General features: G+C 37.6%; 1 protein-coding gene, 1 long non-coding RNA gene and 1 pseudogene across 3 annotated transcripts; 2 read left to right on the forward strand and 1 right to left on the reverse strand.

Moving 5' to 3' along the window:
- The first annotated feature begins 20,121 nt into the window (after window positions 1–20,121).
- LOC143856434 (nuclear transport factor 2-like) lies at window positions 20,122–39,920 on the forward strand (annotated as a pseudogene). The gene is made up of 10 exons (XR_013238200.1): window positions 20,122–20,217; window positions 22,609–22,711; window positions 22,843–22,980; window positions 24,532–24,835; window positions 25,007–25,245; window positions 25,332–25,530; window positions 26,345–26,466; window positions 26,572–26,637; window positions 38,566–38,636; window positions 39,338–39,920. The product of XR_013238200.1 is annotated as a nuclear transport factor 2-like (transcript).
- Window positions 39,921–42,086: 2,166 nt separating this feature from the next.
- LOC143856443 (wiskott-aldrich syndrome family protein, putative (DUF1118)) lies at window positions 42,087–47,096 on the reverse strand. The gene is made up of 2 exons (XM_077366662.1): window positions 46,908–47,096; window positions 42,087–42,627 (listed from the first exon to the last, which is right to left on the reverse strand). Exons 1-2 carry the CDS (start codon window positions 47,007–47,009, stop codon window positions 42,205–42,207), a joined length of 525 nt encoding a protein of 174 aa, XP_077222777.1. The 5' UTR covers window positions 47,010–47,096; the 3' UTR covers window positions 42,087–42,204.
- Window positions 47,097–49,338: 2,242 nt separating this feature from the next.
- On the forward strand, window positions 49,339–53,964 carry LOC143863555 (uncharacterized). The gene is made up of 2 exons (XR_013240900.1): window positions 49,339–49,641; window positions 53,579–53,964. It is a non-coding gene; the product is annotated as an uncharacterized LOC143863555 (long non-coding RNA).
- Window positions 53,965–72,089: the final 18,125 nt, after the last annotated feature.

The raw sequence follows: 72,089 nt of genomic DNA on the forward strand, positions 1-72,089 counted from the left end.
AAACATAGAAAAAAAGCAAAACGAGAGAGAGAGAGAGAGAGAGAGAGAGAGAGAGAGAGAGCTGGCTGAGAAGGGATGGAGGAGTTGACGAAGATGGCTGTGGGAAGGTGAGAACCAGGAAGGGCCTCTTCTCATTTTATAATCGTGGCGTGAAAAAAGTTGCGCGCGCCAAGACGCTCGACGATTTCAATCGGATTCTACTCTGATTTTTAGCGATTTCCGCTGGTGAGAAGCGGAAAGATTAGCACGGATTGTTAGGCTCCACGTCATACACGTGGGATTGATGAATCTGCTAAAATGGGCAAAAGAATATCCAATTAATTGAAATTCCATGGAAAATGGGATGTTTTCCATTTCCTTTCCATGCCAAGTTTGGCAACAGAACAGACCCAGCGACAGACCAGCCGCAAAATGCCGTTTGTGATGGACGCTAGCAATTCCCTTTTTTTAACAGGCAAGAGTCACTTTAGCGGTACTAACCAAGGATTGAATGATCACAGGGGCTAGAATCATAGTTGCCACTCGAATCAATAGATCTATCATGTCCGAATGAGAAAGAGAGGTGATGGGGCAAAATGGATCTTAGTAAATAGCCTCACATTCATATGAATTCCAGTAGCATTCTTGATAAAAAAATTTCCAAAGGCTGACAAATTTTGTGTTAAAGTGTCCCATTGTACACCTCTAATTCAACCGGTAGAACCACTGGATGGGTCATATATCACGTGATTGGAACCAAAACGTTTTATAGTGGACTTCAGTACTCAATAGTACCATTGTTTAGACCATCTAACTACAATTGGGGCTCTAGTAATGAATACTATTGGCGACTGCATTTTATATAAGGTATTAGAGAACATTAATTTCATATAGGTGTTGTCTATCTTTATCACCCCTTACCCCTAGCCATGCACTTTTTTCATCCAACTCTTTATCCTGCTCTGATATCATGTGAAACAACCAATTACTCCAAAAGCCTAAGCTGTTAGAGTTGGCTTTGTAGATCGAATGCAAGGCATTATAGTTCAACCATAAAGTCGTGTATTCAATTTTAGCTCACATTATATATATATGTATATATATATATATATATATATATATATATATATATATATATATATATATAGAGAGAGAGAGAGAGAGAGAGGCCATTTTTTGGTGCGCTTAACTGGTTATAATGCCTCCCATTCGTTTAAATGTTTGGGTCCCGCTTAAGCGAACCAATGGAAAGCGTTATAACCACTTAAGCGCACCAAAAAAATGGTGCGCTCAACACTTTTCTCTTATATATATATATATATATATGAGAATAGAGTTCCTAAGGGTGCCCTCATATAAGCTTATATGAGGTGGCTCTCACAAAACATAATGGGCCCACATTGCTAGGATGATCCGAAGCATTCATTTGAAAGGTCCCATCATAGATAGGGTGTGTACAAAAAATCAGCTCCATTGAATCATCCTAACCCCTCCAAAAGTGGGGGCAAAAATGGGCAGATTTGTAGACAAAACGTGTCTATCCATTTTTGCCCCCACTTTTGGAGGGGTTAGGATGATCCAATGGAGCTGATTTTTTATACACACCATATCTATGATGGGGCCTTTCAAATGAATGCTTTGGATCATCCTAACAATGTGGGCCCCTTATGTTTTGTGAGAGTCACCTCATATAAGCTATATGAGGGCACCCTTAGGAACTCTATTCTCTCTCTCTCTCTCTCTCTCTCTCTCTCTCTCTCTCTCTCTCTCTATATATATATATATATATATATATATATATGTATACTGAGGTGGGGCCCGCTATTTTACACCCATGCATAGCATTGCTCGAGAATGCTCGTATAATTTGATATTTAACTTCAAAATCATTTGCACCTAAAATTACTAGTTTTTTAACAAAAAAATATTAAACAAAGACTACCGTGATGACACAAGGTTTTGAACTATGGGACTCATCTTTACCTGGTAATCGAGTGACAGGGCTCTTCACGTGTTCGACTGAGGGCAAAGGAGGAGTAAGAGTCTCCTTGTTACCTTCTTCATGAGCCAAGGAGTGTAGTGTTGTTTGAAAATGAAATGAAATGTGGATAGTGGCGATTAATTAGAAATAAATCAATGGTGGTTGTTTTATTTGTGGAATCTAAAGTAGGATGAGGCATGGGATAGTGGGGAGTTTTTCAATTTAAACACAATCTTGAGTCCAATAATCCGTTTTGGACTCAAGATCCAAAACGAGCAATAAAAAAACTATTTATATTCTCAACTAACGCGTTTATTTTATTATTAGTCTGAACATTTCACTATAGAAGAGAAAAAATGCATACATAGCTAATAGGGCTGGCAACAGGGCAGGTCGGGGCAAGATGTTGGGGTCCCCTACCCCTTCCCCTCTGCAGGGAATTTTCCCCCTCCCCTTCCCCTCCCCACTGCGGGGATAGTGGGGAATCCCCCTCCCCTCCCCACGGGGAATATCTAATCCCCCTCCCCTCCCCTTCCCCGCCCCGCATCCTTCGGGGACAATCACTTTACTTTCTTACTTTACTTTGTTAAATGTTAGGTTTAAAACTAAAGATTTGCTAGGGACAATCACTTCAGGCATGTTGCGGCTTGGCTGTTGCATGTGAGAGTAGCCACACAACCCACACAGGCTAAGATTTTGTCTTATTCATTTTATTAACCTGGGGACAAAGGTGGTTGTTCTAAGATTCATTTAATTGATCGATAGTCCCTAGCAAATACCTAATTCCCAATCCCACTTGCCAAAAAGTACTGTACGTGCCACACCATAGGAAGATCCAAACCGTCCATTTGATGGGCACACCATAAGGATGATCCAAACCTTCCACTTGATGGGCACATTGTAGGATGATCCAAACTATCCATTTGATGGGCCACAACGTAAATAGGTTGTGGCCCAAAAATCATTTCCATAGGATAATCCCAACCCTCTGATCTATAGAGGAATTGCATATTATGGTACCTTCTATAGATCAGAGGGTTGCAATCATCCTATGGAAATGATTTTTGGGCCGCAATCTATTTACGTTGTGGCCCATCAACTGGACGGTTTGGATGACCTATGGTGTGGCATATAAAGTACTTTTAAATTGTAGCCCATCAAATGGACGGTTTGGATCATCCTATGGCGTAGCCCATACATTACTTTTTGAAAAATAATGGACTATACGAGCGCACACCATATAAAATCTCATCACTCAACAGAGAGATGTTGCCTTTATTTGGGGGAGGGAGATTTTCAAAGGATTTAATGTTGCCTTACAGTCATGGTTCGATGGAGAGATTTTAGAGATTTCTAAGACTAATTGTGGACCCTGATCCGAGAGAGGTGGGGGACGAGCCCCGACGAAGTCTCAGAATCATCCACGTGAATGGAGAGCTCTACCAAGGAACTCTCGAAAAGAATGCCTCTCACAGCATGAGTGGCGATGTAAGGTGAGATACCTCTCGATTCGGGGACTAGCCCGGATTCGAGACGTACCTTAAACAAAGAAGAGTCGCCATCCAAGAAAGTGGGCCCTGGATCCCATACTATGCTTTGTTGCAACGGATAACCAGAGATATAAAAAGAAGGTTCGTGCCTGGTTACGAATTTGGAAGGTCCGAAGAGCACCTCATCTGCCCAAGTGCAAACACCTGGTCTCTTATGCCATTTACTTATTGATTTTAAAGAGTTTTGGGCGAAAGTCATGTGAAATGGGAACACATATCTCCAAGAAGACGTCTACCTAATCATGCATGTCTCGGAGATGAATAATAAGCATACATAAAAGAAGTGAAATAAGTGTCACCTAAGAATAACTAGGTTATGAATGTCATACCTAATTGGTATCTAAGTTCAGGTGTGCAAACACATGCATGCTACAGCTAAAAGTATAGGATCTGTACATGAAAGTAAGAAAACACAACAAAACACACAACACAAATCAACTCTATACACGACTTGACAAGACGAATCCTAAAACTCTAATGCAATACTTGACTCGGACCAGAATGACCATCCACCCTGGCTGCTCTACGTATCCCGACCTCGGGAAGAATCAGAATCAACGTAGTTCGATGACCTATTCTAAACTACAATGCCTAACCATCTAGAACTGCTATCCTAGACTCGATCCACTAGACTCGACTGGTTTTTAAAGCTTTTTGCACGATTATTTAAGTTCATGTGAATTGTAATTTTTAGGACTCTCTATATGCCCTAACTAATGCAAGTTGATTAGCCTTAAGCTAATGCAGGTGGGCCCTACATCCTGTGTATCTAGGCTGTGCAACCTAATAAAAATCATGGGCCGACTATATGCTTCCTAGTCTAGCCATCAGTTCGACTAAATGTCTAACCGATCAACTCGAGGCCTTCTAACTCTAGGGACACTCACACGACAAGACACACCATATCAATACAAACAGGACAGCCTCCTAACTCTAAAATACCCTAAACAGCTAGGACAGGCTCCTAACTCTAGGGGAAGATCTTTTTGAAAAAAGGTTTTGAATAATTTTTGTATTTTTAGAAGGTTTGAAATGTTTATTTTTAAAGGTTTGGCTGGACTTGGGATATGAATTCCAAGCTGCACTACGTACCCTGTGGAAAGGGATCAAGCCAACGTAGTTCGGAACAGACTTTCCTAACTACTCCTAATGACTCTAGACATTTAGAATTTTAGTTTTTCATATGTTTTTTATGTTTTGAAATGTTTCAATATTTTTGAAATTTTAAAGAATTTTCCCTTCTAGCCAAAGGGGAAACAAAGAAAAGAACACTCCTGTGATCCATAGCCTGGAGAAGTGTCAGATGGAAAGACGGAACCCTTTTAGCCTAAGGGTTGTCCTAAACAAGCAAATCAATGCTTCAAATAGATGATAGAATGGGAGGAATCCCAAGAAGATGTGAAAACCTAAGAAGATTGAGCTAGACTCTAAAATAAGGGAGAAGAATTAAATCAAAATGAATTCTTGCACTATTCTTCTCTGAAAGAGTGTGCAGATGAGACAATGCATGTCTCTCAAATGAAAATGGTCATTAAGATCAATGAGACATAGCCTGTCTCCTAAAATGATGAATCAAATAGAAAATGAGACTGGGCAAATCTCCTGAAAGAAAAGGATGAGACTGGTCGAGTCTCCTTAAATGAAAAAGATGAGACTGGGCGAGTCTCTCCAAATGAGAATGACCATCTAATGAGACACTAAGTGTCTCCTATGGAGGGTTCCCCCTGCAATGATATATCCGGATATGTATCTAAAAGGCTAAGCTAGCCTCTGACTAATGAGGTGGAAATGCTCTAGCATGAGATTGAGCTAATCTCCTAGGGGTGCAACTTTGTGAGACTTGAATAGTCTCCTATGGGTTGATTCATTGATGAGACAAAGCCTGTCTCCAAATGATTTGACTTTTCTACCGAGACATAGCTTGTCTCATAAAAGGTGGGCTTGGGATGCTTAAATGTCTAAGCAATTTTCTACCTAAAGAGGGAAGAGGAAGAAGAAAGAGGGTACTACCATGATATGGTGAGTCCCCCTAACGATGGGCTTGGGCTAATGCTTAAATGTCTAAGCAATTTTCTACCTAAAGAGGGAAGAGGAAGAAGAAAGAGGGTACTACCATGATATTGTGAGTTCCCCTAACGATGGGCTTGGGCTAACCCCTTCATCGCCTTAAGATATGATAAAATAAACTTGATGAAGAAAACTTAACTTTTACACATCTGAACAGAAAAATATGAATAGTCATAACAGTTTATCTATTGCTTCCAACCCAAACATAACAAGATTTCCTTAATACATAAAAAGAAAACTTTGACTAGTCTTTACAAACACCCAAACTGCTTGTGTTCTTTCATAATAATTATTGAATTTTACACTTAAACCAGTGAAATTTTTTTTTATTGCTTATAGGCAACCATAACCACCTGAACTTGCATTCATTACAAGAGAAATTTCAACAGACTACCTTTTCTTTACATGAGCAACTTTAACAATATAAACTAACAGGAGTACAAGTGCATATTGTGACAAATAAATGATAAAACTAAAAGATAAGTCATGCTTGTACCTCGAATCTAAGAGCATCTGGACAAAGCTGAGATAAGACTTTAATATTTTCTAAAAAAAACTACAAATTTTAATTAATCGAATGCATACACATGTATAAAATCTTAATTTATCACTTTGACAACCATTTATGCTATCAGATTAAAGGACAGGGATATCTGTTATTTCAAACTATAAACCTGTTAACGTCTATGTGACCAAGAACAAATCTGAAGATGAGGATAAAAAAAAAGTGATTATCTACTTTGGATACCTTGAACTATACTTGTCAAACACTTGTATTAGAAAATCTCCAAATTTTGTCTCATTTTCTCCCTCAGGTTAATCATCGGTAAGGTAGAATGATATAATAAAGTGTAAAATCAAAAAGAAATTGGGAGTAATATCAAATTTTCCAGGTGATACATACTTACTGATCACGACCCTACTTTTTTAATCTACAGCACAACAAGGCTACAACTTTCACACATGATAAAAATAAAACAAGGCTTTTAAGAGAATAGAGATCAATGCCTGCCAATGAATTATGAGAAAACAATCCTTACTATTTTAGGATAAATGAAACAAAGGAAAACCAACATTTCTGAGATCAAAATCTGGACCCTAAACAATGTCATATTCCTAACTCTTCTAATTACCACATCAAAACCCAAGCCCGAATGAAAAATCAAGACTTCGAGTTATAATATGACTATCATTTAAGCTTCTAAATCAAATGGGCTTGAAGACGTCTGGACATTGTTGCAATTAAAATTTGGACAACAACTACTTTTTCACTGTAGGAAATTTTACTCGTAAATAAAAACTCATTTAATGATCCCTTACACTTCTCTCCTGTCCATGAACAACTTAGATATTTGTTTCGAACTTTGATCAAAACCTGTAACATTACTCGACTCTATGCTAATGTGCACTACAATATATATATGGCTTCATAGAGATATGAATATTATTTACTACTATAAAACACAGCAGCAGTCTATAGAATAACCATATAATAATAGTTTTAAAAGTCCAAAACAGCAGTAGTTTGAGATAGTAGCAGTTCAAGACAGTAGCATTTTTTCTTTTGTCTTTTAGATAGGCTTGAAAAACTGTTGGGTTATTACAAGGCTTTTTGGAACTAAAGATAAAATGAGGATTAAGCTCTATTCTCTATTTTGTTCTACCTAATTCAAAATGGCCATTAAAGACCACAATAATTTCTGAACATTCAACTGAAATGAATAATATAAAAGGAAGAATTATTGAAATCCTTACAACAGCTAAAGGCTAGTTGTACAAGTGTACAAAAGTATTACACCCATTTGTGTATTTATTTGCATAGGAATAAATAGAATAATTGGAATCAAACAAAGACAATAAAATCAGTAACATAAGTGAGCTAAATGACAACATATAGAAGGAACTTATGAATAACCATGTATGAATTCCAAACCCCACTTACACTTAGGCCAAAGAGAAAACAAGTATTGAAAGCAACTAAACCCCCTTTTTTTTTAAACATGGTAATAACTGAGGAAGTCAAATCTCACATGCAACAATGCTACAAAAAAACAAAAAAAATCTAACTGATGCTACTCCATAAAGGTAACAATGACAAATGACTAAAGAGAAAAAGTTACAAGCTTATTTCAGATCATTGCTAGATGTAATTAATTTCCAAGGCCGGAATATGAAAGAGAACAATGATATTGAACCTACCACAGTTTAAAGCTTGCCTTACCCTTTTTATTTTTGTTAACTCATATAGGTATGACAAATGACTAAAGAAAAGAACATAGGTAGTACAATTATTAGAATTGGATGATGTTTATCACACCCCCTCATAACCATCTTAAAAAAATGAAAACCCTGTTTCAACATATGTACTGACTTATCCTTAATTTCCAAAAGCCTTTCAAAAATCTCCTTCAATTCCTTATACAAGTACAAGCTCTATGAGTAACACAGGATAATATAACTCAAAATCCTCTTTACACGCACAACTTAAGGGTATAGATAATAAAGCCATAAATGTCTTTTACATGTTTCCATGAAAACAATAATCCTGACCAGTGAGCATAATCATTTGGACCCTTAACTCATTTTAACACTAAATGAAAAGTAAAAACCAACTCTATGCAGCTGTGTAACCAATTAGAGTAATCTGTAAAGCTAACTAGGCCCAAGAAAGTAACATAGAATAGAGGTGATAACCGATCTCATAGATCTGGCTTGGGTTATCATCAGAATTGAGACAAAAATGAAATCCAAAACAAATTTTTATGAACACAGACCTATGCTATAATTCAATCCATAACTTGATGAAGAGTATCTTCAACATACATGTGTAAATACAAATAAAATGAGAAGCATCATACAAGGTTTCTACAGCTAACATTATTACTGTTGCTAGAGAAATTCTGATTTTGAAGCTCAACTCTTATGAAAAGTTCTTTCATTGAGTTAAATGCAGAGTAAAAATATCCAAATGGGGACTAGATCAAAATCATTTGGGTCAAAGGTTTTATTCTAAAGTATACTTTGAAAACTAGGCAAATATTATAATATAATTATTTTTTTACAAAGGAACCAACTATTGAGGTAAATAACTGCTTAAGTTTTGAAACCAAAAGAAATGCCTATTGGGTTATATGAGAACCTGGAATAAGTCCCTGGTTCAGAATTTCTAAATGATAAAACATGATCATAAAATGGGGGGATTCTCTCCCAATCAGGTTTTCTCATTATTTCTTTCAATACAATAAATTTCAAAGGAACTAAATTAGCAAATCCCTAGCTATCTTGTGAACAAACTATAAAGACTGACTCAAATGTTAACTAATTGATATGCAGGCTTCTTTTCTTTTTATCAAAACAAATCATGCTATCTAACTTGAGGAACAAAACTTACTTGGGCAAATATCCTTTTATATGAAAAACTGAACAAAGATTAAGATAATACACTTTATGAAAAGAAAGCAGTTTTAAACCTATAAATTAAATTGATTTTCCTACATCGAATTTTCTAAGCAAAAATCAGAGTATCTCCATCCCTCATTTGTTAATCTAAAAGACCTAAAAGAAAATATCTAATAAAGACAATTAAATGTATTAGAAAATAACTTATTAGCCATAGAGCCTTTTTTTTATAGAAGTAATAGAACAACATCACACATACAGACTCAACGACCATAGCAAAGTCCTGTAATAGGTTTAAAAATTACTCACCTATACAATTCAAATCATCTTACACCCTTCCTTTTAAAAGATTAACCTCAAAACCAAAATCAAAACAAAGCTAGATCACTATGAGAATTCTATGCTTATATTTACACAATCATTAGATCACTACTCTCACTACTAAAGAAATGCTCTTGTCCTTTTAAACCCAACAACTCCAATTTAAAGACACATCTCAAGAATAAACTTCAGCCACAACATTAACAAAAAAAAAAAAAAACTTCCTAATGTAATTTTAAACATGGTAGTATTGAAATAACTAAAAAATTATAAGGAAATTAATTACGGGAGAAAACAGAACTGTAAAATATGCTACAACTTAAAAACAAAACATGAGATTTATCAAAGATCATTTTGCTTCATAAAAAAAAAATTAGCATCTCATGTAATGACACAATTATCCAAAACATGGCTGCATAAATATAATGTCAATAATGATGAATAATAAGCCACTAACACAGGGACTACTTGATCTTTTATTCCATTCCACTCGATTTCCCCAAACATCCATACAAATGAGAATATCACTAAAATAACAAGTAAATATTCACCCAGAAGAATCAAACGACTATTTTTAACACCAACTTTTGAATGTATGTGTCTTAAAGTTTAGGCATTCATAAGACCTCTATACTGTGTCATATGAATTAAATGAACACATATACATATACGCTTCCTATTACCTCAAAACTGAACATAACTAAACTAATGTAAGAATAATATATAAATTTTCTTCCATTATCATAAAACCCACAGCTGATCCAATAAGATATAAAATATTGAAGTTTGTGAAATCTCTCAACAATGTACTATATGATCAAGATTGACATACAGGTATTTCATTACATTCAAAATCATTTTTTTTATCAAAATTTCTATGACAATCATCTCCATAACTTAAAGCACTCAAAAGGCTAGAAACTAACTTTTGTAGCCTCAAGAATTTAATTTCATATTAATCCATAAAAATTGGGCACAACACAACTGTCCTATGGTGATTTTTCATATGATCTGTCAAAACAAGAAATGAATTAATTGAATGCAAGATAAAGACAACTAGGGGAATGAGGTGTTTCTACAAGTTCTGAACTTCTAGAAAGCAAATTTTGCTACACATATAAAACATGTGAGTTCACAATGTGCAAAACACAAGATAGAGGACATATACACGTGATGGCATATAGAGGTTAGAAATGCAATGTTCAAATGTTAAAATTTAAAAATAAATGCAAACTTCGTCAATAAATACTCAAAATTTAAAAAGAAATTGAAGACATGAAATACACTTAGATTATGAGCAAAGTGAGAATAAAATCAAAATTGTATACAAAGCTAAAAATCATGCTCAGATCTCATTCATAAAAAAAAAAATTGAAACTATAAATACATACTGAGAATGAACATATGAAAGGCAGAATTCAAAATTATCAATTCAATGAAGAAAAGATAAGGAGAATTCATCTAGAATTATAACTTTAGCATGATTATGCCGCGACATTGAAGCACATATCATAGATTCCAAGATCAACACTATAAACCTAAATGAATTTCCAGCTATTATTCCAAATGAACAAAATAAAATTCAAGGCCGTACATTACCTCTCTGTGATTCCAACCAAAGCTTATTGCAAAAGTCTCTGAATTTTTCTCTCCTTTTCTCTCAGATTCGTATAGCTTCAAGAATAGACAAAGGTAGCAATAGATTTATGCTATTTCTACTTCCGATCCTTTCTTCCTCAACCTATTTTCTTCCATTTTTTTCTTTTGCTCCTCACCTTACCTTCTTCCAATATCAAATGGACAGATCTATAGCCAGCTGATGTAAAATAGAATGGATCTAAAGCTTAATAGCTTAGATCTGAGGTTTTAAGGCAAAAGAAGCAATAGATGTAAGGTTTCAATACGTGGATTCAAGATCTCATGGTTTTAAGAGTTTAAACTAAGATTCTTATCTCAAATTAGGACCTCAAAGCTTGAAGGAGAAAATTTAGGGTATATACAGTCTGCTAAAAAAAAAGAGAGTAAAGATCTGTGCAAACTACAAGTAAAGGAGGAGTTGACCGGAAGCTTGCCGATGATCGGCCACAAAAACACTGCCGGAGAAGAAGATGAACGAGTTAGGGTTTCAATTTGAGATCTACTTTCCCTATCCTCTCTCTTTCTCTCTCTAGAAATTAGGGAAAAACTTAATAATCGAAAAATGAAGTTTAACTCAGTATTTATAGATAAAGCAGGATGTTGATAAAAGCACTCCAAGTTTTGATGGGCGCGCGGTTGCGCGAAAAATTGATAGGCGCACGATGAATTCGTGTCCCATTCGGATTCGGATTGACACCGTTCCAAGATAAATTCGCCCCCCTCTCAGGATAAACTCACCCCCTTTTTCTGGTTTACACTACACACACTATCTCAGCTCGTTCGCTAGGCAAACGCGCTCGGATTTCGACAAAATTTTGCGGAGACCTACACGGGACCCTAAGCTAGCCTAGGGTGAAATTTGAGACCCTAGCTGATTGATTTGGTTGGGATTTTGCTTAAACACGGGAGGCTCAGGGTAAGGTCAAAATGGGGTGTCTAGAGTAATATACTAATATAATGAGGGACAATGCCCAATGGATTATTGGTAAAAGAAAACATAAAAAGCTATTTCAGGGACAAAACTGTACTAATGGAAATTATGAAAATTTTGGGGGGAATCTTGTAGATATGTTTCGATCTAAGGGGTTTCTAGTAGTTTTCCCAAAAAAAAAAAAACTTTTAAAAAAACAAGAAAAAAATGGCATTAATGAGGGCAGGGCGGGGCCAACTCCATCCCCTTCTCCTCCCCTTCCCCGCTCAAATCGGGGAATCCCCTCCCCAAGTGGGGCGGATCCCCGCTTTCCCGGGTGAAATTGCCAGCCCTAATAGCTAAGACTTTATTCAGACTGCATGGAATATAGGAATTTCCCGTCAAAAGAGTTTTACTTGCTATCCAAACAAGGCCGAATTGAGCTCAAATTTTGGGTCATCTTAGACGATTAGAGTTGTTGTCATTTCCCCACCAAGTGTCAATTGTAGCTTCTAAGACTTTGATCTCAATATTTTTTTCCTTGAAATCTCATCTTGCTTTGCACGCAACACCTCAGCCCGTCACCATGACATGGTAGTGACAATATCAATGACACACATATATAGTTGGGTCTCTCATAATTAATGCTCCATAAATTTATAATCTCTTATATCCTATTGGTAAACCAAGAACCAACATTGTTACTATGCGGATAATTTATAATCTCTTATTTCCAATACTTAATAAAAAAAATAGAGAAATCCAGTGATATAAGATATAAGAGAGTATAATCTTGGGAAAACATTGGGAAGTGATATTTACGCCCCTTTTGATCACCAGGGACACCCAGCGCCAGTGTACGTGCCAATCAAACCAACTAGATTCTTTTGATGTCAAGTACATTAGCCCCCCTTTAATCATTGATACACTAGCGCCGGGTGTCCCTAGTGATGAAAAGGGGTGTAAATATCACTTCCCAAAAACAATTTGAAGTACATATACTTTACAATACTTTATGTAGGTACATTCTAAGAGAAGTGAGAGAAAAAAGGAAAATATAGAAGAAAACATATGTCAAAACTCATAGATCATAATCACATTTCATACCACTAGCATTTTGATAGGATTGGAGGCTGTGTATATACAATATGTTTCTAACTAAAAGAGTGTAGGACCATCAACTCATCTCTTAGATGACAAGAAGTGTAAGCCACTCATCTCTCTCTTCCCTCTCTCTTTATGTATAATATGCTAAAAAGGAAATGAAATTCAAGAGATAGTGATAAGGGGCGGTGAGATTGCAAGAAAAACCAGGAGATAATCCTATTTTCTAATACTTGATATGCTTTAATATTTTATATAAAAAGATAACACCTGGAATATAAAATATAAGAGTGCCAACTATATACACACACACACACACACATGAGAAAACGGTTTCTACACACAAGTGTAGATAAGTTATCTACACACTAGCTTAAAATACAGTGGGGGCCCACATTGTTTGGATGATCCAAAGCATTCATTTGATGGGCCCTCACATAGATAGGGTGTGCCCAAAAAATCAGCTCCATAGGATGATCCCAACCCTACGATTTGTGGAGGTGAAATGGACGTGTATAAACCTTCACAAATTTGTCCATTTTTTGCCTCCACGGTTCGAAGGGTTAGGATGATCCTATGAAGCTGATTTTTTGGGCACACCCAATCTATGTGAGGGCCCATCAAATGAATGCTTTGGATCACCCAAACAATGTGGGCCCCCAGTGTATTTTAAGCTAGTGTGTAGATAACTTATCTACACTTGTGTGTAGAAACCTCTCTCTCTCTCTCTCTCTCTCTCTATATATATATATATATATATATTAAATTGTAGACCTCACCCTGTGCATGGATTTGGGTGGAGATCGTGAGGACCAACTTGATGCAACAAACAACACATATCAAAGCGACAAATAGACCCAGCAAACGGGTAACCCTTGGGGTACGGGTATGACCGGCGCTGGTTCGATACTAGCGGGTACTGGTAAAAAATACCCGCGATTCTATGGGTAGGTTTTTCATGTACCCGTACCCAACCCGCGCGGGTTGGGTATACCCACGGGTAACCCACTACCTGCAATGACAAAAAAGGCAAAAATGAAGGGAAAAAAACACCTTAACAGGATAGCAGAATGCATTTATCAAAAACCCAATATAAAACAGAAGTGAGTTTCAGCTCCCAATACCTGCAATGACAAAATTAAAGGCTGAAAAAAAGAACCCCCCCTCACCAAGTGGATGAACATACATCTACCTAAACCCTAAACCCTAAAATATAAGTGGGTTTCATCCCCCTATACCTGGAATGAAAAAAAAATAAAAATCAGCTCACCAAGAGGAGCATACATTTATTAGAAAGAACAAAGATGAGGAGAATGCATTTACCTAAACCCTAAAGTCTAAAATATAAGTGGGTTTCATCCCCCAATACCTGGAAAAAAAAAAGCTCACCAAGAGGAGCATACATTTATCAGAAATAACAAAGATGAGGAGCATACATTTAGCTAATCCCTAATCCCTAAAATATGAGTGGGTTTCATCCTCCAATACCATGAATTGGGGGAAAAAAAAAGCTCACCAAGAATTTCCAGAGGCATGGGAACGGATGGTGAGGAGGTTGGGCTAGGGTTTCGTTTCGTAGGGATTTCGTTGCAGAGGTTTAGCTTTAAAGAGGACGGAGATACGAAAGGTGGTGGCCGGTGGTAGGCGATCGACGGTGGACAGAGAGGGAATGCTATCTCGGGAGGTTGGGCTAGGGTTTCGTTTCGTGGCTGCCCTAGAAAAAAAATGAATTGATTCTTCTGTTGAAAACTAAAGAATGAAAAGTTGAAAACTAAAGAAAAAACCTAACCCTAGTTTTACGGGTAACCCGCGGGTACCAGGGCCAGACCCAGACCCACCCGCTGGTCACGGGTACGGGCCGGGTGCGGGTATTTTTTTTTACGGGTAACAAAATTGGTATCCGTACCCGCAAATTTTGCTACGGGCCGGGTGTACCCGCGGGTACGGGTACCATTTTGCCGGGTCTAGTGGCAAAGCTAGAAGTATATGCAGATTTGTGCATTCTGCTTAGTCTATGGACTGGTGCTTCATGTGACATCATTTTTTCATGATTTCGTTCCATTTATTTAGGAATTATTTCATACTCCTATTCTTGATGAAATAGAGGAAATTAAAAAAAAGTCGTGAAAAGACTTGAGTAACGAGTGAGATATGGATCAAACAATAAGGCACCATAATTCTGAAATTTCTGCAGAACTGCATGAAATGCTTGCAATTCAAGCTTGATAACTAAGTTTAAATATTAGATCTATATGAAAGAATGAAAGTAAGGAATCTTCAATCGTAGAAAATGAAAATTAAAGGGGGCATCTCACCAAATTCGTAAAGAAAACCTTCGATTTTATCATGGATTCAAAACTTGCAGCTAATATGTAGTTTCATAGAAAAACTACACTTCTTGACGCTTTTCTTGAAAATTTCTTCACCAAATCAACTTCAAATCTTGCAAGGAGATGGAATAATTCTATAACTTTGATAATCTTGCATTTGAACAAGGAGAAAAGATAGGAGAACTTCAAGTGAAAAGCTCAAACAAGCTTAGAACTCTTCAACCTCAAAGATACAAAAGAATAGATCTTTGCACAAACAAAAAGAATTCCCTCCAAAACCGAATCTGAGATTTAAGACACCTTTCCAAATATAAAAAAAGGCTAGAGTAAAAGATAAAAAGGGGCCTTATATAGACAACCTCATTAAAAGGAAATGTCCATACTACCTCTACTCAAGCACAATTACCCAAAAAAAAAAAAAAAAAACAAAAAAAACTTACAACAATAAAATTACAAAAGTTGACACACTGAATAAACAAGGAAATAAATGAAAATGACTGCCATAAAGAGCCATATACAACTGATGTAAAGTGTCCACGATACTCTTGTATCACCACTCCAGCAAACACATGAGGTAAATGTTGGATATTGACCCTACATGGGTGGACTTTCCCTCTGCCTAGGTGGCACATTACTCCACAAAATAAAGACTTGGTGTATGGGAGATGGGCTTAACACTGAATGATTCTATGATGTGATGATCTCACCAAGTACGTCTCCAAAAATGAATCACCGAATGAGAGTTAGGATGACGGGTTTAATGCACCCTTATCTTAATGGTTGGCCACCACCCACCGTCTCTATTGGAAATTGACCTGGACTCTTGGACAAAGGCAGTGTCTATGGGGCCTAACACATTGCACAGTGTGTTATAAAATAAAAGGATGCAACCAACCATGATATCACTCAAATCCTGGCATGGTGATGATTTGTGATCTTATGCAATCAAGGGACACCCTATGTTACAAACGGATCACATCATTAATCCATGCCCGATCAATCTCATGGGACCCCCTCACTAATTTAAATAGAAGTGATTGAGTTTATATATAGATGAATAAATCTAGACCGTTCATCATGTCCTTCATCAAGTTACGTAGAATGAAAAGTATTTATATATTTTCAATGATTAAAGTCTCACAATTTATGTATTTGATTTTGTGCATCCACATGCACTCATGCACATCAATGGCTAATCTAGAGCCTGTTACATGCACTTTATTATATTTGCATATCGTTTAAGTGAGACATGAGCATTGAAAATTCATGCACACGTTCATTGTGTATTATTAACTCCAGGGATGGCCAACTTGGGAGGTAAATGTATCATGAATGTAAATAGTCAAATTTTCCCTATAGATACCTACAATGGGTGTCTGGTTGAAAATATGTCTTGGTAGAGGAAGCCAACACATTTCTTGAGAAGGATCTCTTTCTCTATTCATGCATTTGGGGTACAAGTTCTCAAGTCTCTTCTTTATTTTTTGGGATAGTCGGCAACTTGATACCTTAAATCATCATCCCCTTCGTAGGAATGGTAGAGATTTGCGTATGCCTCTCCCTTCAGCATTGGTATATCTCTACTTGCATCATTTTCTTCTTATCGATCCGCTTATAGCTATATGGATCTTCGTTGTTAATCAATGGTAATTTGTACTTATGGAGTGGTGAAATATTCTCAGAATAATTTATGAATTTCCCTGGTATTATTTGATGTTTTATTCATCTTGATATTATGATCGCCAATTAATATTATTCGGCTAAGGAAATCTATTCAGCTATAATCTCACCTAACGGTAAATATAGGGTGTAGTTAGAGTTGGACGAGGTTGGGTTTTTGCTAAAAAATGAATTGGAATCCTTTGCGACCTGATTTTTATGGTAAAATCTCCCAACAAATTCCCTAAAAATCAACCCAAATTTCATCACAAGTAAAATGGTGGGCTCAATCGCTGCATGGATTTGAGCGGATTTAAATCCCCCCATCTCATAAAAAACATGGGTGAAAAATGGTGAGCCTATGCTCTGGTATAAAATGGTGGGCTGTACTATATTATACCACAACGTGTAAAAATTGCCCCATTCATGCTTTGCATGGGTGTAAAATGACGGGCCTCACCATATCAAACTCATGTGGTGTAAAATGGTGTGCCTCGCCCGTGTATGCCCGAGGTGTAAAAAAAAATTCATGAAGTTTTGTAATAAAAAATTACCATGAAAAAAATGATTCACGTTTAATAAATCTAGAAATGATAGTTAATGACTTCCAACCCGTTGCATTTGTAAATCAGGTTAAATTAAAATAATCTTATTTTTTGGTAGGTAACTGTGGCGGAATTAGGGCTCAAATCAGCCCTCCGCGGTGACCCGTTAACAATCCGAACACGAAAGTGTGTTTTCGGATTTATGCGTTAACAATGCGCAGCGTTGTCGAAGTAGATTTGCAAGAACAAATAAATAAAAGTGCAAGACAAACCAACACCAAGATTTAACTTGGTTCATCACTTAATGTGTGTGGCTACGTTCACGGGAGAAGACTTCAAAAGATTTCACTATGTGGAAAATAAGTGGGTTACAAGAAGCACTTACCGGATAACAAAAGAAACAAGATTTCTCTGGATTACACAAGAATTGATCTTTACGCCCTCTAGGATCCAAGCGTCTTTGCTCCCTAAATGCCCGTGCTTCTTCTTGAAGAGATCCAAATCTCTTCTTCAAGTTTCCCTTCACAAGTGCCAAGAATACACTCTTTTTTCTTTCTGTGAAGTTGTACTCCACAACTCAATAACTTTTACATTATTCTTCTTGTGATGGGGGAGTCGTATGCCAGTTTCGTTGGTGGATGAGTTTTTTTGAAACCCAACCAAAGTCAGTCACATCCGTTCACTTTCCCTATGGGCTATGGAGGTTAAATTCTTAAGAGCAATCGAAGAGTCCTATTTGTAAAAGAGTTTCTATTGTATAAGAAACCCCAAACATAAGCCACCGACCTCGTAAAATTTCAGGGCAACACAACAGTAACCCGGGATATCGCATATGCTCTCGGAATCCAATTAAAGATTTTGGCACTACTATGTTTTCATAATTACACATTTTGTCTTATTCATTTAATCTATCCGAGGTGGCTGCTCTCTCATGCAACTGCCAGCCGTGAAATGCCTTTCTACAAAAGTCTAGTGCTGTGAAATGCCTTTCTACAAAAGTCTCTAGCAAATCCTGTCTTTTATTATTTAATTAAATATCTGTCAAGGGTTATAATAGCTCCCAAAATGCTCTCGGAATCCAATTAAAGAGAAAAGACAAGCTGAGTTTGTGCAACTATTCAAAACAGTAGTGCCAATATCAATAGATTAGCCAATAAAAACCATTTTTGGGTGGCATTCAAAGTGGTAGCAATTCGGGTCGGGTCGGGTTGAACCTGAAAAAAGTCAGGTTAGGTTGGGTTGAGTTCGGGTTCGAGTTGAGTTTTCCCAACCTCGGTTGGAAATTGGGCCGGGTCGGGTCGAGTTGAGGGTTTGGCCAACCCGAGTGAAACCCGACATTTTTAATCAATTTTTTTTAAGCTTAAAAACTCGGGTTGGGTTGAACTTGGGTCGGGTCGGGTTCGGATTTGGGTTGGAAAAATGCTCCCTCGGGTCGGGTTGAAGTTCGTCGGATTGGAAATTGGGTCGGGTCGGGTCGGGTTCGGGTTGGAAAAAAGGGTTCCCCTTGCACCTTGGTACTTGACAAGTGGGTGCTAATATCAAAATAAGGGGTTCGATTACCGTTCCTTGAACTGAGTAGCCCATGTGGAGCGGAGTGATAGAAGCAAACGCAAAGTAAATGAGATGCGCAACCCAGCTCATGCATGACATCATCTGTTTCTGTTTTGTAGTGGGACCCATTGAGATCACCAATCATCTGAGACCTTCTTTAATTGGTGACTTACAAAAATATGGTGGGGCCCACCTATTAGGTTGATCTAAACCGTTCATTTGTTGGTCCCCACTGTATATTGGATGCTACTAACCCTCCAATATATTAGGTGTAAAATGGATATTTCATAAAGATAAAAAACTATTATCCTATATTGGGGTAGATATCACCTATCTATGGAGACCAGCAAATGAACGGCTTAGATCATCCACATGATGGGCCCGCTGCATTTTCTTGGTTCTCAAATCATTTAAATATATTAGAAATGATATATTCGCCCCCTTTTCTCCTCTGGACCACCACTTTTAGCGTAAAAGTCTAAAAGAGTAGTCATAAAAACACGAAAGTGGGTGGCCCGAGGAAGAAAGGGGGGGGGCGAATATTCAACTATCTGCCCCATGAATTGTGATCATAGCCGTTCATTAAAGTGGGCTCCGACATGGACGGTTGCTCAAAATTTTTAAAAAGTGTCACATGCCGATTTGAAGATGATGGGTAGATCTATTGGATGATTTAACACTAGATGAACGGCCAGGATCACCTCTAAAGGCATTCCTCGTCCTAGTACTCTAGGACAACCTAACCCAGAGATCGTCAAAATGACGAGAAAACCCTTAACAAATCAAACTAATTCCTAGAACAGCCATCGCTGGGCCCCATCATGAAGGTCTCAGATCAATGGATAGATGGTTATCTCCAACAATTCAGTCGATAAACGGTCAGGATCATATAGACAGCTGTGGGTGTACCCAGTCACGTGGACTCTGACTCAAAGCTACTATAAGATTAGGTAATAATAAATTCGCACCTGCTATAAGATGATTCGCTCATCAAAAAGCTTAAATTCTGCCAGAATTAAAGTTACAAGTGGGGTGAATCATCCTACAGAGGGTGCGAATCTATCACTGTCCATAAGATATGACTCTCTCTCTCTCTCTCTCTCTCCTATTAGAACTCAAATTCCTTTGGTCTCTGATTTATTAAAAAGGCTTCCTTTTTTTCACAGTGATTTCATCAGAGAAGGTAACTTTTTTTCTTTTTTGCTTCTGCCTTTTGATTTTTAATTTTTTTGCTATTAAATTCCTTGCATTCAATAAAGCCAAAATCGATTTCTTTCTTTATTTTTCTGAATGGTTTTTTTTTTTTTTGAAATATTCTTCAGTTGATTTTCAAGCTAATGTTTTTTTCTTTCTTGATTAGCTCATTGATTTTCATGATGTGGGTTTTCTTTATGAGTATTGATTGATTTCTCCTGCTAATCAGTTTTTTTGGTGAGTGTTTAGTTTTTACTTCTGGGTTTTTTTTTTTGTTATTTACAGATCTAGGGTTTCTTTCTCCTAATTAGGGTTTTTTTTTTTTTTTTTTCCTACCCTTTACTCTGGGTTTCTAGGGTTTTGTTGAGAACTTTAGGGTTTTGTCATTATTTACTCTGCTTCGATTTCAGGATTTTTTTTTTTCAAATTGGGCGTCTAGATTGCTTAGCTGACTTGAATCGAGCTTCTTATTTGATTGGTTCTGGATCTGTTTGTCAGATTGTGTTTTTTTTTTTTTAAAAATTTGGGTGAGATTTTGGGGGTTTTGATCTCCCTTTTTGTTTGTGTTTTTGGTTTTTGGGTGGGATTTTGGGGGACTTTGTGTGGGATTTGAGCTTCTTCTTTGATTATTACTATTCTCCTTTGCATTTATTATTTGTTTTGGATCTGTATGCTGTAGTTAACTTTCCAGGAATTTGTGTTGGGGATTTGTGGTGTTCTTATTCCCATATGTTTGCATATAGGTGTTTTTAATTTCTACAAATTTAGTTTCTATGGACTTCTGTAGGTTTAGGGTTTTACTGCTTTTTAGTATTCATTCTTATTGCTTGCATTTGACCGAGCTTTTTCATGCATTTTGTTAATTGGCATTGGATTGGTTTTCTGCAAGGTTTTAAATTTGATTTTCTGTTTCAATTTCGGTCACCACGGACACAGAAACAGTTTGGTTGGAAATTATTGTGGAAATCTTGTAAAATCACTGGAATGTATGTAAATTTATGTAAATGATAGAATTTTAAAATGAAACTTTAGGAAATGCCAGAATAAACACAAATAAGCACTTCGAAATCGTCACACAAGCAAGACAGACATCTATGATGGTTTAATAACATCAAACATCTTCGTGACACAAACTGTTTTTTTTTTTTTTTTGAAACAATTGTGACATGAACTTTCACTCATGTCTAACAATTCATCACATATCACATATCACATGTAATTCATATAAATATGTATGCATAATTTATACACTACACATTCCACCTGCAATTCCGGACCCCAACTAGTTTGGGACAAAGGCTTAGTTGAGTTGACATTCCACCTGCAGTTCATATGAATATAATTATGTAACACAATGATATGGTATACCACTGATTCACTTGTGATTTTGATTTCGATATGCGTTTTGGTTTTGGTATTGTTTCGGTGGGGATGAAAATTGAAACATTTCGGTTGTTCCATGCTAGTTTCGGTGAAATTTAAAATCATGGCTTTTGTACTTTCGATTTTTGTTATGGGGGGATGAGTGTGGTCAGGGATTTTCTATTGAGGTTGCGTTGTAATCTTACTCTCTTATGTTTTTGTGTCTAGGATTTTATTTGTTTGGGGTCATCTCAAATAATTTTATATTTTCGTAATTTTTGGGTGGAATTGAAATCTTGCTTCTTCATCGATTGCTGTTCAATTCGATTGGTGTAGCTTTTATTTTGGATATCTAGGAATTTGTGTTGGGATTTCATGATGTTTTCTCTCTCCCTGATGTTTTGGAAGTTTGTGATTCTCAGTACCGTTTCAAAATTCCTCGCATCAATTTTCGAATCGCTTGAGTCGGCTCTCTTTTACCTTGGCAGAGTTCTTGCCTGGGTTTTGCCCTGCCAAGATAATCAAAACTCCTTTAACTCTCCCAAGTTATGACTCTGCCAATTTAGTTCCTGGCCACGTTGAGTTGACTGGAATATGATTTGGCCTCATTTTGGCATGCATCTGCATTTTGAATCAATACACTATTTGGAATCCCCTTTAGGTTTTATACTTTATAATATTTTTCTGGTTCCGTTGAATCATGCTTCTTAATCAGCTATTGCTGTGGTTGGGGATTCATCATGCATTTCATTGATTTCTATCTGAATTTTATGCTGTATTTTATTTTTTCTTTAGGATTTGTGTTTCGGTTTCATGCTATTCTTATTGCTTATCTTATCAGGTTTTAGTCTTTAGTGTTTTTTGCATGATTGTGGTTCTTGAATGCCTAGATCCCATAGATACAACTTAGATATGTTTTTTTTCCCATTTTGCTGTTTGGATATGTCTCTTAGTTGTTTTTTTTTGTTTTGGATACTGAAATGGGTTCTCTCTCTTTTTTTCCCCCTGTTCTTGTAAGAAACTAAGAGACATCTGGGCGTGAGCACCAAACTGGTAGTAACTTTGCTGCAGAAATGGCATCGCAGACAGCGAGTCCTGCTCCTGCTCCTGGTGCCCAAGTGGTAGATACCATATTTTTATCTGTTTGTGGGTTTTTTGTGTATCTGTTTGTGGGAGCCGGTAACAAAATTGGGTGTCTACACTGTTATGACTTCTATGTTGTTGTTGTGAATGATGTTGAGTTGATTTGCAGGTTGGCAATGCCTTTGTTGAACAATATTACCATATTCTTCACCAATCGCCCGACTTGGTTTACAGATTTTACCAGGATTCGAGCGTGCTGAGCCGGCCCGAACCTAATGGTGTAATGACTTCAGTAACAACTATGCAAGTAAGTTTGTTAAGATGAAGGTTAGCCCTAGTTATTGTTCTTTGGTTTTCTATCAGTCTTTTTATTGCCTTAAGCCAATTGAGCAATGATAAACACAATTTCTGGAATAGTAATAAAATTTAGGGAAGCAGGTTTAATAGAATCTCTGTGTTTGAATTATCAGCTAGTACAGTTTATGCACTTTCTTCTGATCAATGGTAGTTTCGTGCTTTCTATCTTTTTTGCATTCTTTTCGCTTCTCATTTTTCTCTTGGTCTGCTGGAGTCTTTCACTGTATAATTTCTTTGATCATGACTTGCATATCTGCATGGATGCCCCCCAAAAGAACTTATACATGTTATTGTAGCGTAGGCATGGGCAGGAAGTGTTAAATATGGAGACCATGGAAAAGGCAGCACATCGATGCGTCCATGCGATGTGTCCAAGCAGATGTATTTTGAATTTTTGATATTAAGTAATTTATTATACAAGGCTCAGTTTACAATTCCGACTACCAATGTTGGTAGCCTGCCCAATTTCTATGTATTAGCATTTGTACGGTTGGTCAGTAGCAGGAATCATTCAACCTGTAGGTTCTACCATGGATGCCTAAAGCCCAAAAATCTCACCATTTTAATGATATCCACGGCCTGCGATTAGATGGTTAAAAAGACTGCTGAAGGGACCATTCATGCTGGGCCTGGTGTGTGAACTATGAATGCTCTCATCATTGTACACATGCCTTGTGTATGGTGGAGATTGGGGCAGACTAGCTGCATTACTAGTCCAGTAGTCCGGGTAGTGCTTTCCTATATGTTGCATTATATATAGTAGTAAATAATACCAACCTTTTTTTGTCAAAAGAATTTGTTTTTGGAAATAATACCAAGCTTTTGGAAATGTATCAAGATAATTTAAATAATGGATTTGCTCTGGAATTTTGCGGAAAGGTATTTTGTGGCTGACTGTTGCATGAGAGAACAGCGCATGAAATGCCTTTCCGCGAACTTCCCTAGCAAACCCCTTTAAATAATATCATGCGTTTTGAAATTAATCAAGATAAATTTTTTTTGAAATGAAATGAACCACGATAATTTAAAAGTACATTACCTATAAAAAAAATAATTAAAGACACATTACAAATATTTTTTATCGTAAATAAATAATATGAGAATATGATGTATTAGACATAGTCATAAATAATACCAACCTTTTTTCTTTTCAAAAGACCTTGCTTTTATAAATAATACCAAGCTTTCTGAACGTGTAGACAGGAAAATATATCAGGATAATTAACATGATTTCCAGTGATTGATTGGATGATTTTTATGGTCATGAATTTGCTATTTATGTTTTGTAAATTTTGTTTTCCGAATGAAGGTTTTGAAGTTTGATTTGCTTGGCCCGTTGCATTCTTGATAAAAAAAAGATGAATGCTAAAAAATTGAGCATCTAACTAAATTTAACATTTTGAATATAGATAGTATATTGTGTTGTCATACATTTTGAATATCCAATTAGAACTTAACATTTTGGTAATGAAGAATTTATTAACCTTTTATACTGATACAGGCCATCAATGAAAAGATTATGTCAGTAGACTACAAGGACTTTAAGGCAGAGATAAAGACCGCAGATGCACAGGAATCTCACGAGCGTGGAGTGATTGTTCTTGTAACTGGGTTCCTGACGGGGACGGACAATGTGAGAAGGAAATTTTCCCAGTCATTCTTCCTTGCCCCCCAAGACAAAGGTTACTTTGTCCTCAATGATGTTTTTAGGTACATGGATGAAGATGAATCTGCGGACGCCAATTCGTTGTTGGTTAATGGTAGCAGCGAAAGTGCCCAAACAGCTCCTTTAACACCTGATCCTGGTAAATTACCCCCCTTCCTCTCTCTCTCTCTCTCTCTCTCTCTCTCTCTCTCTCTCTCTCTCTCTCTCTCTCTCTCTGTGTCTGTCTTTCTAGTTTTATTTATACTTGTTTGTTTGTATTCAACAAATCTCTTTGAAACCATCATGGCCTTACATTTCTATCTACTTTCAGAGCCCACTCCAGCTCCAGATCATCATGTATCCAACCCTGCAGCATCTATATCTGAGGATGATCTTAACAATGGCGAGGAGGTTTATGACCCGTCGGACGACGAGGAAGTGCCGATTGTCGAAAAAAAGGTTATTGTGGACCCCCCAGCTCATTCAAGTCAAAATGAAGTGCGACCAGTTTCCGAGTTAGCATCTTCTTTGGTTCAAGAGGACGCTCCGAAGAAGTCTTATGCATCAATTGTAAGTGTAATGAAGACACCTTTTTGCACATGTAGATGTAAGTTTCTTCTTGCTTTCTATGTTTAGTGAAATGGTGTTGCATGCAGTTGAAAGATATGAAGGAGAATAAAGCATCTACTGCAGTGTATGTGCCTACTGCAGTGTATGTGCCTACCACTGCTACCCGGGTGGCACCTGCAAATGCCGAGAGACAGTCACTGGCGTCGGCATCACCTGCTCCAGTGCTGGAGACTCCTGCTCCTAGCGCCAACAATGCTTCTGAAAGCAGCATTCTTAATGATGAAGGTTTCTATCTCTTTTTTTTTCTCATATTAATGCATAAATATCTTCTTCTCAAGTTCCAACCAAGGTTTTAAATGTCGGTTTCGGCCACGGTTTCGATGGAAATTTCGACCGAAATCATGTAAAACTTAAACAGAAATTTTGTTTTTTTTTTTTTTTTAAATTTCCACCGACATGTATAAAATTTTGGTGGAAATTTAGGCCATTTTGGTGGAAATTTCGGTGGAAATCTTTAAATTTTGTCGGAAATCTTTACCGGCCGTTTGGATACGTGGATTTTAGAATCTGGGATTTCTTCGAAATTGTAGCTAAGAGATAAGAGAAGAAGTGGACCAGCCGTCGTTTTTTACTTCTTTCCCTTCTTTCCGTCAGCAAGAGAGTAGCAGATCCTCCAATATTTCCAGGTTTTAGAAATCTCAGGATGCAGGAGAGATTTTTAAAACCTGAATTTCTCACTTAAAATCCAAGAAATGCTGTGAGGACAACATACAACAGCTTGATCATGAACCCTCTTTTACACTGTTTTCAAACTAAAAACCTAGATTCTAAAATCCGCATATCCAAACGGCCCCTTAACATTTCGGTAGAAATTTTGTAAATAAGGGTGAAAAACGATATTTCAACCGAAATTTTGGGGAAATCAGGTAAAAATCCGATTCAATTTACTTTCGGTTTCGGTCCAAACAGAAACCGAAATATTTCTGCCAAAATTCTGGATTTCGGCCAAAATTTAAAACTATGGTTCTAACAGTTTGCTTTGAAGTTAGATGTATTCATATAATATATTATTCTAAGATAGCTATTCTTTTCCTTGCAGCAGAGAGTCATTCCATCTATATCCGGGGTTTGCCTCTGAATTTAACAGTTGCCGAACTTGAGGAGTTCTTCACGAAATTCGGACCCGTCAAGCCTGATGGTGTCCAAGTCAGAAGCATTAGGGTGTGCCTCACACATACCATTGTTCTACTCTTGTCCGGTTTGATAATTTTGAGCTATATATATATATATTTATTTATTTTTCTTTTCTTTTCTTAACATGTGCAGCCACAAGGATTCTGTTTCGGCTTTGTTGAATTTGAGTCATCAAGTTCCATGCATAGTGCAATTGAGGTATGGGCGTTGCACCTGCCGACTAATTTTCTGTCAAATATTCTTTTTTTTTCTTATTGAAAATGTTTGGCCATTTGCCAATAGGCAAAGATAATTAGACATGGTTTAAACAGTTTGATTAGCTCTTTCTTGATAATAAATTTACTGTTATCTTTTTTTTTCTGAAATGGTAAAATATACTGTTATCTTAACTGAACTGTTAAGTTTTTGTATTTCTAAGCTAAAAATCTAAGGGGAAGAGAGAGAAGTCGTATCGGTGTGTGGACAGGTGAAGTCTCCACAATATGGAATACCTGATAATTGAATTCTCAACTTTTAGAACCAACATGTCAATTTCTGTTCGGAATGGGGAAAAATTATTTTTGGTCGGATAAGTGGTTTGGTGAACTGTTGGCTTCTGTGTTTCCAAATCTCTTAGCAACATTTCTTTACCCTAGAGCATCCATCTCTGATTATCCAGACATCTCTAAATCTAATAAGGTGATCATTCCTATTTTGAGGGCATGGTTTTAAACTTCCACCGACATGTGTTGACTTCTGTGGGGACCGAAGTTGAAGTCTGAAGCTTGATTCGTTGTGGCACACCCACATAACTGAAAAACCTCATTTATCTAGGGAATATTAATGTCATTCCATTATAAGATGAGTAGGTTGAAAAAAGTAAAATAAATGACATGCTCACGAACTTTCAAAATATGCGAAATATCTATGTTTAAAATGAATCTTACTGTTCCATATGCATGCTATCTCGAGTGTCAACAATTGTTTGACCTTGTTAAACCATTATGGATGGTACCACGTGCGAGGACAAGGATAGGTAGAAGAAAAAACTAGATTAGTTCCTCCATATCAATGGTAGCATGTACGAGGACACAGAATCATCTAAGAGATTGCCGATTTTTACTTGGCTTTATATTCAGCTAAGGATGAGGGTAATCCTAGAATAGATGAGCTCGATTTCGGTTCAATTGAAGAGGTAGACTGAGAAGCCCTTGAAAAACCATTTGATGAAAAAACTAGATTAGTTCCTCCATATCAATGGTAGCATGTACGAGGACACAGAATCATCTAAGAGATTGCCGATTTTTACTTGGCTTTATATTCAGCTAAGGATGAGGGTAATCCTAGAATAGATGAGCTCGATTTCGGTTCAATTGAAGAGGTAGACTGAGAAGCCCTTGAAAAACCATTTGATGAGGAGATAAGGGTCAAACTATTTCTTTGAGCAAAGATCTTGCCCCTAGGCTGGATGGTTTCTGCTTTGCTTTCCTTTAGTTTTGCTGGGAAGTTGTGAAAAGGGCTATGTGGAAGATATTTCCCGAAGGTTTGGTACTAGATAAAAGCACGAGAGCTACCTTCGTTGTGACTGTCTATCATTAAAGTCAAAGGTGTGGTTAAAATTATGAACTTCAGGCCGATCTGTCTGGTGGGATGTCTTTATAAACACCTAGCTAAAGTTTTTACAAACATATTGAAATACAAGGTGACGACCCAAGAGGGCGGGGGGTGAACTGGCTATTTAAAAATTTTGAGCTTAATTAATTGAGTTACTAAAATCAATTTGCACATTAAGCCTTAACAAGTTTAACCCTTGATCAGTCAATAAGAATATTAAGAGCTAGGGTTTGGATGTTACTATAAATATGCATTCACTAACCCTTGTTCAATTAAAACATAGACATAAGTTGGGTTAGAGATTACCAATCACCACAATGTGCAAATGAGAAAGAGAAGAAGAAAGCATCCACAAGGCACAAGATTTATAGTGGTTCGGTCACAACTTGACCTACTCCACTCTTCCGAGTTTTCCTCCTTGGGAATCTTCACTAACTAATAAGATTCTTCAAAGGGTGAACTCAAAGCCTTACACCAACTCCTTCTTCAAAGGGATCACACCCTTTTCTACACGAAGCCTTTGCAATGACACCTTCCTCGTACAATTGATTTACCTTTCTTTCCGGGCCAAATCGGAGACCCTCAAACATAGAATGAAGAAATAAAAAGAAAGAAACTCTCAATGCTTATTGATAGGCTGATTACAACATTTAAAGCTCACAAACTCTCAAAGGAATATATACAAATGTAAAGCCTATGGAGATCCTCTTGATAGAATGTAAAATTACAAGTTCAAAGAGGTTTAACCTTTTCATATAAAAGTTTAGGTTCAAGAAGATGGGATTTGATCTTGCAAAAGGTTGTGTAGAAAGGTTTTTGATAATGTATATATAGCCCACAAAGAAATATGACCGTTTGGGGGTAAAACTGTAATTTACAGGGTTGAAAAAGTCAACCTGCGAAAGCTCCAACGGATCTATTTCCCAGTCGCAGGGGTCGACCGAGGCACGACAGTCGCCCGCCCTTATCGGGCTCTTCTTTTGAAATTCAAAATTCATACCAGCGCGGTCGACCGGCCCACTGACTGTCGCCCGGCGAGGGCTTACTGTTTGAATTAACTTTTCGCTCAAAACACTATCGCGGTCGACCGGACCCATGGAGGTCGACTTCCCACACCATACTGGATTGTTTCTGTTTGAAACAGAAACATATTCGCGGTTGCCCCGGTCGACTGGCCTGATAGAATTCTTAATGGCCTGGATTTTCAGGTATCATCCCTCGGTCGCCCGGCCTAGCCCGGTCGACCGGCCCTGAGTAAAATTCCATTTTAACTTTAAAATCCAGGAGCTTTTGGGCTATGGTCTTTGGGCTTTAGTCCAAGGTTTTCAAACACATTTTTGGGTGTGTTGATGGTTTTCAAAGATGTAAAATGTTAAGTATAAAAACCATTTTGAAAACCTTTTGAAGGTGCATTTTATATAAAATCAAGAGGACTCCAAATACATTCTAAAAATAAGAACCTTGAGTCTTCTTGGAATGTCTTGGCTCCTTTGCACTTTCTTGGACTTCTTCGGTTTGGGTGAACATTTTGACTTTGTCTTGGCTCTTGTGACATCCTCCAATCTTCACTGCATGTTGTGAGGTGCATGAGGTGTCACTAATGACTTGTTCAACACCAAGCTTCTTCTTGACATTTGCTTAGGGAACTTGTGGGATCTTCTTCATGATGAACTTCTTTACTTGAACACCTTCAAATGAGGATGTCTTCACTGTAGGTGCAAGCTCTTCGTTCTTTTGATCCTTGATCCACAAGTCATGTGTTGTGAAGAGTTGTGTAATGACGATTATGACATGAAAGTTCTGTATACAACACAACATCTCAAAGGAACACATTAGTCTGTCAATGCTAATCAATTTGTGTTTGCTAGCATCAAAACAAGAAGGTAAGGTGAATGATTGAACCATGTGCACCCTTAGGATTACATTTTTCCCATTTTTGATGATGGCAAACAAATTGATTATGGAGGAAGAAGATATCAACAAATATATGAATAAGCATGATATGATATACATAATAGAGCATAGCTCCCCCTCACTATATGCACAAGTATAATTAATAACTATAAAACATTTGGTGCATATACAATTGGACTACCTAATCAATTCTCAAAATTCTCCCTCTTTTGGCAACAGCAAAAAGGTAAGAATCAGCAAGTGAAAGTACAAGTGGGGTGTCAAGATGGATAATAGTTTTGCTAAGCTATGTGCCTTGTACATGATGATACATTTAAGCTCTAAAATGATGCTCATCAAAGAAAAATAAAAGTGAAATGCATGATAAGCCAATTTTTTTTTTTTTGATCAAATGATTTGGAAGTTAAGCACAATAATAGGTGCAATAAACATTGTGACCACATCACATTGATCTATATAATCATGAATATATAGCCATTGAGTTTTCCTCTATGAATATGTCATAGGCCCTAGGTAAAACCTGTGTTGGAGGGCATGACAAGGTACAATGATGCAAGGTGAATGATTTAAACACTTGGACTTTATTTACAACTTTTGAAGGTAGATAAGTATCTACCTGAACAAAGATATGCTCAGATCTATGACTTAATCATTTAAGTTTACAAGTTGCATTTTGATGGGGATTTTTTGTTTTAGGCAGAGAAGTCTCTTCCTGAGCATGAACATGCTTAGAACTATAACATAACTTTTGAGTTTAAGTTTGTTTGACCCTAAATGATTATACATTTATAAGTGACAAGCTCCCCCTGATTATGTGCAATTAATCTAAATGTATTGGACTCTAGCACATAAGCCCATGATTTTTAATCACCTTACCCATTTCAATTTTTGCTCCATTCAAATGAGAAGTACATTTTGAATTAGAATGGATGATTATTAGACATATTGAAACAACTACAGTCTAATAAATACATGGATACCAAAGTAATAAACAATCAAAGGAATACATATCCATGGCAACAAAAAGAACGGATGTATATATAAGATGAGACATGAAAAGATCCCATATACATGAATGAATGATGGAAGAGACACACCCTCTTCACATCATGAACCAAAATAAAAACAAAAAGAACAGGCCCCTTGCTGGGCAGATATCCTATTATATCCATAATCATGCCACACAAGGTATATTCATCCACATATCATAAAGCCCATACTGGGCATGTACAAACCAAAATAAAAGCCCAGATCGGGCATAACCATCATCTATGAAGAAAATAAAACATAGTCTAAAAGCCTAAATTGGGCAGGAAGAAGGAACTGGAGAGTCCATCATGTCTTTGAAGGAGGTTGATCACTGAGAGGAGTTGATGAGTAATATCGAAGCGGACGGGATTCTGATATAGCCTTTAATAACTCGTCATGCTCTCAAGCTCTTGCTTTCCTGTCTGTTGCTACGGTATCCATAAGTTGAGAATACTCAGTAGCCCTCTGAGTCTCAGCCCCAGCAAGTCGCCCTATCTCTGTGCTCATCTGGTCAATTCGTCTGGCAAGATGCTCATATGATCTCTGAGGCTGAGTAGTTTGACCTTGCTCATCTTCAGTCTGACCTCTTGGTACTTCACTAGAACCAACTCGACTGCTATCTCTTCCTGGGATATTTCTTATTCCAATTTGAATTAGGGTAGAGGAATCGATTATAGGATTCGAAAGTGTGAAGTGGGCCTTCATCAAATCTACTCCATTATACTTTAGTAGCTTAGTGATGGGCATTCCATAGGGTAAACCTCTTTTTTTTTTCTTGACTGCTTTATCCATGAATCCTAAGATAATGGTACTGAGGTTCAGTCGAATCTTCTTAATAATGCAGCGAGTTAAAAAAGGCTTCAAATGGCTTGACTGTATCAAGATTTTCGGCCCTTGAAGTAAGATTGTGAATCACAACTTTATGGATTATTCTGGCCTGATGATTCATTTGATTAGACATGACATTAAAATTTTCACCTGTAGGGGGGAAGGTTCCTACAGTTTCGTAAACATCTTTCCATGGGAAGAGATGATTCTCAATGTCATCTTTTCCCCAAAAGATTCTCTTTCCACTATTATGGACATCCAGAACAAATTTCTGCCACATTCAACACAAACTGTGATTTGCAGTAGCTATTCATTACTGCACCTCCATGTGATGTTGAGAGATTTGCATAAAAGAACTTTACAAGCTCGGGGAAGATTAAGGAGTTAGATTCTAGAAATGTTACCCATCCTTGTGCTGCAAAGAGATTGAAGAGATCAAACTCTATAAGGTCATTAATCTCGACTTTCCTTCCTGAGATGATCAGTCTATTCTTGAGAAGCTTGTACTTTTCTTGTGCTTGTTGGTTGAAGAAATGTTCATTAGAAAATTCATCTTCTTTTGATTTGCATCTTAGCCTCTTATCTTTATGCGCAAGCATCTTAGTTCTTGAGGATTCCATTCTAGGGTTAGGATTTTGTGAAAGAGATATGAGAGACGAAGAATGAAATGAAGAGATGAAAATGAAAAGAAGATTAGAGATTAATAGAGATATGGTAAGGGAAATAAAGAACAAGAATATGGAGAGATTCAATGGAGAGAATCGACGAAGAAGGAAAGAGAATGAGAAATGGAAGAAGGGAAATGGATCAAACATCACTAAAATGCCTTTAATTTTGAAGCTTTGGCCCTGAAAATTGATTTAGAAATGTAGAGCAAAAACCCTAAGAGAAAAACAAATGGCGGGAGTGAAAAAATAAAACGGCGGAGCCCTTTAAAAGCAGTTTTCAATCGTCGCGGTCGACCGGGCTATCGCGGTCGCCAGCTATGACGGTACTGTCCGTTTTTATTTTTCACTCGCGACCATCCGCGGTCGACCGGGTTCACGCGGTCGTCCGCCGCGACGCTACTGTCAATTTTCCATTTTTGTCCAGATTGCCTTCTACTGTCGTTCTCCGATGCTCGGTCGACCGCCACACCCTTATTTTCAATTTCTTGATATTTTTCAAGGGATTTTGTGGACAAATCGATTTTCTCCTATTTTTCTCACATTCATAGGATTCTAATGAACATGTAAACTCGATCCCTGGGCTATGTGAGGACTCCTAAAAACTCATTTCTATTTTTCGATCACTTAAGCTCGAATGAATGAATGGATATATGTTTTCAATGAAGTTTTTTGTGGATGCACTAGATGAATTTTGCTAGATACACAATATGATACATGTTGATCTATATCTAGCAATGTTTGACATGTTAGCTCTTCTAGTTGTGGATGCTAAGTGCATATATGTGCGTTTTTGCACTTAGATGGATTTTTCTAAAAGATTTTCAATAAAGTACCAGCGTAGTCTAGAAACGTAGTTTCTTGTTTTCTACATAAACTATGAGATATATGATATGATAATGAAGCTCAATAAGTAAGGATACATTCTATTAAATACATGACTAATGATGTGTATCTATGCTTGATTATAAAATGATGTCATTTAAGCACGAATGATCTGGATACAATGAATGCAACATTGAAATAGTATCTAGAAAGAATTCATATGATATAACAATGAAAGCACAACCCCATATATTAATAATTTTAAATAATGAGTTGAGTGGGGGATTTTGGAACCCAAATCCATTTGGTTCCAATCAAGTTTCTGTGTGGGAGTGTATCTTTTCTTATCCACACAAACTTGCTTGATTTCACAAATCTAAGCCTACACATAGATTTGTGATGCCATAATCTACCACAATATGAACATGAATAAGTGTGGGTAGATAAAGAGCAACTAGAACCACAAGAATACATATGATGACAAACATGCTTGTTATTTTCTTCTTGTATTCTTTGGTTCTTCATAGAGAGTTCTTTATTAACTAATTTGATCTCATACAATTGATTTTCAAAGCAATCTGTTTGTTGAGATAAATTAGCTTTTAATTTTTCTTCATTCTCACAAACAAGTTTTTATTCTTCATTTAAATTCTTGTTTGTGGTTTCAAGGCTTTCATTTTCTTTTCCAAGGATATTGCACTGTTTAATTAAGTCATCATTCTTGTTTATCAAGATCTTACTCAAATGACTTAATTTTTCTTTTCTTTTGAAACAATCATTAACTTCTGATTTCAAATTTTCAATTTGTTTTTCTAAATCGGAAATTGAATGTTTGAAAGAATTCTCCTTTGCAAAAGATTTTTGTTGATTCTCTTTTTGTTCAACAACCGTATTTTTATCATTTAAAAAGAGAGTATCATTTTTCTCATAAAATTTTTCAAAATTAGTCCAAATATCTTTTGCATTGGAACATGATGAAATCTTCTCAAAAACATTGGGACATAGTCCACAACATATTATAATAATAGCTTTTGAATTTAATGAAAATAATTTTGTATCATTTTTAATGTATTTCCTTGGAATAGAAAATCCCCTTTTAATGACATCTAAGATGTCAAAGTCTATGAATTTGAGATAGGCAAGCATTCTAATTTTCAACCTCTAAAATTTGTTCCATAAAAAAATGGAGGAATTATAGCAGATCGGCCTAGCTCAAAATCCATTGGATTGTCACGGATCTTTATCTCTTGTAGATTTTGAAGAAAAAAATCTCTTTAAGAGCCTTGCTTTGATACCAAGTGAAATACAAGGTGACAACCCAAGAAGCGGGGGGGGGGGGGGGGGTGAATTGGCTACTTAAAAATTTGGAGCTTAATTAATTGAGTTACTAAAATCAATTTCCACATTAAGCCTTAACAAGTTTAACCCAAGGGGGAGGGGGGTGAATTGGCTACTTAAAAATTTGGAGCTTAATTAATTGAGTTACTAAAATCAATTTGCACATTAAGCCTTAACAAGTTTAACCCTTGATTAATCAATAAGGATACTAAGAGCTAGGATTTGATAAGGATACTAAGAGCTTTGATAAGGATCCTAGCTCTAAGGATGCTACGAGCTAGGATTTGATAAGGATACTAAGAGTTCTTAGTATCAATAAGGATACTAAGAGCTTTGATACCAAGTGAAATACAAGGTGACAACCCAAGGGGAGGGGGGGTGAATTGGCTACTTAAAAATTTGGAGCTTAATTAATTGAGTTACTAAAATCAATTTGCACATTAAGCCTTAACAAGTTTAACCCTTGATCAATCAATAAGGATACTAAGAGCTAGGATTTGGATGTTACTTTAAATATGCATTCACTAACCCTTGTTCAATTAAAACATAGACATAAGTTGGGTTAGAGATTACCAATCACCACAATGTGCAAATGAGAACGAGAAGAAGAAAGCATCGACAAGGCACAAGATATATAGTGGTTCGGTCACAACTTGACCTACTCTACTCTTCCAAGTTTTCCTCCTTATGATTCTTCACTAACCAATAAGATTCTTCAAAGGGTGAATCTCAAAGCCTTACACCAATTCCTTCAAAGGGATTACACTCTTTTCTGCACGAAGCCTTTCCGACGACACCTTCCTCGTACAATTGATTTACCTTTCTTTCCGGGCCAAATCGGAGACCCTCAAACATAGAATGAAGAAATAAAAAGAAAGAAACTCGCAATGCCTCTTGATAGGGTGATTACAACATTTAAAGCTCAAAAACTCTCCAAGGAATATATACAAATGTAAAGCCTATGGAGATCCTCTTGATAGAATGTAAAATTACAAGTTCAAAGAGGTTTAACCTTTCATATGAGAGTTTAGGTTCAAGAAGATGGGATTTGATCTTGCAAAAGGTTGTGTAGAAAGGTTTTTGATAGTGTATATATAGCCCACAAAGAAATATGACCGTTTGGGGGTAAAACTATAATTTACAGGGTTGAAAAAGTTAACATGTGAAAGCCCCGACGGATCTATTTCCCAGTCGCGGCGGTCGACCGAGGCACGGCGGTCGCCCGCCCTTATCGGGCTCTTCTTTTGAAATGCAAAATTCATACCGGCGTGGTCGACCGGCCCACTAGCGGTCGCCCGACGAGGGCTTACTGTTTGAATTAACTTTTTGCTCAAAACACTATCGCGGTCGACCGGACCCATGGAGGTCGACCGCCCACACCATACTGGATTGTTTCTGTTTGAAACAGAAACATATCCGCGGTTGCCCCGGTCGACCGGCCTGATAGAATTCGAGATGGCATGGATTTCCAGGTTCCATCCTGCGGTCGCCCGGCCCTGAGTAAAATTCCATTTTAACTTTAAAATCCAGGGGCTTTTGGGCTATGGTCTTTGGGCTTTAGTCCAAGATTTTCAAACACATTTTTGGGTGTGTTGATGGTTTTCAAAGATGTAAAATGTTAAGTATAAAAACCATTTTGAAAACCTTTTGAAGGTGCATTTTATATAAAATCAAGAGGACTCCAAATACATTCTAAAAATAAGAACCTTGAGTCTTCTTGGAATGTCTTGGCTCCTTTGCACTTTTTTGGACTTCTTCGGCTTGGGTGAACATCTTGACTTTGTCTTGGCTTTTCTGACATCCTCCAATCTTCACTGCATGTTGTGAGGTGCATGAGGTGTCACTAATGACTTGTTCAACACCAAGCTTCTTCTTGACATTTGCTTAGGGAACTTGTGGGATCTTCTTCATGATGAACTTCTTTACTTGAACACCTTCAAATGAGGATGTCTTCACTGTAGGTGCAAGCTCTTCGTTCTTTTGATCCTTGATCCACAAGTCATGTGTTGTGAAGAGTTGTGTAATGACGATTATGACATGAAAGTTCTGTATACAACACAACATCTCAAAGCAACACATTAGTCTGTCAATGCTAATCAATTTGTGTTTGCTAGCATCAAAACAAAAAGGTAAGGTGAATGATTGAACCAATGTGCACCCTTGGGCTTTCACATATTGAAGGTCGTGCATAAGGTGATTTCTAATAATCAATCTGCTTTCCGATGAACGTGGTTTACGGGTGAATGCGTGCGTCCATAGGGATTGGTCCCGCTCTAAAATGGGGTGGGGATACCCTACGTTATCAAAAAAAAAAAAAATCAATCTGCCGCACTAAATTCTGGATAGTGCCTTAATAGCTAATGAGGTTGACTTTTATTTCAAGAATGGGAGGAAAGATGTAGTGTGTGCAAGTTGGATATGGAGAAGGCGTATGACATAGTGGAATAGGACTGTCACGGTTACCTAATGGGGTGGATGGGCTTTTGCTCTCAGTGGCTGTGCTTAGATGATGAGTTGCATCTCCTCTGCATGGTTCTCCATTTTGGTTAATTGGTGCCCCAATGGATTTTCAAATCCTTTCAAGGTTTGAAGCAAGGTGATCCTCTATCCCCTTTTCTGTTCCATATTGTTGCTGTAACCCTCAGTAGAATGTTGGACAAAAGAAGAAGATTCTGACTCATTTAAGAATTAATATTGGTCCTCAGGGAGTGGAAGTATCCCACCTCCAGTTCTCAGAAGTTCTTTGGTGTTATGAGATAGTTACGGGGCAAAAGTCAAATTTTCTGAAGTTGAAATTGATCTGTATTTCCAGGGTGCTCTATGGATCATTTTCGGGCCTCTTATCTGGACCTTCCTCTAGTTTGAGGTGCAGACCTAAAAAGAGGGCTTGAGACCCAACAGTGGAAAAGCTCTGAAAGTATCTTAGTAAGGCTCACCCCGAGAGATAAGTGCTCTCCTGTTCTATCTTTCCTAGAGCCTTTAGCAGCCAAGTTAGGACGGGAGTTGCTCAATATCATTTAATTAAGTTGGCCATAGCTCCTCCTTTTTGTAGAAATTTGGCACTTAATTTTTTTTTTCACAAGAAGCAAACATGAGATAACAAATCAAATTGTTCCAATAAGACTTTGTTTTATTGATATTACTATTCACTATTTCTTGAAGCATGATTTTTATCCCAGATGAGCCATACAGCCAAGAAACCGACATTCAAGATGTATATCTGTGTGAGCATTAGTAATTAGATGTTGCATACTTGCATCTTTCTTGTAACCACGTAGTAGGAGTATAAACCTAACATGCTCCAAGGTTGGAAGAGATATTTTTCTGAAATGGCAGATATGTTCACTCTATAAATAAACAAGCTGGATCTGGTGTATCCTTGGGGATTTGCCTTTAATATTTCCTGCTGTGGATTGGTGATCCCAACCTGTCTCAGACTCTGCTTCCAGCTTCATAGTGACCTAGGGCTTTCCAAATCCCTTGCATCACAATTGATTTGTGAGAGAATGAACTCTCATTGGTTTTATGGTAGCAAGGGGTGGGTTTATTTGCCTACGCTGTAAAGCTTCTCTACCCCCCCTTGTGTTGGAAGTGACTTGTGAAAATTAGCTTTAATCGATTTTACTGTAGCTAGAGTGGTGGAGTGGTTATGGAACCTAGATAATGATATTGATGATGCCTTAAACGTACTCTACATGTAGATACCAAGTCTACTTAGTTCTCTTAACATTAAATTTATTATAACCATTAATCTTCCATAGTGGAGCAAAGTAAAAAACTTTATTGTTTCTTTGAAATGTTTGTATTCTTTCTAAAAACCATTCCTCAATTTTCATTTGCTTGTAATACCCTGGTTACTTCAATTTTTCCAGAGAACTGAAGTACCCAATATGCTATTGCATTTTAAACATCTTGCCATTGGTAAATGTTTCAGGCTTCACCTGTCACAATTGGGGGGCGTCAAGCTTTTGTTGAGGAGAAGAGGCATACTACATCTCGAGGCAAGTGAAAGATTTAGTAATTTTGAACTTCTTGTCCGCATCTTGTAGGGTTCCAATACATGATATTGAAAAGCGTTTAAAATACTTGGTCATCAACTTGAATCTCACTTGACTAGGTTTGGATGGGCTAGGGAAGTGACTGTAAACTCCAATTTTTTAAGAAAAAGCCTTGCCAGTGATGGGCGTGGCTGGATTGTTTATAAAATTGTGCAGTTTTAGTTGGCACCTGGGGCTAATTTGAAAGGCTAATTTTCTGATTAAACAATATGAGCTTTTGGACATTGATCTAGAAACAAGTGAAGTTGGTTTAACTTTGTGAGGTTCCTGATCGAGTCTTTGGTTAATTTGCATTTTGGATGGGTTGTATTCATTTTACTCAGAAAGAAAAAGAGAACTTTGACACAACCCCACACTAAAAAGGGTAGCCCAGTGCATGAGGCTCCTGCCATTGCAGGGTCTGGGGAGGGCTAGATGTACGCAGCCTTACCCCTGCTTTGCAGAGAGGCTGTTTCTGTGATGCGAACCCGGGACCACTAGGTCACAAGTGAGCAACCTTACCGTTGCGCCAAGGCTTGCCCCTGTACTTTTCAAATTTTAACCACACTTTGCTTCTTATCTATAAATGGGTTTTGCTTCAGTCAGCATTATTGTGTAGAAATTTTAAAAGTTCTCAAAACTAACAATGCTGTTGTCTTCTTCAGTTAGTGGTGGTGGTGGCGGCGGCGGTGGTGGGAGAGTGCGGTTCTCTCCCGGAAGGGGCAATTTCCGAAGCGACAGTTTCAGAGGCCGTGGGAATTTTGGAGGCCGTGGCTACGTCAGAAGTGATTTCGGTGGCAGAGGTGAGTTTTCAGGCCGTGGTCGGGGAGGTTCATCCGGCCGCAGTGGCAAGAGTTATCAAAGGGTTGATCAGAATGGGAACACAGAGTCCCCCACCCAGGTGGGGTGAATCAGACTTGTGTTTCTCCTTTAAACCAGGTGCGGCAAAGAACCATACAAGGTGATGATTTTCATCTGACCCTTTGGTTCCTGAATGCTTTATATTTGGAGGTAATGTGATTTTATAGATGTAAACAACTGTGAGTAAAAATTCATTTTTGACTGTGCGTAGAGTTAGGCTAAGGGCATGTCTAACATAGGATTTTCTTCCTTTTTTTAAGTTGAGATTTATGTCTAAAGATGTGGTATTGTCAATAACCAAGATAGCAAACTTGCTGAAAGAGAATGATATTGAACTGTTGCAAATCTGCATGTATTTCCGTTTTCTTTCTAAAGTCTGGTTTGTTTGAAATATTGTTGTCCACTGCATAATTTTTTATACATTTGTCTTGTGGGCCCTAAAAGATGACTCATAATCAAATCTGGCCGTTCATTTACTGACAAAGCTAACTGATTGGCCTCCGGAATAATCTAATCATTGGCTTGTAATCAAATAAAAGAATGGGTAACCCTCCATATTGATTGTTCAAATGCTGCCAAGTGGACGATTAAGATGAAACTGCAACTTTTCGGCTGTGGTACTATCTTTCTCTTGCAAATTCTCCACAAATAGGGCATATTTGGCAGCCATGAATTTTTTTTCATGGAATATTAGCTTAGCAAGTGTTGAGAGAGCAGGGAGAGTGGAAGAGGGAGAGAATTGGGAGGGCATGAGTGAGGAGATGATGATAATTGGAAGAAAAATAAGGAAAAATTAAACTCTATTCTGAATAGAGATTTTCTTTTCCCTGTTTGTCACCCACTTCTGAACATCTCCTCTCTCTCTTGCCCCCTCAATTCTCTTCCTTTCCCACCACTTGATAAATGAATGTTCCATGGAAAAAAACTTTCATCGCTGCTATACATGGCCTTAGCTCTTCCTTAAAATGAACATCCAATTGCTGGAAGAGGGAGAGTTGCAGCCTGTTTATTTGAGAATTGCATGGATGATCATCATTCCTATTGAAAAGAATATCATAGCTGCCAAACATGGCCAATAGTTACATTTCTTGTCGTGGTGATTATTTTTCAATGTTTTTTTTTTTTCCTTTTTAGCACTATCTTTTTCCATGCTTTTCTCGTTCACTTTCAATAAAGCTTATCACATGCTTTATGTTTACTTTCAATTCGTACAATTTTCCTCTTTATTTTTTTTTTCTCTGAGTTCTTTCCTTCTCACACTTTCTCTTTTCTAGGCCTCTTGCCTTGTGCTTCCCCTTTGCTTCTTGCACTCATTTTCCACCTCAACAACTATAGTTGGGCCTCTAGCTCAAACGGTTAAGGCTTTGTTTGTTCTTCAATTACCTACCTTAAAAAAAATTGAAGGGGCTTCTAAATGAAATGTTGATGATGACAGTGTGGGAAGCCTCATTTATGATCATGAAGGAAGAACCATATTTGTTTATAGTATTCTAACAAAACATTAGCATTCCATGAAAAATTACACTAAAAAAACCAGTTTGTTGGCATACTCACCTAACAAAACATTCTTTACATATCCTACCGAAACATCACTCTTTAAATGTATTGATTAATACTTGCAAAAACTCACTCGGATGAGAATTCAGACAAGGTAAAAAACAAGTCAACTTGGGCGAGTCAATGGTTGACTAGGTCAGTTTTTCTTCAATTCGAGTGACTCAGAGAAGTTTTAGATCGACTAAGTAGGATTAACTCAGACACAAACTCGGCTAAGATAAAACCGAGTCGACTTGGTCACGTCCATGATTGCCTTGAGAAAGTTAAAAAGTGCTACTAATAATTTTCAACATTTAACTAAGATGATCTCTTGCTTCTAAGTTCTAAGAAACTGAGATGGGTTCATCATACGCTGTTGTATACATGGCTGCATGTTTGAAGGATCCATATTTCCTTTGGGGGAGTCTGATCGTGAATGATCCAAAACACACCAATCAGGCTATCTAGATGACAGGTAGGCAGATTTGAGGAAAACAAAATCTCAAATTCTCAATGGGCACACCAAGTTTACGTGCTCTGATGTGCTGACAATGGTGACTTGGTGCACTCAGTGGACCCTAATTCTCAATATTCAGTAAAAAGACTAGCAGTAGAAGTGGTGGCAGTATGGAGCAGCAATTGGAGAAGCTACACTCATGGCAGAAAAAACTCTAGTGGTAAATTTGGAAACCCACAGCTAATACTAGTACTGCAATGACTTTACAGTTGCTACTGGTAAGATCATGATGTAAACTTTAAAACTAGCATTATAAAGTCCACTCCAAGTGAGAGTTTTAAGTCTATGGCAGTGTTTAAAAACTCAACTCAACTCATTTGACTCAACGAGTTGGACTTCGTTTGACTATAATTCAAGATGAGTAGGGCCACAGATTCAGTTCCGCTCGAAACTTAAGAGCAAAATGACATGAACTGATCCAAGCTGACTGATATGGTTGATCTACCACGTTCACTGTTAAATAACCAAGTTTTATTCTGTTTTTTCCATCTTAAGTAGTACCAGTAGCAGTAATAGTAGTAGGTGAATTGCTAGTAATAATACCAGTACACGTAGCGAAAGCAATATTACAGATGAATTTGACAAAAATGTCTCAATTTAGATTTCATACATATGAAGAAACTTACCTACATTTCTGCAAATCTGATACAAAATTCGATGCAGCGAATGCTGCTGAGCCTCCAACCACGCAAACTAGAGCCACCGCAACCTCTAAAACAACTTCCCATGGATAATCCTCAGGCACAAGGTAAACACTGAGGGGACCCAAAATCAGCAACACAAGACTCAGGTTCAAGAGAGCCCCTGGAGTTCCCGGGTCAGTGGCCGCCGAAAGGACTCCAAATTCCTCGGCTTTTGAGAGGAGACCCAGTTTCTCTACCACCGATAGAGAGAGCCCGAATTTCTCAGCTGCTGATAGTAGACCTGCTTTCTCTGCCTTGGTTAGAAGTCCCAGTTGCTCTACTCTTGTTAGCAACTTTATAGGCGGAGTGGTGTCTGTGGTGCTCTCTCGTGCTGGTTCACCCACAGGGAAGACTGTTGAGACCTGCATTTGGATGGGAAACATATAAAGTCTTGTGTAATCTTGAAGAAGTAATCCTTTGATTAATGGAACTCAATCTATTGTGATATATGTCTTGAATTCTGCCGCTAACTGTTGAAGTATAAATGATTAAATAACACCACAACAGCTTAAGCCTTTAGATTATTTGGTTGTTTCATATGGTATCAGAGCCATTGCCGCACAACAGGTCTGAGAAATTTAGGAGTTTTCACTAATTCTTGGATGATTTACAATAATCTCTAGGTGTGCTTATATAGAGCACTTACATGATAAACATGGAATGGAATTAAGATAATTATAGAAGGAAATAATCCTAATCAAATCTAATTTCCTAATCTCTCTTGCTTGCCTCATCTAATCCACTTGGCTAATTTATCTAGTTGCTTCATTTAGCCAACTTACCCAATCTACCTCCAAGATGATCCAACGGTGAGATCTTAACCCAATCCAACCGTTGGATCCCACATATTCTAACATGCCCCCTCAAACGTATATGGATTGAAAATCGATATACGTTTGACAATAATAAAAAAAATCCCCAATACAATAGAATTCCCCAAATTACAAATGTAATCAAAATCAATTGATTTGATGCACACTTCTAGAAGTCAATGACGAAGATCCTTTGATGAAGACTGATGTTGCTACCAATGATCATTGATGATGGTTGCCGAAGAAGATGCCGCTTAACATTTTGTCACGAAGAGGGCTTAAAAGCCAATAGATCATAGCCTCAAAAGGGGCTAGATTATACTCAAGCCTTGATGGGCGAGTAGATATGGGTCACTATGGACCAATGCCGGAATGGGTCACTCTGGACTGATGCCAGAATGGGCAATAAAGAAGAGAAAATTGAGAGGAAGGCGACAATTAGCGCCATGTGTATGGCAGCGACATATCAATAGAAAAGCAAGGAGTAACAGAAGACCAGGATTAGCGGAAGGCAACGACTATTAGAAGAAAAGGTGAAATAAGTTTATGGATATTGACGGTACAAGATTGTTTTTGCTTGTTTAGGGGTGTTGATAACAAATATGGGGAATGAGATATTTCAGTGATGCAAGAAGGGGTGATTGAAGGAAAATTAAGGGCTTCTAATTCAGAAATTTAGAATAAATGGTGGTGAAGTTGTTGTTATGCAAAAGAGGGTGTGTTAAGAAGGATAACAAAACACTATGGGCGAAGGAAATATTTGCAAAATTGGAATGCGAAGTAGGTGCCTTTACTAAACCAGTGGTATGCACTTTCCCACCCCCTTTCTTTCCTTAAACCGCCACATATGAAGGCATATTTTATGCCTTTTGAGGTGGCACCTTCCATTTCCATTATTGCATACCTTCCTTTTCTCACCCCATTCCTTTCTTATATTCTCACCTCCATTCCAAAAATAGCTTCTGCCATGTTACAGATGAGAAGTACATCTGCTTGCGGGAATGGGCAGCGAGACAGGTGTGAAACTGTTTGACAAACACCATGGGAGGCCGGGCAGCGCCATTGAGAAAGACAAGTTTGAGATGGCAACATGTTGAGCAGGATTAGAATGAGAATGTTTGAGACAAGTTAAGGATTAGAATGTTCAACTACAACAGAGTGGCAATGAAGCGCCGTAGGGAAGAAGTAGATGTGTTTGCATAGCAGTGAATGATGGTGCCGGGCGGACGGCTAGGCCGTCCGTCCGCCGGAGGACGCGCACACGGATGTTGTGATCAAGCCGGAGGATCGAATAGCTCTGATACCATGAGAAATTTAGGAGTTTTAACTAATTCTTGGATGATTTACAATAATCTCTAGGTGTGCTTAGATAGAGCACTTACATGATAAACATGGAATGGAATTAAGATAATTATAGAAGGAAATAATCCTAATCAAATCTACTTTCCTAATCTCTCTTGCTTGCCTCATCTAATCCACTTGGCTAATTTATCTAGTTGCTTCATTTAGCCAACTTACCCAATCTACCTCCAAGATGATCCAATGGTGAGATCTTAACCCAATCCAACCGTTGGATCCCACATATTCTAACAAGGTCTTGGTTTCAAAACTCAACAATTCCTTGATATTAAAAATCCACATCCATGGCCAACCCAAAAGAGGAGCCACATGCACCACATGTACGGCCAACCCAAAAAAAGTGGGGCCACATGTGAGGGGGAGTTTTTTTTTGAAAGGTAACGATAATTTTATTCCAAGATAGAACAGGGGACAAAATCTTGGGTTCAAAACTCAACAGCTCCTTGATATTAAAAATCCACGTGTATGGTTAGCCCAAAAGAGGGGCCACATGTACGAACGACCCAAAAAAAGAGGGGCCACACGTGAGGAGTGTTGAAGCATAAATGCTTAAATAAGACCAACTCTAACAGCTTAAGCTTTTGGAGTAATTGGCTGTTTCACAATAACCTTAATCACAAAGATAGTGGAAATCTTCTCATCTCCGTGGACATAGGTACACTGTCATACCACGTAAAACTTGTTGTATTCTATGTTTCTTCGTACTTTCTTTACTGCTTTCATGGTAATGATACGGATTCGTGTTCACACATCTAGCATGGGTCAGCTTTAGTTCAAGGAATTAAGGAAATACTGATTGGGTCCAGTAAATTCATGGTTAATTTCAAACTATCTCCAATTAGGAAACACAAATAGCATGGATCACCTTTAGTTCAAGGAAATACTGATTGGGTCCAGTAAATTCATGGTTAATTTCAAACTATCTCCAATTAGGAAATACACAGAGGTTGTCAGATAAAAGGGAATACACAAAGGTTGTCCAGATAAGAAAACTTCCTCTGAGCTCTAGACATTACTGGTCAAAAATCTTAATGGAAGTTAAGACCAATCTACATAAATACTAATAAAATGTTAGAAACCAAAAAAATTCAAAACCCTAATCCCAATCTATAATTATCAGTTTTCAGAGACCAAAAAGGTTATTTCTTTTGTCAAAACTGAAACTCACCCCCAGGTCTCAGCCTATTATAACAACCCACAGAAAGAACACATACCATACTCTGCAAATTGCTAACGGAAATACCTATGGATTTCAGAAACAATATAAGCCACATCCTGATCCTGTGCTGCATACAGATCATAAGCTCAAAATTCAAATCTAAAATTCACATAGAAAGTCATACACACCGAGAATGTAAAATCACAGTAAATTTGAAACACCTGAATTAGAAAATGTGCGAATATCGTCACATGAAAAAACCCCATCAAACTCTACAAATTGTTAGCAGAAAAATTGGGTAGTAGAAAAGAATTAATGATATAGTGATAATCAGTTACAAACCAAGAACTTAAAAACAGAAAACTGAAAATAAGATGACAGCCTTGGAAAGGTTACTTATATTTTAAGAAATGAAACTCAATGATCACTATGAATAAAGTAACACACTACTGCAAACCGTAAAAAACTAAACCAATTGTAAACAAATAAACCCACATGATTTAATAACATTGTCACCACCATATGGTGACAAAAAGTTTCTTTTTATTTTTTGGTTAAGTAATCACTGGAGTTTCGCAGGATCCCTGCGTGATTAATTCAAAACATGGCAAAGAATCAAAATCTTGTGTATGCCACTTCATTATAATCATGTGAAATTTTCCAATACATGAATCTATCAAGGCATCCTTGGTAACAGCCACATGATTTCATTGTTTGCATACCAAAATATAAACTCAAAATCGAGATCCAAAATATAAGAACAATATTCATTACACACCAAATGCTTGACTGTTTGCACATTCAATTTTTTAAAAGAAAAGATATCATTAAATTCACCTACAAATATATGGCCAATTTCAAAAATTCCCAATTGAAAACCATGCAAAGAACAGCATATATACAACAAACCCACAAAAACCAACTCAAAAAAATTGCAAAACCCAAAAAAATTAGAAATAATGCCTTTGAGTTCCTGTAAACCAGTTCCATAGAGAATTCAGACTCATACCATATCGAAAAACATCATAGAAAGACTCATTAGAAGCCAAACAGTCAATGAGATGATTCCGCTCAATTGAAACTAATAGATAATTTCAAACATCTCCAATTAAAAGCATATGAAAAGTCACAACAAATAAAATGAGAAACCAAACACCAAACTCTATAAATTCCTTATCACTAGTTGCATAAATTTCTCCAATTCCAAACCCAAATAGAAAATCACCATAAGAAAGAATCATAATATACCAAAAGGGTTTGATTTTTTTATTTTTATTTTTCAAATTGAAAGAGATGAGATATTTGAACTCACCTTCTTAGTGGCAGCAATTCTAGTTGCTGAAACAGGGTTTTGGGTAGCTTTGATTGTGGTGCAAGAGGGGAGAAAAATTGCATTACTACAGCAAAATCCCATGGTTTTGAATTTCTTCTTCTGTTTTCTTTCTTTCTTTTTTTTGGTGGAAGATGATGGGCTCTATGGAATGAGGCTCACAAGCATCAAACTGAAGGTGATGTGGTGACACATGGCTTTAACTGATTGGGTCTGATACAGTTGGATTGCTTTATTAGATTTTTTTCAGTATGAAAGGCCTATTGTGGTCTAGTGGTCCTCGGACTACTAAATCTTGAAAGGGTCTCAAATCTCCCTCATAAAATTGTGGAATGCTTCTTATGATTGGAAATTCTCATACAAGCAATGCTAGCCATTAGATTTTTGGCTTCCATGGGCTTCCCAATGATTGGACCAATACCAATGTGAAACTAGTGATCTATGGTTAAGAGCATGGGTGGCAACCATGAGAAAAATGTTCTATGGAATATTAGTGGGGCCTACCATGAGAGGTCGGCTGAGAGAAGAGACAGGATGGGAGTGAAGGGAGAAATGAAAAGCAGGGGAAAAAAAAAACTAAATTTAAAGTAGTGTATTATTTTTCACTGTTTTTAGGGATTTCTCATCCTCTCTTAAAGGTCTCTCTAGGGCCCGCTCAAGTTTCTCCCTTTCCTACTCAGCTCCTCTTCTACATTTTTTTTTTTTTTTGAAATTTTATCTTTTACAATTTTCAAACATGCCCTAAATGAGTAGGCAATTTTGTTCTATTTGGGGAAAATTTAGGACTTTTTAATGTCTAAGTGTAGTAGGAGTTCTCTCCTATAAAGTCATTTTCTTCGTCCTCAAGGATACACCGGGGATACAACGCCCTAGATCAGATCCAAGCTAAGCTGGTCATTAAAGATAAAAAAGAAGTAGAAAGTGTGGACTGCTAAAGATGGGATAAAAATAAGGAAATGATATTTCCCCCCTCTGACGGATAAAATCCCCCCCTTAAAAGTTATTCGTTAATTTTTAAAGGCAAAGAAAAATGTTAAAGCGGGTGAATTTATCCTCAAGCAGTGAACCATTCTCACAGAAACCGTCAAAAGGGAGTATTTTATCGATCCGCGGGGGGGGGGGGGGGGGGGGGGGTTAATCATTTCCCCATTTTTTTAATAAGGAAGTCCGGATAATCCTTTTGTATTATTAATAACATCCTTTTAGAAAGTCCGAATGATCCTAAAACAAGTACCTACAAAAGGCCCAAAAAATGAATGGTTTTGATCATTGAATAATATGGGCCCCACAGCATAACGGGACCCGGTTTGCTAAAAAAATGGGTTCTCATTTGGTGGCACATGCACAAAGAGAAAAAGAATGGGAGCACCAAGTTTTTACATGGTGTGTCCGAATAGTTCATTTTATGTTTCTCCAAAGGATGATTCAAACCGTCCATTTGTTGAGCCACAATATAAATAGTGTTTAAAAAAATCATTTCCATAGGATGATCCTACCCCTCCTATCTATAGAACTTTCCATAATGTGTGGTCCCTCTGTAGATCGAATGGTTACGATCATCCTATGGAAATGATTTTTAAGGCACAACCTATTTAAGTTGAGCCTATTAAATAGATAGTTTGGATCATCCTATGGAGTGGGCTGTACAATACTTTTTCGAAAAATACCGCACACCATATAAAATCTCGCACCGAGCACCAATTTTAGATTTGTTTTCTAGCGAAATGACTAAAACCATGGTTTTAAATTTCGACCGAAATCTGAAATTTCAGATTTAGGTCAACCCCGAAACCTAAATTGAGGATGCCCGAAACATTAGAGGATTTTGTCTCGGTCCCGCTTTTTCCAAAATTCCTTCCGAAATTTAAGGAAAATCAACCAAAAATACCAAAATTTAATTATTTAATATTTTCCCAAAATTCCGACCTATATTTCGGCCGAAATTTGGTATGAAATAAAATATTAATTTTAATGGTTTCGTCCAGCCGAAACTTCGGTTTCGATCGGTGAGGACCGAAACACATTCCAAAACTGAAATTTGAAACCATGACTAATACACATGGTTTTAAATTTCGGTGGAGACCGAAACCGATATTTGGCGAAATCCGAAATTTCGAGAATTTCGGCCGGAATTTCAAGAATTTTGATCTGAAATTTCGAGAAAATGTAATTTAAAAAAGAAAGAAAGAAATGTTACCAAATTTTGGAATTTGGGTCTGAAATTTCGAAATGAATTAAATGTTCTTTTTTAATTTTTACCAAATTTCGGATTTCGCATAAATTTCGGATTTCGGTGGGGTGCGAAATAGGTACCGAAACTGAAATTTAAAACCTTGCTAAAACACACTTATTTCAGGGGTAAATATACAAACTTAAACCTAATGACCTCAAATCTAATTGCCACATCAACAGGTTTAGTTGATGGGGCAATTATTCGAAAATTCAACTCATAATTAAGGGTATTTTGGTCACTTACCATCATGTTTTTGTTTGGTAGCCCCGTTTTAGAAAGTATTCTTCTCTTGTACAATACGTATGGACACCGTATAAAAATGCTTTAAGAGGAGGAGAGAAAGAACCGCCAAAAGAACCAAAACCCTAGCCCTAATCTCTCTCTCTGCTCTACTTCCATGGCGGAAAATGGGATTTCAGTAGAGAAATTGAAGGAATTCTGGTGTTCTCAGTTCCAAGACGAAGAGAAATGGCTGTTAATGCGGTAATATTCCTGATTGTATAGTCTTTGAGTTTTAAGTTTTAATCAGTGAATATTTCATCAGTGTCTATATCTATAAGTACCAAATTGGGAAATTCATTCTGCTGAAAACTGGATTGTTGGGGAAACCTAAAAGTTTCTATTTGTATAGAATGTGGATTGAAAAGGTAATGAGTAAAACCCAAAGAACAGTTCTCTGCAATGCTTGAGACAACTAGTTATAAGTAACATACATAAGATTCCTTTTTTTACTAATCTAAGTATGGGATTCTATGCACCCTTGTATTCCATTTTCTTTCCTTTTTTATGATTAGTTTATAGTTTCATGACTTATGATTTAGCCGACATTTTGAATTTATTGCTGGCACATGTGCGGTGCCGTGTCTGACACGACACGTGTGTCCACGGTATTGATACTCATTTGGACACTTTTAAATGTATTGCTAGAAGTGTTAGAATTAATGTGGGTGTGTGGACACATTTTTGTACCGTGTCAAGTGTCATTCTGTTTTATTATTGAATATTGTGCTTACCTCCTTTACTATTTATAACACTTCTTTAACTAATATTTACTGTTATATCCCCTCCCCGAAATGTAAAACCCTAAACAAACTCTAATTTCAATACTATATTCATTGTATCACATTGCTCTCCCTTTCTCATTGTATATTGGAGACGGAAGGGAATTAAATTAAATTCCTAGGCACTTCAAGTCATAAAATATCTTATATTCTATTTCTTCTCATGGCCCCCGTCTTGCTCCTTCATTTACCCTGCTTCTTGCTTCATTTGGCAACCTAGGATTAGAGTTATATAGCCCATAGTTTCAACACTCCTCCACGTCGCTGGACTCCCCCGAGTCAACTCCCCTTTACTTTGGTCGTGTTATAGTCTGAGTTCATGTTTTACCATTCAAAGTCAATTGAAACTCCTTTGAATCTCGCGAGTTATGACTGAGTCAACCAAGTACTCAACCACGTCATGCCAAGTCGACTAGGGTCTACTTTGGTCGCGTTTTGAAACACCTGATGTAGCCCTCTTGTTCTTGTTTCCATTTCATTGTTGTATCTTATAAATATCCGTGAACTTCTGTGATCAATCTGATTGTGCGCATTCAAGTTTTACAATCCCTGGTCAATCTGTGTGCTCCCTGGTCAATCTGTGCGCACATTGTTGTATCTTATATACTAGCAACAAATTAAGTAATCACAAGACTGCCAATAAATAATGAAATAACGCAATAAAGTATATCATTAGTATATATGCACTAGTGTTTTCAGAGGAGAAGGCGTGATGCTAGGCTTTTTTTTCTTGAGGAATGAGGTGTGAGGTATAAGCCTCACGAATTTTCTGAATTTTTAAGTAAAACAATTAAAAATAATGAAGAACAGAAAAATTGCAAATTTTTTTTTTTTTTGAAAAGCAAATGCTTTATTTCCAATCAAATATCATCATCAAACAATTAGTACACTAACAAATTAATATATTTAGGCTGTGAAATAGGTCATACACATAAGACCCTCATCAACTAAAATATTAGAAGTGTTTTCATTGGAGGCTCACCCTTTTAGAAAAAGGCGCATGACTCTGAGTGCTTTAGCCCCTAGGATGTGCACCTTTGAGGTGTGCCACCATTTGCTTTGTGCCTGAGGGTGTTTTCCCTGTGCCTTGCCTTAAGGTGCCTTGAAGCTTATGTCCCCCACAGCTTTGAAGACATTGATATGAACAATGATAAAAATATGGTACTTATTGGCTATTTCCAAGACTCACATCACTTTGGAAACCTTCATTTAGCTGACTTGGATCTAGTGGCTTTGTTGTTGCATCCATATAGAAGTAGATTAAGGGTCATTTTTTTCCGTTAATTGATTAGGAACCGTTTGATAAAGCCAATCTTTGAAATCCCTAGACATTTGCAAGTGGCTAGAATTCTAGAGCACATAATTTCATATATTTTTAGCGTAAATTGATGAATCTAAGTCAGATTCACAAAATTTTGGGATTTTTTCATTGGTGTTATGATTCATATATTTTCTTTTGTCTTTTTGTTTATAGATTAGTTGTAATACATTATAATTCATTTGATATGCCTGTTTTCTAAAATATTTGATTTATGCGGGTTTCTTGTTTACTTTTTTTTTTATAAATTATATTTATATTTTTATAATGTTTCATCTTTTAATGATAATTTGTGTGTAATATATTGTTTGATTGTTTTATACATTTATTAGGTTAGATCTATTAATTCTATTGTGGCTTTTTTTTTCTTAATTTTATTTTAACCTTTTTATTTAACATATGCTGTTTTGTTTTGTTATTTAGCTAGATCTACAGGTTATGAGCGTGATCCAAGTATAAATAGGTCATTTGGTTTATGTGTCTATTTTATGAACCCCTTTTACCTTTTTCGCTTTTTTTCAATTTTTAATTACTATCTTTCATTTATGTTTCCTGTTTATGAATTTTGACTTAGATCTATATATAGGCTTATTATTGTTTATTTTGCATTTTTAAAATTTTTTTTTACAATTTCTAACTATCGGACTGATTAATAGTTAGCCAATTATGTTTGTTCTTCACCTATTTTATTGTTTATTTGATCACTTCTTTAGTTAAAATAATTGTTTCTACACTTATAGTTTTAGTATTTGATCACTTCCTTAGTTAAAACAAAACAGCATATCAAACAAAAATCTTGACAAACAAGCAGCCAGGCAAACAGCTGATATGCTCCCCAAAACACAATACAAATCTAATAAAACTTAAATCACTTCAAGATTATCAAATAATTGTTTTTAGTTGAGCCAAATTTACGAAACAATATTAATAGTCTGTTATGTTGTCACTGAAATAGTATTTTCTTGGAAAAGGAAAGTAAAATGATACCATTTTCCTTTCCAAGGGATGTTTGGTTGCCATGCACTGCTCATTCTACTCATCTTGTCTTCAAGGAATTTCCCAGATAATACTCTTTTGAATTTCCCCCCGAATCAAGGGCAAATAAATAGGATTTATTTACTTCTACTTTGTTTTTACTTGGAAAATGATATCATTTTATGTTCCTTCTGCTTATCGCTCTGTTTCGCGGACCATGAAAATTTGTTAGCCTTCACTACCGTTTTGATGCTTTAACTGATTTTCTACTATGTGGGGGACATTGTCCAAGCACATGCTGGTAATTTACGGTCATATAAATAACAACAAATTTCTTGGTAGCACACAATAAAAAAATTGCTTCATAATTTTTCAACTTGATTGGATGTACATATGGGCATTTGACAATAGCATATAGATGAGATTGACTTCTGATTTTGCATTGGGCTATTTGTATCTAGATAATTTTGGAAGAGAAAGAATAATGGATTTAGACTTGTGATCAATCTATATACAATATGTGGCTGCACTTAGCACATCCACAAATGAATTACCACACTAAACATATCGCAGCCTGGGCCGCATGATGTTGATCAGCTGCTCAAAATAACATTCAATGAAGCAAACATTTAGAGGCATTGGTTTCACATCACTTGCTGTGAATTACTTAGGATTCACTGTGTTTTATAATTCTCATTCCTAGGAGTGCTAACGAATGCGGATTCACTTGCTAAAAGTTGTGTCAAGTGTCAACAGAGATGCAGTATTTGTGGGGTAACATCTGCCCCCATTATAATTTTCCATTTTTCTCATAACAAACTGTTACCATTTCAATAAAGAGAAAGAAAAGAAAAGTAAAATTTACCTTTGTTTTAGCCATGGGCTAATGGCAGAAATCTGATCAATTTTGGTAGACAATGGTTATATGTTTCTGGGTTTGCATGTAATGGATGACTAAATAAAACTTGTCAATGTGATGACAAAGGCTGCATGTTATCTAGTTTGTTTGTTTTCTGCCTCTTTTTTTTCTTTCAAAAGGATTGAATCTGAATATGTATCTTTTCAGAAGCTGCTGCGTGCTGTCGGACTGTTTGCTGGCTCCATTTTCTTAATGCGTGAGTATGGTCATCTCATGGCCATTTGAAGATGGACTGGTGCTTGCTCCTTGGACTAGCAAAGGGTCACACTTTTTTATCTTTTATACCTAGTTTTGATTAGGCAAAAGGGAATGTAGTGGTTACATAATATTAGATTGTACAGTTGCTTGTGGAAAAGTTTTGGAAGCTATTTCCTGTATTTTGTAGCAACAATGCTTTAAAATTTTCTAGGTTTTTGTGACAGCTGTGGTCATTGACACTCTAATTTAGGATTTGGAAGTGACTTCTAACATTTGCATTGTTGTTAGACTTTCTTAAACTCATGAGAAATAGAATAATAGGATTTGTTACTGTAGATCATCTGGAACTTCCATTGCTCATGTTAATCACAAGTATTGTTCATCTAAATGACCCCCAATGTAACAATTGGTCATTGGCCATCGTAACTGTAAGGGAGAGACATTCATCGAAGTCTCCGAAGAGGCTTAAAATCACGAAAAGCGTAATCTCACGAAAATCTATAACAAAGGAAACAGTTTGGATCACTTCATAGAATCCTGGAAAGCTGGAGATGATTTTGGTCAGGAAGAAAGCCATGCACATAGGAGGCTTAGATGTTTTAGGTACCTCACTGTAATTAGAAAAACTGGAAATGGCTTGGACTGAAATAACAGAGAGCTCAGATTTAGTTTTGGGAAGTTTATTGCAATGAATAAACAGGATGTGTTTAGATAAATTAGAGTTCAGTTTCTAACTAGGGAAGCTACCTGAAATATGAAATACAGGAGATAATTTTGATCATGACTTTGAATTTCAAAAAGTTTGACCACAATATAAGAAACTCAGATGCCAACTTTTAGATAATTTGAGATAATTATGGAGACCCATGAGACCCCAACACAGATGTTAACTCTTAGATAATTCAACAAGTGCATAAACTGTCAACATTTTTCAATTAGTTGAAATTTATCTATTGTTGAAGGGTAGAAACTGTCCATTTGGGTTAACAAAAATACACCCATATACCTAAAACACATGGATTTGGTTCATTGAGATTTCAGATCTTTGCATTTGCAGTAGCCAAGGAAGCCATGCACTAGGAGGCTTGACCTTAGCTAGGTCCATAACAGCAGAGGGTAATGTCCACAGCCCATCTTCACATATGAACCCTGAGGCAATTGCAGAAACCATCAGGTTTGCTTCTCCATGATATGATTAATATGATGTACTATTTGGAGCCTTTTGATTTTGAATTTCAAAAGACAAAAAGAGAGACATAGTTAACGCGGCAGGATAAATTTGGTCCATAGAAATGTGGAAGGCAATGTTTACACCCATTTTTTAATTTAAAATCGATCATGTGGGACCAATTGGCTGGTAATTTGTCTGTTAGAATTAGAGTAGCTATTTACAAACGGTCATTTTCTCCAAAGATAGAGATGGCAGTTATCTTTAACAGACTGAAGTTTGAAATTCAAAATGGAAGTCGACAGTTATGACAAGTTCCCTCCCAAAAGATTAGGAACAGTTGCAAGCAATTATATGCTAGAAATCTATACAAGGAAAGGTCTCAGAACCAACATCAAACATGTACTAATTTATCTTTACAATACTTTTCTGCAATGTCTTTTAATTTTCATTAGTTGTAGTTCAATCCAAGAATTGAAGATTTCAATGTAATGGATCCATCGTCTCCGGTGAGCATTTCTCTTTGATTCTCTATCTCTCGCACTGGCATTTGTCTGTGTTCATTTATTAAGAGTTTGATCGGATTTTTGTCGATCTCCATCGAATCGTTTCTATTCTGGGTGCATTGCCTCTAAAGCGATCACTATGGCATTGTGTCCTTTAAAAGTCCTTTTGTCTCAAAGGCATTAGAGCGTAAGGAAGAATTGATGGTCCCTTCTTCTCAATTGCCTGCAACCCAATCCCAAGGGATGGAATTGATTACCCCTCAACCAGGACTTTGGACTCTCAGCTTAGTAATTTGCACACTCACTCATTCAACACACATCACACATCACTCACAAACTAGAGCACTTCAGGACCTGGGTAATCACGACCCAAGTAATCAAGCCAACAACTAGTGTCTAGAAGGCTTGCGCCTAACACTGCAATGTAAATATAAGCACAAAAGGCACACTGCAATGTGAATATAACGTACCACAAAAGGCAAAATAGTTACCGAGGGCAAGGTCATTCCGCACCTCCTCTTAGAAGCCCTAACTTTAGGATCCGCCTCTCAAAAGGCAACTTGATGACCAAGGTAAATATGGAAACCGACTCCATAGGGAAGGCGGCCAATTAGAAAGACTTCAATTAAGGCAAGTTTCCTACACTGCTTAGGACTCTAAATCTATAAAATGGGGCCAAACTCCCAAGATCACATGATCTCTTGGAACCGCTTCTAAGCGAATCACCCAAAAGAACCACCTCTAAGTTCTGCTCCCCTTATTTCTAGTAGGCGTGCAACTTGGGTCAAGTTCTGCTCCCCTTATTTCTACCAGGCGTGCAACTTGGGTCGGGTTGGGGCAACCCGAACCCGACTCGACCTGAGTTCAACCTGACCCAACCTGACTTTTTATTTAAGCTTACAAAAGTAAAAGGGAAGTGATATTTACGCCCCTTTTGATCACCATGGACACCAAGCGTGTCAGTGTATCAATGGCAAAAAGGGGGCTAATGTACTTGATGTCAGAAGAATCCAGTGGCTTTGATTGCAAAGTACAATGGCAAATGGGTGTCCCTGGTGATAAAAGGGGTGTAAATATCATTTCCCAAATAAAATTGATAAAAAAAATGTTGGGGCCCAAGCCCTTAACTTGGAACAGACCCGAACTCAACCTGGGTTGGGAACTTAGAAGCAGGAACCTCCTCTCGAGGTGCCGCTCCCACCTCGGAACCTCGATTCCGCGCTCCTTAGGAAGGAGCTTCCAGGGAGCGCGACCCCGGAGAGACAGGAACTGCTCTAATGACGCTCACAGCCTACTTCTATTACTTTATAAGCCCCACGATCACCAACTTCCTTATATCAAACTCCTCCAACTCTTCAAAGTAATTCGTTGGAGAAAGCACAAAGCTTGTGCATCTTCAGAAGGCACGAGGAACGAGTGCACACAAATGAAGATGGTGAAGATGGTTAAAAATTAGCTTTTAGATGTTCTTAAATTTTGAAAGATACATATGAAAATGGTTAGAAACTATTATTCTTTGATGTGCTTGAATTTTGAAAGATATATAAAGAAAATATTATATACACGATCCCATGACGCTCCCAAACTTAGACTCTTCTAGAACCCACGCTTCCCCGCCCCCACCCCCACTTCGTGCTTTTAAGGTTGGGAACACTCAACCCGAACCAGATCCGGGCTTGACACCATGGTTTTAAATTTCGGCCGAAATCCAAAATTTCAGATTTCGGTCGGGACTGCAACCGAAATTTGCCGAAATTTCGTGAAATACCAAATTTCGGTAGAAATATAGAGAAAATGTATATTTAAAAAAAAAAAGAAATATTACAAAATTTCGGCCGAAATCCAACATTTCGAAAGTAATTGAATAACACTTTTTAATTATTACCGAATTTCGGATTTCGCCAAAATTTTGGATTTCTGCCCAGTCCGAAATTGGTTCCTAAACCGAAATTTAAAACCTTGGTCGACACAACCCAACTTTTAAAACCTTGGTCGACACAACCCAACTTTTTTTCGAGGGTTGCACTCCTAATTTCTACTTGGTTAAAAGAAAAATCTACTGCACCCCCAAGTTCAGAAGTATCTGGCAGTCAAAGAAAAACAACTGGAAAGTTTATGCAGCAGCTGTCGAAAGAGACATCCAGCCTAACTTCCCATGTGCTCCTCTCCCATTGGTTGGTAAAAAAGAACAGCTGGAAAAAGAAATTTTTGTTGGAAAAAGCAGTAAATGAAGAGGAGTGGCCTGGGGAAGAAAGGAGGGCCAATATATCACTTCTCATAATAAATACTCACAAAGAAGAAGTTGGAGATGTATTATTTTGACAAGTAGGACCGGCTCTGCCACACCTTCATCGGACACATAGACGCCGGCTATGCCATAGTTTTGTGTTCATTAAAATACCCGTCTCTTAAAGACATTAAACCCCTATCCTTTATTATCATGTTTACACCCCTGCCCATACCAACACTACACAAGCAATGCTGAGATGGATCCAAGGACGAAGATCTGCAACCTGTAGGCAAGGAAGAAACGTCAGAAAGCCGCAGGAGTTTGGACTCAACGGAGGCTCTCTGATGCCTAACTTAGGCATCAGATACGAATTGAGCTCTCCATAGGCTTAGTGGAAGCAACGTAATGGAATTCAGAATCCGTACCTTTGATCCTTGGTCCCTGTGAGAGTCCTTAACCAATTAGGAAACTCATATCTGTGTGGCTCTCTCTTAATTGGCTGGCTTTCTAGGAATTTTGGTTTCCAAGATTATCTTTGGTGGCTGTGAAGTTGAGATACGGCTTTAGAGTTTTCTAAGGTTTTTAGACCTATGAAGTTACCCTTTTACCCCTAAGCTTGTAAGTGCCATGTGTCGGTTTCTAATTGGGTGCTACTTTTTTACCACCAACACATCTAATACCTCCAATAGGGAACTGTTGGAGGTAAAAGCACTTCTAGTTAATGAGCATGGAGTGAATGCAGGGCATGAAGAAAATTTAAATGATTATCCGGATTGATCAACCGGGGCGGTCTATGCCATAATAGATAGGTTCCAGTTTCATTTTAAGGTGTGGCGTGTACGATAACACATAGTGCTTGTTTGTTTCACTTAAATCGAACTTTCTAGGGATAGACCTGAGTTTCTATCGAGTCACGCGAACGGCTTGATATTTTACTGGGATGGTCGACGGCGTTAGGCCGCTAGGTCTCATAGTCCTTACGCACCGAGAGGTGAGGTTATGAGTCTAGTCTTAGGGTGCAAGTCCCTCCGTACCGGCGGTTTCCGGCTTAAGGTAGGACTGTAGGTCCTTGGAGATTAGCTAGGGTTTTTTTTTTTTTTGAAAGGAAACAAAAAATTATTAATAAGAAGATATGTACAAACAGGGGACAAGAGGTCCCCAAAAAAAGAAAATTACACCCCTACAGAAGAAGAAAGGACCCGAGCTACAAGGAGATTAACACCCTCCTTGGCTAAAGAATCTGCCAAGTCATTAGCCGATCTCCGCCTATGCTCGAATCGGGGATTGATCTCCCTGATGAGGTCACGGCTCTCATCAAGAACACTCTGCAGATGCCACGGACCTACTGAGCGCACAGTAGCCCATGCAACCGCATTACTGGAGTCACCTTCTATAATAATAGGCCCCACATAGTTTTGGACAAGCCATTTCAGGCCAAACAACAGAGCCCTAGCCTCCGCTTCGTTTGCATCGCAAATTCCACACGGACCAGAATATGACATGACCGAGTTTCCATAGGAATTTCTGATAATCCCTCCAATACCTGCTCTTCCCGGGTTCCCAAAAGAACTTCCATCAAAATTCAGTTTATACCAACCCTCAGGAGGAGGCTCCCATCTAGGTAAGATACAATTGGCCTTCTTTCTTTCGGATGCGATGGTACCCCAATGGCGCAAAGTCATCTCCATAGAGTAAGAGATACCTGCTTTAGTGCGGCACCAAGAAGTTAATGAGATGCGGATATCCAGGAGTAAATGCATCGGAGATTTGCTCTTATTCTGGAAAATACGACGATTGCGTTCAGCCCATAGGTGCCATAAAATTGAAAAAGGAAAAGCCCTCCACAAAGATGGGTCCAAACACCCGTTAAAGGCGCCTTTCCAGTTTAATAAAATCTCAGAGATGTTGTCCTGCAGTACCCAATCAAAACCAAACGCCTTAAACATGGCCATCCAAATCCGGTGCGCAAATGAACAAGTAACAAATAGATGGTTCAAGGATTCCTTGCTGGAATGGCACATGACGCACCAGCTAGCAAGATACATTCCCTGACGTTTGAGCCGATCACAAGTGTTTATACACATATGCCCACTGTCCAAGCAAAGGCCGAAATTCGGGGCGGGGGAATTTTACACCAAATACGGGATTGGGGAGAAGCCGGTTCAGCAGACCCATTCAATTGACGATAAAAGGAACGAACAGAGAAACCCCCTTGAGAATCAGGAAACCAAATCTATTCGTCGGGAAAAGACGCGGATAAATACCTGTCAGATAACATGTTAAGAAGAGATTCTAAGCTTCCAATCTCATCGTCTTTCAATTCGCGCCGGAGGCGGATATCTCAGAATTGGATTCTGGTGCCTTCGCCCCTAATTAAGTAGTCGCAAATACGCGCATGAGGGTCAACCGCAAGCCGGAAGAGGTCCGGATAAGCATCCTTTAGTAATCTATCCTCAGCCCACAGATCAACCCAGAATCTAACAAGATCTCCCGTTCCAACCTTAAATCGCACAGATGGTAGAAAGAAAGAACGAGAGCTACAAACAGATTTCCAAACCCCTGATCCGCGCCCCGAACTAGGACCATTACAATCCCATTCCCCCCATCCACACCCATATTTATCTCTAATCAAGGAATGCCAAAGCGCATCTTTCTCGACTCCGAATCTCCATAACCAATTTCCCCATTAGGGCAATGTTACGCAGTTTGATGTTTCCAATATTCAGCCCGCCATTTCGCCGACTCTTGCACGCAGACTTCCAATTCAGCAGGTGCCTGATTTTACGCGACAATTCCTGACCATTCCAAAGAAAATCTCGCTGAAGCTTCTCAATACGGGCAGCAACTAAAGCCGGGATTTTGAAAAGGGACATAAAATACACAGGCATATTAGAGCCGCCTTAATAAGCGTAATCCGGCCACCAAAGGATAGGTAATTTTTCTTCCATGTCGCTAGCTTCCGTTCTATCCGGACAATCACTTCATCCCATTGAGATGCCTTTGGAATTCCGAAGCCGAGAGGGAGCCCCAAATATTTTAAGGGTAGTTTCACCGCGGAGCAGCCGAGGATCATGGCATGATCCGATAACAACGCTTCGTCCATATTAAGGCCAGCAACCACGCTCTTTGAGAAGTTAATTTTTAGACCCGACATGATCTCAAACCACCAGAATACACGTCTAATATTAGACATGCTAGTAACACCTTCCTCTAATAGCAAAAGAGTATCACCCGCGAACTGCAAGTGAGAAATTGGGGGAGACGCCAAGCTTGGAGGCAAGCCCACGATATATCCTTTCTGCTCTGCCTTTGAGATGAGGAGACTTAAGGCTTCTGTCACCATTATAAAGAGATAAGGGGAAAGTGGATCACCTTGTCGAAGTCCACGGGTGCTCCGAAAGAATCCCTCAGGCGACCCATTGATTAATATTGAAAAGTAGGTAGAGGAGATGCATTCTTTTATCCATTCCCTCCATTCCACCCCGAATCCCATTCGAAGTAGAATATAATCCAGAAATTGCCAATCCACATGGTCATAAGCCTTTTCCAAGTCCAACAGAATCGCAATGCCCCTCTTCCCAGATCTTCTTGTAGAGTCCAATACCTCATTTGCAATTAGAATTCCATCCAGAATCTGACGCTTGCTCACAAATGCCCCCTGATATTTGGAAATGATATCGCCCATTACCGATGCCAGTCTAGTCGCCAATACTTTGGATAAGATTTTGTACATACTACACACTAAACTTATCGGCCGAAAATCTTTCAATTCAGTTGCACCGTCCTTCTTCGGAATCAAGGTGAGGAAAGTAGAATTATTTCCAACATTGAGTCTACCCCTCTGATGAAATTCATTTAAATAACCCAGAACTTCGTCTTTTATCACCTCCCAATATCTGCTATAAAATCCCAGAAGGAATCCGTCTGGGCCTGGGGCCCGATCCTTCTTCATAGACTTGAGCGCTGCCTCCACTTCTTCCAACGAGAAACCCCTTTCCAGCCAATCCTTTTTTTCAACCGATAGGATATTAAAATGAAGTCCCACCGGTTACGGGCGCCATTCGTGGGTTTTGGAATACAGTTTCTGATAGTAATTCACAATAGTGTCCCGGATGATCGTTGGATCCTCCACTAAAGCGTCGTCAATAATCAGAGAATTGATATGATTAATTCGACGGCGTGCAGATGCCATTCTGGAGATTAGCTAGGTTTGTTGATGAAATTTCTACATTGTACCATATTCTTATAGGGGGAAGCATTAATGATCTTGCAGGGTCAATGATCTTTGTAAGTAGACTTGCACATGTAATCTTTTCTCTTTTAATTTAGTTATCTTTTGTTCAAAACCATGAAATGGTTTGGAATGCTCAGCTCCCGCATTGTTGAGCCCTATCGCTCCTAATTATGTGTGTTTGAGGAAGTACAATTGTGGCTAAGCTAATTAATATCTGCACCTTTGTTGAGCTCTATCGCTCCTATTACAATGAAGTTAGCAAATGATACAAGTGTCTTAACCCAAAAATTTTCTGTCTATATATTTACAAACATGTCAATTTTAGTGAAACCATATTTTCCTTTCTCCTCTACTTCAGGGTTATTCAAAACCAGCGAATACCAAGCCCTCCTTACCTATAATACATGGTAGAATGATTAATCACTGCAAGGCCGAACTCATAACCAAAAGATTCAACCAGAAGCCCTGGCGTTGCCTATGCTGAGACCTTCGATCCAATCCAATGGTTAAGCCCATAACTGTTCAGCTGGTCTTCACAATTTGTTCTTCCTATCAGAGGTCAATTCATCAGCTTGATGTCAAAAATGCCTTCCCCAATGACATTCTAAGAAAAAAGGTATACATGTAACAATCACCCGACATTTTTTCCCCTTTCGGTCAGATCACGTTTGTCGCCTTCACAAAGCTATATAAGAACTCAAACAATCACCACTTATGTGGTTCCACCATTTCAAAAGCTTCCTTCTATACGTTGGTTTTCGACGAAGCTCTGTTGACATATAGCAGTAGGCATTATACTTCTATTCTGATGTCAAAAGCTTCCTTCCATACTTACGTGGTTTCACCATTTCAAAAGTTATATAGTGGTACATTTAGCAGGTACACGCAATGACATCAATTCAATTGGATCTGTTTGGATCCAAATCCTGTTGTCCAAAACATGTCGGATAGTGAAGCAAACTAAGTGTATACTCCATCAGACTGTCCCATGTCTGATTTTATATATCTGTGTGTGAGTGTGTGTGTGTGGGGGGGGGGGGGAAGGGGGGGGGGGGATCCCTTTATATTTTGTATAAAGTAAATTATAAGGGATATTTTTGGTATTTTATATGAAAATGTTTTAAACAAAAAGGTAAAAAGTCTCACTTCTTCCTCATAAAAATGTCGCTTTGAGTATCATTGTTAGTGTCTGACTTATTGTTTTAGTCTAAATTTTTTATTGCTGGATCTAGGACGGTTAACTCGAATTGGATCGCAACCCAGACACCAAAAGTAGAATCCAAGTAATTCTTCGATTAGGATCTAACCAATTAGGATACAAATGGATCGTAACCCATACATGGGTGGATCTGATCAAAATTGGGCCCATGTCAATGCATGGATGGACCCTTTATTATTCATTCATGTATAGACTATCAAGCGTATTATGTGCTGTCTCAAAGGCTCTTTTGGTGTTGGTCTCACTCTCCGCTTCAATCATCTCTGCTTGTTGCCTTCTCTGATGCTGATTGACCTAGATACCCTAGCAACAACCAACAAAAAGATTTGTCTTCCTGCGCAACAATCTCCTTGCTTGAGCCTCTAAGAAGCAACCTACAATGGCTTTATCTATTGCGAAGGCTGAATATAATGCTTTGGCCATCACAGATTTTAAACTCTTGTGGGTTTATTATCAACCATTTGAACTCCAAACTTCGATGCCACAAGGCTCCCCTACATTCTTTATTGTGACTACGAATAGTGCACTAACATGGCTGCAAATTCAGTCTTCCATGCTCATCCTATGCACATCAAAGTCAATTATCTCTTTGTATAAAATTTCGCTGCCAATGGTTCAGTAGCTACTCAATATGTACACTAAGAACAATTGGCTGATATCTTTTCCGAGGGTGTTCCGACTTTTGTGTACATACAATCCCTGTCCAATTTCACCCATCAATTACGAGGGAGTAATAGGAAACTGATGATACCCTAAATTAGTGAAGCGTTTCCCACACCATCTTTTTCCATAATCACAATGTATATTTTTCTATCCTTGAGCAGAGCCTCAATACAATAAGCCCAGAGAGGGTCGTCTCAGCAGATGCCTCTACTAGATTGAAATTGGGGGCTTGGATTCCCAACAGTGCATAGTTGGAGTTCCATATGAAATCCTATTTTCTTGCATGACCTTTTCAGATAGGGCAAAGCAAACAGTAGAAATGCCTTGCCTACAAATTTGAATTTGTGAGTTTTGTCCCCATCACTCTCCTCTTCAGCCCATATTAATCTCTTCTCCTCTTCAGCCCAAACTACCCTTCTTCCTCACACTATTATTACCAAAAGTTTCACTTGGGTTCTTCACAACATGGGCAACTAAACTCAATTTTGATGGATTCAACAGGCAAAACCCAAGTTGAGCTCAGGCAACTAAACTCAAATTTAATGGATCTTCATTAGAGAAAAAACCCAAGCTCCGCCCTGCCAGTTAAACTCAATTTTGATGGATCTAAATTAGGTAAAACCTCAAGAGTTAGGCTAGACAGCTCAACTTGGGTAAAAACTCCAAGTTAAACTAGGGCAACTAAAATCAAACTTGATGGAATTTTACTAGTTAAAACCCGAGTTAGGCATGTTCAACTAAACTCAATTTTGACAGATCTTTATCTTCAAGTAACTAAACTCAATTTTGATAGAGCACTGGCCAAGGTCTCAGGTTTCAATTCCGATATGTATTTCAATCGTGATGAATATAGAAACATATCCGCTTAAGATGAAATTTTTGGTAGAAATACTATAAAATTACAAAAATGCATGAAAATATATGCAAATGATTGAAATTTTTGGTAGAAATACTATAAATTTACCCAAAAAAATGCATGGAAATGTATGCAAATGATAGACATCTAAGATGAAACTTCATAAAAGCACAAATACGCATTGAAATACCATCCCATAAGTGAAAAACCACTCATAATGATTTAACAACAGTGAACACCTAGAAACAAGTGTTGCCATGCATGTTTGATAATTTACCCAATAATATATTTCACATGTAATTCATATAAATATCTATACACAATACATACACTACATTTCACATGCAATTGCTATAAATATTATTATGTACCACAAACTGGCATGATATACTGTTAAAGTATAAAAGATTAAATACTGCCTTCTCCAACAGCTTAAGCTTTTGAAGAAGTTGGTCAGTTAACATGGTATCAGAGCAAATGCCTGGGTTCAAACCTCCGTAGTAGCAAAATCCACATGCAATGGCAAAACCAAAGAGGGGCCACATGTGACACGTGTAGGCCAACCCTAAAAAGAGGGGCCACACGTGAGGGGGAGTGTTAAAGTATAAAAGATTAAATACTGCCTTCTCCAACAGCTTAAGCTTTTGGAGAAGTTGGTCAGTTAACATATACCATTAATATGCTTACAATTTTAGTTGGGAAATGATTTCAGCGCTCCAATGTTTTGATAAATATGCGTCCACTTGTTTGTCGTGTAGCATTTAAAGGGCTTTAAGAGCCTTTTGAGAACCGTAATATCCTCTAACATCCCTTTAAATACTACACGACAGACAAGTGGAGCGCATGTTTATCAAAACACTTGAGCGCAGAAATCATTTCCCTTTTAGTTTCGTAATGTTTTTCTATTTCGGTATGTATTTTGGTGTAGATGTCATTTCATATTGATTTTGGTGACAATTTAAAACTATGGGTCATGCAACTAAACTCGATTTTGACAGATCGTCATTTGGAAAGACACAAATTAAGATAAGATGAGATAAGATAACTAAACTCAATTTTGAAGGATCTTCGTTAGTTAAATTCAATCACACAATTAAATTAAATTTGCCGTTACACCTGTAAATTGAGCACTCATGGATGGAGGGAGACTCGAATTAGTGCAAGAAAACAGAGAATATACATGCAGATTGAATAGCAATTCATAATATCCTAAGAAAAGGCAATCAATCAAGGAGGGTTTTCGAGGAAAATGTCAAAGATGGTGGAGGAAAAAAGAGAAGTAGTGGGTAATGGATAAAATCAAAGAACTCAGAATTCCTATAAACGCTATTGAGAAATACTGTTTTGTCAATTCCTAGAAACACTACTGGGCAGTCCTGTACTTTTTGAAAAATACAGGTTTATACGGCCACACATCATATAATCTCTCATACACAATATCTTAAGTAAAAGAGAGATTTTAGAGAATAGACCTTCGCCATGAGTTTTCTTTAGGGTAAACCAAATAATCAATTTCTATAATTTGGTTGCCAATGTTTTATCTCTCTGACCTTACACCCTTAACAAGCTCACTCCCAACTCTATCCCTTTTGTATGTTCCTTTACTACAATGAAGTCAGCAAATGATACAAGTGTCTCAACCCAAAAATTTTCTGTCTGTATATTTACAAACATGTCAATTTTAGTGAAACTATATTTTCCTCTCTCCTATACTTCAGAGGCATTCAATACCAGCTAATACCAAGCCCTCCTTACCTATAATACATGATAGAATGATTAATCGCTACAAGGCCCAAGTCATAGCCAAAAGATTCAACCAGAATCCCTGACATTGCCTATGCTGAGACCAATCCAATCCAATGGTTAAGCCCATTACTGTTCAGCTGGTCCTCACAATTTGCTCTTCCAATCAGAGGCCTGATGTCAAAAATGCCTTTCTCCATGGTATTCTTCAAGAGGAAGTATACAAGTAACAATCACCTGACATTTTTTCCCTTTCGGTCAGACTCAAATCACAGTTTTCACCTTCACAGAGTTATATAAGATCTCAAACAAGGGAATTGCTAGCGTCCATCGCAAAAAGCATTTCGCGGCTGGTCTGTCACATGTCCGACCAACCACCTCGTGAATGAAGACAAAAGCTGTTGTCTCCATTCACGAGGTGGCTGGTCTGACATGCGACAGACCAGCCACGAAATGCCTTTTTGTGATGGACCATACCAAATCCCCTCAAACAATACCACTCAAGTGGTTCCATCATTTCAAAAGCTTCCTTCTATTAGTCGGTTTTCGACAAAGCTCGGTTGACATATAGGAGGCACTATACTTACGTGGTTCCACCATTTCAAAAGTTATATAGTGGCACATTTAGCTGGTTCATAGACATGCAATGTCATCAGTTCAGTTGGATCCGTTTGGATCTGTATCACACAGTCCAAAACAAGTTGGATCGAGACCCAAACCAAGTGTTTTCTCCATCAGACTACCTCATGTACCCTTCATATTTTGTATGGAGAACTAAATTATAAGGGATATTTTTGGTATTTTATATGACAATGATTTAAACTAAAAAAGGTAAAAGGTAAGACTTCTTCCTCATAAAAAAGTCTAAACTAGGCCTTGAGTATCACTGTTAGTGTCTGTCAGACTACATCGTTTTAGTCTAAATTTTTTATTGTTGGATCTAGGAGGGTCCGAGGGACAGTTAACTCGAAGTGGATCGTAACCCAGACACCAAAAGTAGAATCCAAGGAATTCTTCGATCTAACCAATTAGGATACAAACAGATGTTAACCCATACATGGGTGGATCTGATAAAAATTGGGTCCAGGACGAACTACTATTAATGAGGTTTTTAAATATATGTATGCACCGATAAAAATTGGGTCCAGGGCGAACTACTATTAATGAAGTTTTTAATACATGTATGCACCCACTACTATTCATTCATATATAGACTGTCTAGCATATTATGCGCCGTCTCTAAAGGCTCTTTTGGCTTTGGTCTCACTCTACTTTCCAATCCCCGTGTGTTGCCTTCTCTGATGCTGATTGACTTAGATACCCTAACGACAACCAACAAAAAGATTTTGTCTTCCTGGCAACAATCTTCTTTCTTGAGCCTCTAAGATGCAACCTGTAATGGCTCTATCTATTGCTGAGGCTGAATATAATGCTTTAACCAGAGCAGATTTTAAACTCTTGTGGGTTTCTTATCGACCATTTGAACTCCAAACTTCGAGTGCCAAAAGGCTCCCCTACGTTCTTCATTGTGACTACGAACAATGCCACCGACGTGACTGCAGATCCAGTTTCCCATGCTCGTACTATGCACATCAAAGTCAATTATCTCTTTGTACAAAATCTCACTGCGGTTCAGTAGCTACTCACTATGTACACTAAGAACAATTGGCTGATATCTTCTCCAAGGGTGTTCCGATTTTTGTGTACATACTATCCCTGTCCAAACATTTGCACTCTTTCAACCATCAATTTGTGAGGGAGTAATAGGAAACTAATGATACCCTAAATTAGTGAGGCATTTCCCACGCCATCTTTTTCCATAATCACAATGTATATTTTTCTATCCTTGGCTATCCTTTCCAATTTGAGCCAAAATACCTCCAAAACTTTCGAGGTGAGATATATGTGGTGGATATCGATATCTGGATCAGCACAATGAGTTTCAAGGCGCTTGAGCAAGGGAGGGAGCAGAGCCTCAATACAATAAGCAGAGAGAGGGTCGTCTCGGCGGATGCCTTTACTAGATTGAAATTGGGGGTTTGGATTCCCAGCAGTGCATAGTTGGAGCTCCATATGAAATCTTACGCATTCAGATAGGGCAAAGCAAACAGTATAAATCCCTTGCCTACAAATTTGAATTTGTGAGTTTTGTCCCCATCACTCTCCTCTTAAGCCCAAACTACCCTTCTTCCTCACACTATTATTACCAAAGTTTCACTTGGGTTCTGCACAACATGGGCAGCTAAACTCGATTTTGATGGATTCATTAGGCAAAACCCAACTTGAGCTCAGGCAACTAAACTCAATTTTAATGGATCTTCATTAGAGAAAAACCCAAGTTCGGCTCTAGCAGTTAAACTCAATTTTGATGGATCTAAATTAGGTAAAACCCCAAAGTTGGGCTAGACAGCTCAACTTGCGTAGAAACTCCAAGTTAAACTTGGCCAACTAAAATCAATCTTGATGGAATTTTACTAGCTAAAACCCGAGTTAGGCATGTGCAACTAAACTCAATTTTGACTGATTTTTATTTTCAAGCAACTAACTCAATTTTGATAGAGCATCATTAGGTAAAACCTGAATAAGGCTCTGGCCAAGATCTCAGGTTTCAATTCCGATATTTCAATCGTAGTAAATATAGAAACATATCTGTTTAAGATGAAATTTTTGGTAAAAATACTATAAAAATATACAAAATGCATGGAAATATATGCAAATGATTGAAATTTTTGGTAGAAATACTATAAAATTACAAAAAAATGCATGGAAATATATGCAAATGATAGACATTTAAGATTAAACTTCATAAAGCACTAGAATAAGCACAAATACACATTGAAATATGAAAACCACTCATAATGATTTAACAACACCGAACACCTAGTGACAAGTGTTGCCATGCATGTTTGATAATTTACCTAATAATATATTTCACATGTAATTCATATAAATATCTATAGACAATACATACACTACATTTCACATGCAATTGCTTCTTCTTCTTTTTTTGAGAAGGTAACAAAAATTCTATTCAATATAGATAACAGTTACAGGGGGCAAGGCATCCCCCATAAGCAATCTAGCAGCAGTCACCCACTGAAATACAATAACAAAATGTTTTACATATTATCCCTCAAAATATCTCCGATCACGATAAGAATCTCATTCTGATTGACGCCCTCCTTCACCAACCCATCAGCCAAAACATTTGCAGATCTCCGTTTGTGATTGATCTGAGGTCTAATGAATCGAACCAAATCACGAATTTCGTCGATTTTATTCGCCAAATGCAACGGTCCGCCTCTTCGATTCACGGCCCATGAAATCACATTAATGGAGTCGCCTTCCACAATCAAAGGCCCAATTTATGAGATACGTACGATCGCAAACCAACGAGTAAAGCCGTAGCCTCTGCTTCATTCACAGATATTTATGCAATTGCTATAAATATTATTATGTAACACATGCTGGCATAAAATACCATTAATATGCTAACAATTTTAGTTTCATAATGCTTTTCGATTTCGGTATGCATTTTGGTGTAGATGTCATTTCATATTGATTATGGTGACAATATAAAAGTATGGCTCACGCAACTAAACTCAATTTTGACAGATCTTCATCAGGAAAAACCCAAATTAAGATAAGATAAGATAACTAAACTCAATTTGGAAGGATATTCGTTAGTCAAATTCAATCACACAATTAAATTAAATTTGCATTTACACCTGTAAATTAAGTACTCATGGATGGAGAGAAACTCAAATTAGTGCAAGAAAACAGAGAATATACATGCAGATTGAATAGCAATCCATAATATCCTAAGAAAAGGCAATCAATCAAGGAGGGTTTTTGAGGAAAATGTCAAGGATGGTGAAGGAAAACAGAGAGGTAGTGGGTAGTGGATAAAATCAAGGAACTCATAATTCCTATAAACACTATTGAGAAATACTGTTTTGTCAATTCCTAGAAACACTATTGGGCTGTCCCGTACTTTTTGAAAAATACAGGTTTATACGGCCACACATCATATAATCTCTCATACACAATAGTAAAAAAGAGATTTTAGAGAATAGATCTTCCCCATGAGTTTCTTTAGGGTAAACCAAATAATCAATTTCTATAATTTGGTTGCCAATGTTTTATCTCTCTGACCTTACACCCTTAACAAGCTCACTCCCAACTCTATCCCTTTTGTACCTTTACTACAATGAAGTCAGCAAATGATACAAGTGTCTCAACCCAAAAATTTTCTGTCTGTATATTTACAAACATGTCAATTTTAGTGAAACTATATTTTCCTCTCTCCTATACTTCAGAGGCATTCAATACCAGCTAATACCAAGCCCTCCTTACCTATAATACATGATAGAATGATTAATCGCTACAAGGCCCAAGTCATAGCCAAAAGATTCAACCAGAATCCCTGACATTGCCTATGCTGAGACCAATCCAATCCAATGGTTAAGCCCATTACTGTTCAGCTGGTCCTCACAATTTGCTCTTCCAATCAGAGGCCTGATGTCAAAAATGCCTTTCTCCATGGTATTCTTCAAGAGGAAGTATACAAGTAACAATCACCTGACATTTTTTCCCTTTCGGTCAGACTCAAATCACAGTTTTCACCTTCACAGAGTTATATAAGATCTCAAACAGGGGAATTGCTAGCGTCCATCGCAAAAAACATTTCGCGGCTGGTCTGTCACATGTCAGACCAACCAACTTGTGAATGGAGACAAAAGCTGCTGTCTTCATTCACAAGGTGGCTGGTCTGACATGTGCCAGGCCATCCACGAAATGCCTTCTGCGATGGACCATAGCAAATCCCCTTAAACAATACCACTTAAGTCGGTTTTCGACGAAGCTCTGTTGGCATATAGCAGGCACTATAATTATGTGGTTCCACCATTTCAAAAGTTATATAGTGGTACATTTAGCCGGTACATAGACATGCAATGTCATCAGTTCAGTTGGATCCGTTCGGATCCGTATCACACAGTCCAAAACAAGTCAGATCGAGACCCAAACCAAGTGTTTACTCTAAAATTTACAAAAAAAACTACCATAAATTTACAAAAAACAAAGCATGGAAATGTATGCAAATGATAGACATTTAAGATGAAACTTCATAAAACGCTAGAATAAGCACAAATACACATTGAAATACCATCCCGTAACTGAAAACCACTCGTAATGATTTAACGACACTGAACAGCTAGTGACAAGTGTTGCCATGCATGTTTGAAAATTTACCTATTAATATATTCACGTGTAATTCAAATAAATATCTCTATACACACAATACACACACTACATTTCACATCCAATTGCTCTAAATATTAATATGTAACACATGGTGGCAGAATACCATTAATATGCTTACAATTTTTCGTTTCGTAATGCTTTTCGATTTAGGTATGTATTTTGGTGTAGATGTCATTTCATATTGATTTTGGTGACAATTTAAAACTATGGCTCACGCAACTAAACTCGATTTTGACAGCACTTCATTAAGAAAAACACGAATTAAGATAAGATAACTAAACTCAATTTTGAAGGATCTTCGTTAGGTAAAAAAAAAGCCCGAGTTAGGCTCAGGCTTTAAATTCAATCACGCAATTATATTAAATTTTCTGTTACACCTGTAATGTTACGAGTTACGACCCCTTGGATAAAAGTAAAATTAAGAGAAAGAAATAACACAGGCCTATTCGAGATGGCCAAATCTCCTAAAACAATCCTTGCTTTTCCATTCATACGAACAAAAAAAAGAATGAGATTACATTCTTACAGACTAGCAATCCTACTACTCAGGAAACAATCAACACTTTACCAAATCCT

The sequence above is a fragment of the Tasmannia lanceolata genome, unplaced genomic scaffold, assembly GCF_043159265.1.
Source record: "Tasmannia lanceolata isolate RefF3 unplaced genomic scaffold, GAP_Taslan_0.1 ptg000003l, whole genome shotgun sequence".
NCBI classification, from domain to species: domain Eukaryota; kingdom Viridiplantae; phylum Streptophyta; class Magnoliopsida; order Canellales; family Winteraceae; genus Tasmannia; species Tasmannia lanceolata.

Coding starts and splice junctions, on each gene's coding strand:
- LOC143856443 (XM_077366662.1), bottom strand. CDS start 47,009: ATGGGATTTTGCTGTAGTAATGCAATTTTTCTCCCCTCTTGCACCACA. Junction 42,628..46,907: donor GAATTGCTGCCACTAAGAAG/GTGAGTTCAAAT, acceptor ATCCAAATGCAG/GTCTCAACAGTCTTCCCTGT.